We start from the raw sequence: 72,089 nt of genomic DNA, 5'->3' as shown, positions 1-72,089 counted from the left end.
CTGGCAAATCTAAATAAATATTTGCAGCTGGGCCTGTTTGTATCTTCTGCCATACTAGTATTCATGCATTATATTGGCATATCACTTCTGGTAAGAGAGAGGGGAAAGCAAGACCGCTATCTTGTTTACACTTACTAGTTGGAGATATTCCTGAATAATAGAGTTCAGGAGGTTTAAAATAATTAATGTATTTCCAGCTACAGCATTACTAACCTTTGTTGTGGTCCTGGACTGAATTAATCATGTCATTTTCAAAATGCAGTGCAAAGAGAGGCTGCAAAACTTTCTGACTTGGGAACCTTTAAACATTTGGCTGCAGGCTCCACAGCTACTGGCAAGATTTTGAAGATGCAATCATTGCTTGGTGGAAAAAGAGCTGTCCCTTTGTTGTACAGTGGCAAATCAGTAAGATATAAACTCCATCAACCTAAATTTATATGGATAAAAATTCATGCTGATTTAGATCACTACTCAGATCAAGAATATATTCACCTCGTCTGATGCTCATGGGAATCGTTCCCTTGATGCCAGTGCACTTTGAAGCAGTTATCTGACCAGTGCCAAAGCAAGTATTATTATAATATTTATAGTTAATGGCCAGTTGTTTATTTTAGTACATAAAATCAGGTACTATATAAAGCTATACCCTATCCTTAGTTATAGAACAATGGATGTACTTCACAGATGCAGTCAAAACAATTTACCAAGGATTAAATGCTCCTTTTCAAAAGCAAAGTCTATCACACACCATCTGCAGACAGTAAAGTGTCATGAAGACAGATTTAGTGGCTTCATGGTTGTTCCCAGGGAGCTCCTTCTGCACTGAAACATGTAACATGAGAAAAAATGCTAAGATAATTGCTGGAAGACCGAAAAATTATAATTTGTATCACTATCAGAGAGGTGGGAGAAGCAGATGTTTCAGAATAGGCGAGGTGATGACTAGGCTGCAGAGAACTTGGACGGTGAAGAGGGCACGTTGCTCAGCAGTTGCCAGAGCCCAGGAGACTGGGTTTGCTTTACCAGACATTGGTACAAAAGATAAGCCGCAGAGATGGGTTATGGCTTTCTCTTGTGAGAACCTTTTACACAGACAGTTCCCTACAAGCGATTTCTGTTTGCCGTAACATAGAAGTGGGAAAAGATTAATATAAGTGAGCAGTATAAATAGTTCCCAAAGTCTAGATAAAAGCTGCAGACAAAACTTTCTATTGTGCCTTTATGCATCTTCAGTCTCCTCACAGATGGTGAGAAAAATGCTTGATAGCTAATACTCAGGCTGCAGTTCAACTTCAGACATGCTGAAAAACATCCATCACCTGGACCAAAAGCTGGTCCTAACGTCCAGTTATGGTGATGGATATCTATGTACACGTCCCGTGGGCAACTCATTTCCACTGCTGGCTTTCTTGTCTTCCTACTCCTTGCCCTCTGCAGCTGGTAGCTCAGTGATGCTGCTTTTCTTAGCTTGTCCTGCTTAATATTCCCGGATGATTATTTTTCCCTTGATTATCACAGTCTGCTAAGCAGTAGCACGTGGCCTGACCTGTAAGCTAGGTAAGTCATGATTCGGGGAGGAGTCAAGTGGCAAATGAAAAAGGAGTATATTACAAGATGTGGTGTGGCTGCCTTTTTTAATGAAGTTCCAATCTTTTTACTTCTCCAATGTATTTTTAACATTGGGTTTGAGATTACCATAAAGAAAGAGTCACTGGAGTTCAGCTAGGTCCATAATTACACACACAAAGAAAGAAAAAACCACAGAGCATACTATTTGCTACTTACTTTTACACTAGCTATTACAAAAACACAGCCTATACAGCTTTGCACAGCCAGGCAGCTAAGTTCAACCTCGGTGGGGGCAGCAACAGCATTGCAGCCGCAGGTGGAAATAGATCTGTTTGGTAGGAGTGTTACGTGTCTGCAAGTTGTTTGTTCCAAGGAACACAGTATTTCCACATATGTTACGTATTAAGGAAAAGGTTTCCAAGCTGGAGGCTCTGAAGCACTAATGTCTTAGATTGTAGCCCAAAAAGCATCAAGTCTGACCTAAGAAATGTTGAGGAGAGTCTTCTGGACTAGGTGTAGAATGACCCCTGAAACAGGTATGGTCAGCTAGTGCTATGGGGAGGTCAGCGCTACCTTCACTGGAGTGGTGATCTAAACTGAAATCAGAGCTTCTGGGTCAACATGGCAGGGAACACCCATAATGATATTTTAGCGTGTGTTTGGGAAAGTAGGAGAGGGGGGTAAACACACAAGGAAGTTCAAAGTTTGAATGACTTTCCTATCTTTTCTTATAAATAGGGGACAGATTTTTCTCATTCAGTCAGGGCTTATGAGAATATCACCCGCACTAAAAGAGACAGGCATATCATTTTCACTCTCTATTCCACCGAATATGCAAAATGAAAAACAGGTGATTGCAGTGCATGTGTGTGCTTTTTTTTTACCTTTTGGGGGGCAAAGAAACTTTTGATCTTCAGTCTGTACAGAAGCATCCCAACTTTAAAAAAGAGCACTGTCAGATTTATTATAGCACTGAAAAGTACAGATATTATTCTTACCATTACTCTGTGACCTCTTTAGGTCTGCCATCATGATCCAAGATTTATTGCCTTCTGTGTTTAAAATGCAAAAGGATATGTCCTCTTAATATTTCTGGGTTTGCTGTGAAGCAATGACTTCCTGTTTGCTAGTACCACAGGTAAAGAAGACACAAACCACAAGTGCCAACACTATGTAATTTTTTTGGTCCTGAGTCCCTAATTTCTCAGTCATCCAATGTGTTCTGTCAAAATGCAGCCTGAAAGTCTAGACCAAGAGATATCTATGATAGAAAGTGTACATCAGTATTTCAAGCCCTTTAAATTTATTCTAGCCATTTGACAGTTGCTTGGAGATACAATCTCAATTTTTTTGCAGTAGCCCCTTCAAGTGGATATTTATGGCAGATACAACTGTAATTATTTACCTGTAACAAAGTCCAGGTCTGCCTGCTCCAGGTGATACAGACAACAGAAGGACACAGAGAAAATATTAATCTTCTTTCTGTCTAGATTTTGACCTTTTGCACCCAGCTTCTTAGCTCATTATGAAAATGGGGCTGTGTTTATTTTTTTTGTTTATGATTTTTGTTTCCTTACTCCATGAATCTATCAGTTATCAGTATCAGTGACTACATGACATCTGAGGGTCGGAGTGTGCTTCCCTGACTTACATTTAGTGTTCTTACTTGCTTGCACTAAAAGTGCTGAAGTCAAATGGGACTGTTCATGCGAGTTAAGGTGACTCGAGTAAAAAAGTTGCACATTTTGGGACACGGAGGTTTTATTAGCGTAACTCCCATTTTACATAGAAATAGTTTATTTGAATAAAAATAAGTGAAAGAAAAGAATGACAGAGAAAATAACTAAGCCACAAAAAATGGGAATCAGTATCTCATCTTGATAAAGATACAGTATCTCATCTTGATAAAGATACTAAACCTGTGCCTGCTTTTAAAAGGATAAATAATCCTGTTGATTCAGTTGGGACTATTTATGGCAGCAGGCATGTGCTGAAGAAGCTGAATGATTCAGAGCCACAGCAACGAATAGTATTTATATATTTTTTATTTATTTATTTTATTTTTAAATGCAACAGCAATAAAACAGAATACCTTGTCCACTGCATAGTGTGGAGCAATGAGAGAGAATAATAGGAGCAACAAATTCTCATTTGCTTTTATTCCTTCAGCAGAGACACAGCATGTTTGAATTGGCCACATTCCCATCGTGTTCACGTTGCTTGATACACAGAAAAGCCTTAGCTGGGCTTGGTGCCATTTTGACGTGCCTCCATTTGGCTTGGCAGAACCAGAATTTAACACCACTCTCAAAAATGCTCTTCCCATGGTTTCTAGGACTGCTTTTTGAATGCACCACACAAAATTTGTTGAATAAATTATTTTGGAATATGGAAACTATAGAATATCGTTCTTTTACTTGCAAAAAACATTACTAAGGAGAGGGTTTAATTATGTGCACTGTTTTTCCTTAATGCGTGTCAAGTGAAAATGTATTACTTTCTGCTGGTGTTTTGGTTTGGTTTGGTTTGGTTTTTTATGTGAAATTATTTCATCTTTGGCTTGCATACTGCTAATTTGAGTTTCAATGTGTTTTTCCACATTATCTGTAACTTGGTCAGCCTCCTTTACATAATTTCTAACAATTCGTGTTCTCATATTTTTGTATAAAAGCTCAGAGATATTCAGAATCAGAGTAAATCATATGAGAGCAAATATCACTGGAACAGGCATATTATCACTAGCAGAACTTAGGTCAGCAATCCAAGCACTGTTGAATGCTCAAGTTACATTTGAAACACGAAAATATACATGTGAGCAATACGTAATAGTACTGTTCTAAATCACTGTTCAACCTCATCTTTGTTTTTTATCTCTGTGTGGCTACTACATCTTGCTTTAGTTGTGATTTTCAAATGTATTCCACCTTCACAGACCTTCTTTCATCTAGCTATTTTGTGAAGCAAGAAACCAAACCAAATTCTGTGTCATTTCAATGAAGGCAACACAGTTGCACGACAGATGAATTGAGCCCATACACCACATCCTTTGAAAGCGATCACCACTGATTTATTTATAGCCTATTTTTTCAAAAGTTGTTGAAAATCCATGCAATTTATTATACATTTGCCATCCAGTGGATAGTGTGCAAGATTTCTAAGAGCTGATTCCTCTGCTTCTCAGTTCACTGAAACTGTCATTTAAAACAAAAAGTAGTTGTCTTAAAGACTTTTTCAACACACAATAATCCCAATGATAAGGAATAGTTCCCAGGAAGCATATAGGCATCTATATTTTCCAGTGAAAGGTCCTGCTCTCTACAGCTCCAATAACCTGCCCATGATGGTAGAGGAGCAGGATTTTAGCAGCAGGCTGGACGAGGAATTTACAAGAATTACTGATACCGTCTTGCAATCCAGTCAGCAAACTGAGCTGGTTTGCAGAAGTCATCCTAGTCTGCAAAGAGATTTTAGGAAACATGACTGCCTTTCCCACCATTCTCACAAGCAACCAGTCCGCATCCTTCCCAGTCTGCATCCTCCCCACATCCTTGGGTATGATATAGACACTTTAGTGCACCTCTAAGAATAAACGTATTCATATTTATTTTGAGTGCCTCAGACATAAACCACAATTGCTCTCCTGAGTACAGAGGATCTGGATCCAGCGCAGGCAGTGTTTCCACACTGTTATCACCCCTACGTTACCAGCTGCAAAGCGATATGGAATTTCATTCCGTTTCTGGTATGCAGCTTCAACTCCTGAAAGCTATGATGAGATGTTCATCTTTACTGAACTCGTTTCAGCAATGTGTCCAGTGCTTTGAACAATTTGACACACAGAGATGCTTTTTACAAGTTGATTTTTGTTGCTTTCTTTTTGTTGACATGATTCACTTGTCAGGCTATGTACTTGGCTTTTCATCGCCTCTTCCCAAGTGGAGATTGCATATCTTCATTTTGGCAGTTTCTGGATTCCATCTCAACATGTAACTACTGTACTTTGTTGCCGTCGGTGCTGGAGTCTCTAGAGATGATTTTTATTGCTGCTTCGGAGGGGGAGGAGGTTAGTGATTTGGAAACAGCATTGCAGCTGTGACCCAAAACTTCCTATTTTGCTCTTTATTTTTATAATAGTGTGTATTATTATAGTAACCAGAAGCCCAGTTTCCAGCCCTAAGACTTGATGACAGCTGATACAATTAAAAGCAGCACTTTGAAAATCACACATACTAAAACTTGACAAGATGAAGTTTGTTTGCAAACTCACATAAAGCTTGTTGAAACTGCCTGAAATTAAAAAAAATATATATTTTAAATGAAAATGAGCTGGTTCAGATCCGTGTCTACAGGTTTTGGATGGCATTGGGAAACCAGGGGAAATTTGGTGATACATTTGAGCTCAGATCTTTTAAACTAGTACAAAAGAAATATGTGAACATAGCTCAAAGGCAAAGCAAAAGCAGAGTTTGAGTACATTTTCATCATCCTGATTTATATGAATATTCATGGAGTTATGGGCAGAAGTGCCATTAAATAATCTGGTTTATTCTCCTGAGAATCACATTCAACTGAATTTCATCCAGTTACTCTTCCATTGACAGCAATCACTTCAGCCTGATGAAAGCTTTTTTTTTCTTTGGCAAAGCATTTTCAGGATGGAATGTAGTTTCAATTTGTAAACATCAAGAAATGAAGAATCCCTCAGTTCTCATGGCTCTCACTGCCAAGAAGTTTTGTCTGTTTAGGTATTTTTTTAATTGTTATTAGTTTTGTCTGATATACTTATTAAATCATCAGTCCTTCATACTCCTTTTTATGGTAAATTGAAAATCCCCAGTTTCCCAAAAAGGTATTTTAGATATTATGGTCAAGTGATAAAGTAATCAAACTGAACATCAGGTCTGTCACTCTCAGCATTTTCTCTAGGCTTTAAATGGATTTTTACACTTCTCCTTCTACAATCAGTTTAATTTTTAACATCCTTGGAAAAATATGGACACCAGAGCTATAAACTCTAAAGGTACAAGCAGTATTTTGTAGGTGATATAGCAATGTCTTTCTAGTAAAAGGATTTTATAGCTGCATTTAAGAAGTCTAATCACTGCAAAGAAACACACCCTTCTCCTCACTGTGTATCAGCTTATTCACCCCAGAGCTGCACTAGTTCTCTCTGCCACTGGATTAGGCTGGGAGCTCAGGCTCAGTTGCTCATGTCTTATTACCCAAGGAACTCCTCAGAATCACCATTTTTCAGGATATCAGCTCTTATTTCTAAAAGCATGGCCTCTATTTCTGGTCCCTGAATGTCTGCTTTTGCATCTGGACATGTTGATGTGTGCTTTGTTTGGGTTTGCCTTGTTTACCTTCTTCCTCTCAGTGACTACCTTCTCCCTATTAGTATTTACTATTCCACCAACCTTTGCATAAACTATGCATTTTATTGGCAAATAACTTTTTTATTTATCTTCACAACCTCGATGAAAAGGGAATATAATAATTGATAGGATTGATTACTGTGAAACCCCTACAAAATACTCTTGTTTGGTGGTGATGAAGTATTATTTTATATTTAGCTTTGAATACATTCTTTATTATGTCAGAGCAAGCTTGCTATCTACCATGCACAGCCTCCAGTAATTCCAGGTGATGCCACTGTCCATCTTAGAAATTTAAGTCAACCTAGCATGAAAGCATACAACATACTTTTGTTGCCTATTAAATGTTTATTCTGTGATTTCAGACCAACTCAGTAATCCCTAGTTGCAGTGAGTTCACTGGAATGATTATGCATCGTGCCAGAAGGTATTTCCTTGTATGACTCATACTTTTCTTCTGGACTGAATGAGCACACTAAGCTCTGGTGTTCACAGGGTGAGCAAATTTTACAGCTGTAGAAGGAATTCGTTTTTTAAAGCCTAGGCTAGTGTAATGAACTTGCTTGAATATATGCTGGTGGACTGTATTGTGTATAATCAGTTTATAACAGCAATTACCTTAAACAAGGGGTAACCCCCCAGTGAGTGGGGGTCAATTACCTATATATCACAAGGGATTTGTGTTATCTCCTACCAGTGCAGTGTCTGCCCAACTTCTGTTTCAAATCCATAGCAACAAAAGGTCTCTGGTAGTCTTGGTGAAATCTCATTAATTTGGAGATCTACTTACTGTAAGATTTCATTTGATTATGATTATGATTATGATTACCATGCTGATTTGGGAATTTATTTCTTTGGGGGTATTTACTGGCTCATTTCCTTCAACTCTTTTGTGGGCAGTTAGATGGAGGAAGAAACAGAGGTCTTGAATTATGGCCTGTAGAAACTCAGCCTGCTGAAATAGTGAGACTGCCTTCAAACAGAAGATCACACTGATGGAGCTGGGAAAAGGAACTCAACTAAAAAGTTTTATCTCAAGCTCTGGAGCTATGATAAGCAAGGCTCACTACAGCTTGAGTTAGCAGACATGGGTGGTTGTTTTTTTCTCTAAAAGATTCCCAAGTATTTTATCCAAACAGCTGGTTTTTAGCTGGCTGTAGAGTAGTATCACATGAAGCACTTAAGCCACATAGATACATAAAGTGTGGTGAATTACAGGCATAAAATATGTGGGTAGCAACAAGTAATATTTACATAGAGACTGGCCTTCTGGAAAGAGATACAACCCAGCCTGAAAAAACCACAACTGTTTGGTCTCTGTTTCAGTAGCTACAGATTATTAACAACAAAAAAACCTGAAGGAAATAAGAGGCTTAGGCAAATGAGCTGAAAATGGGGACATCGTTCATTAGCTATCATAAGAGAAGCCCTGTCTTCTGTTTGCAATATTTAACTACATAAAATACTATAGAGAGGGCTTTAGGCTTTACTGTATTTGAACTGTAAGTTTACAGAATAGTTGTGCCTAGTTTGCTTATATATTACCACTTTTCTCATTTAACACTGATGGTGTGCTTGTTTTCAGAGGCATGTGACATTTCTCTGGTAAAAATCAGCTGCTATCCACAGCTATGCCGTGATTTGCAGCTTCATATTCAAAACCAGAATTGGACCTGAAATTGCTCTTCAGAAAATAATAAAATAGCTGAGTCAAGATGAAGATGGTTTTAGTTGGGGTTTTTTTGTTCCCATGAAGCTCGCACTTCTTTGTTATGTGAACAATGCAAAAAGATCTGAGGCTGACCTTTTCTAGCTTTAGTTACTTAGACAAGGAAGAAACAAAATCGGCTCAAGGCCGATACGTTAGTCTAGATTTGAAGGTTTAAACCTGGTTCTAAAGAGTATTTAAAACCCTTGGCTAAAAGCCCCTGGCTAAAAAAAACGTTTGGAATCAAGCACATTTCCTTCAGGAAGACTTAGGTGCTCAACATCTTTTCTGAATTTAGTCCTTCAAGTGCTGAGTACTTTCCAGCAAGACACATAGGCATGTAGTTGGAGCGTGGAAGTAGTGGTGATCCCACAAGCAGATTTTATATCATGTAGCCCTTCCAAGAAAGGCAAAAAGAATTGTTCACATGCTAATAATTAGACATGTTCTTGATTTTTTTTGCTAGACCCAGATCTGATGCCACCTTTTTGTAGAACTGATAGCAGAATTTAGCCCACTATATTCAGATGTTTTTACAAGCAGCTTCTTTCCATTTTCTCCTCTTTTTTCCAACTCACTGAGAAACCATCCTTGAAGTTAAATAAAGGGCGTCCTATTTTTAGAGTTTAATTTGCATTGAACATTTACTTCATGTGAGTCAACAAGTAGCGGTCTCTGTTGAGAAAACTGTTTTGGGGTTTTTGCCTTGGATAACTAGAGGGGAAGAACGAAAAAAGTCAGCATAACTTGTCCTAGAATTATCAATAAACTGGGCAAAAAAATTATTAACAGACTAGTCTCTGTTGTTACGTATCAAAAGGAGTAACGGAATTGCTCTTCCATTAACTAGGAAATGGGATCGAGCATGCTTCTCTGCTAAAAGGCCACTCTGAAGAATGGCATTGTAGGGCACTCCTTTGACTCCTGATCAAATTTGCTCATTTTAATGGTGCAAAGATTATTTTTCTATCCAGCAATGCTGCCAGCTAATCCTGCATATGAAAGTTGAGCTGCACTCTGTCTGATTCACACTTCATCACCTGTAGTAAGGATTGGGCAGTCGGAGCAGGCTTTTGTTGATGATGGAAGAGAGTCTCGCTCCCCTTTCCATTAGCTCGGCTGGGTTGTATTATGCTAAGTACAGTAGTAAAACCACCTTTTTATCGGGAAATTCAGTAGATATGGCACAATTTAAATGAGTCCCCACATTGAACGGAGCTGTTGAGTCAGTATTTTACTAACGACAGCTGCACATTCACGCAAACGTACAGGGTAATGCCAGCACTGGGTTTAACTCTGTGAACTTAAAGGGTCTAGGCAACAACTCTCTTCTGAGCTCTGATGGACGGGCAGAAAAAGGCAGCAAAAGCAGTGAGAACCATCCTGCATTCTCATGCATGAATCAGAGATGTGGTAACGCCCAGTCACCTCCTGAAATCAGTGAAGTCCAGAATTAATTTCCCCTGGAAAGAGCCCTTCTGAGCTCACACAGCCTGGATCAGACCTCGAGTGGAAGGAATTCATCTTCTGACCGCAGGTCAGCTTCACAGCTGTGCAACACCACTTGCACTCTACTGTTCAGGTTTTCCAGTGCTTACTTTGTGCCAAGCTGGCAGCAAAGGACCAGATTGCATTCAGGCTTAAGCACTTTTCCTTCATCACTTAGGCCCAAGCCCCTTTCAGCTCTTGGGCACAAATCATACCAGGATAGGAACCTGATTGCCAGGAGGCAGGACAACCTACTCAGTGCCTGGGCTGGTGACCCCAAAATACACAGACACAAGCCATGCACGTTTGGGTTAAAGAAAATGAAGCTGAAACTGATGAAAACAGCTCTGAAAACAAATCAAACTCCTCAAGTTGCAGCTGGTTAGCAGAGGAAGTGACCATGTGATTGAGGACTTCACAGGTAGGCATGGATAAGGATCAAAACCAGATGCAGATGGATAACTGTTCTTTAATATAAAGTTTAGATGCCTAGGCTGATCTCAGTTTAGAGTTTACTTCATAGCTTACTTTTTAAAGAGGTGCTGTGGTATGGGCAGCAACTTTGTTTTGATTTGTTCTCACATATATGTTTTGTGTTGATTCATTCTAAATATTCCCAAGCATCATGCAAACAAAGAAACCAACCAAACAAAAAACTATCAAACTTAGAAATGGGTGCTTTACATTTTCATTGAAAGACAACTCAGTTTTTAAACATTTTACAGTAACGCATGCAGACACTAGCCACAGGTAAAGACCACTTGTGCTAGAAACTGTAGAAATTTCCTGTGGGCTCTAGGTCTTACCAACTTTTTAAATTTCTGTGAGAATCCCATCAATGTTTAACAACTTCCACATCTCTGTTCACATGAATAGACCCATATACAGCTAGAATGGCACAATTTACATGTGTGAAGTTACAGAAGGATTTAAGAGTTTGCAGGATTAACTCTTCAGTTTACGAAGAGGTAAAACAGAAGAGAAAAAGAAAATGGACTTCTTACCATTATGAGCTGGGATATATCCTTGTGTTATGGCTTTAGGGAATTTTCCCACTGAAGGAAGAGGGCCCCGGCTTGGTGGGTCTACTTCTGCAGCACGTTTAATGCATGTCTCAAGTATAAGAGTTCATCCTAATGGCCTTTCTTGCTGTTTTTTTTCAGTATTTTCCTGTGCCAGTGTTTGGATGAGCTGGGTTTTCTATAGGCTGGACACTATATCACATTTTAGGTAAACAAAGCAAAGGGTATCTTTGTTGACAAGTAGACTTGATTCACAACACAGTTGTAGTTTGTACTACCTAATGTGTTTTTAAAAGACCAGGTTGAGGAATTTTTCTTTTCAAAATGTTGTATAAGATTTTTATCTCAGCTATGTCCCTTATAATCAAAGCCCTTGATTAGAGGCTCTCTTCATGAAAGACCAGTAGCTGCTGCAGTTAAATATATAATACTTCTGCTCCTGTTACCATTCAGGCTTTTTTTTCCTTAGGAGACATCCTTATCTGATATGGAGTTTGAAGGACAGCAACTTATCTTTCTTCTTCCCTCCCCCTTTCCCTGAAAAACATTTCCTCAGTCTCACTGTCCATTCATTGAAGGAATTTTGATAGTACTTTATACCTGTGACTGGCCAACTATTTGGGAAAAAAATGTCAAAGCATGTTAGTGCTTGTTTTACAATTAAAGGCACCAAAAGATAATGATCAAGAGGAAATGTCAAAGAATCACTGACTTTGAACTACTATGTAAAAAATATGAGTAAAGATGGTCTGGGGTGTAAAGTGAACCCTTTTGGCATCACTTAGTGAGCAAGTGACATTATCTGCACAAAGGTATCTCAGTACATACGGGATTAGTTCTTATAGATGAGATTGAATTTAGGCTGCACAGAGAAGCTCTACAAACTCCAGATCTGGTAAGTATTATGCACTTAGAAACAGCCCCAAGAGCAGCTGAGGTGTAACGTATGTAGAGCCCATGTGAGCTGGTTGGAATGGAAGCTGAACCTCCCTGCACTGATTCCTGGAGCAGCTTTCTAACAAGAAGGCCATATCTGCTTGAGAATCTGGCAGCAAATCTCAAAGCCTAAAGCTTCTTAAACATCCTGTTTAAGTTCATTCCTACTTGAAATGATGAGCAGACATTTATTTAACTTGGCTTATTTGTGTGCCATATGAAGAAGGACACATAATCCTAGACTTTGTGAGTCTTTTAAATATGTCTAATCCAACAGAATTTTTATTGTATTTGATGGAGAGATGGGGAGACAGTGGAAGGAGTGACACTGGCCTTTTTCTGAAATTAATTTTTGTAGTTGTAGGGCAGAAAATGGAAGTTCTGACAGTGTGGCAGTAAAAGCTGGCCATTATGCTGGTACCGGAGAGCACATCTTCATTTATGTCTCAGCTACTAACATAAAAAGTGTGCAGAGGATGGGGGGAAGATACATATGATTATTTTACTCATTTAATAAACAAAAATCATTGTAAAGTGATTGGGAAAATAGAGGATTTTTTTTATTCTCTTGAAATACATCTGTCTGCTAGAGTCTCACATTCTCAAACTTACCGGTAACCCCAATTACAGCCCACATGCAATTCCAGATGGAAAACATATGCTGTAGAGGTAGCGTGTTCTTTAAAAAAGAGAAAGAGAAGTGTCATTTGGATTCAGACCATGAGAATGGAAAGAAAGACAGGGAAGAAAAAGGAGAATTAAAGAGGGAAGAATAGAGGAAGGGAGAGGGCAACTGTCCCCTGCCAAAAACCTGCAACAACTGATTTTGCATATAACTGATTTGATCTTAATTTTGTTATGTGTTAATTGATGTTATTTGAGAATAGGACCAATATTATTGTTCTCCTAGCAGGCTTTGCAGTCACAAATTCTTTGATTTCCTGCAAGATCAGGATTCTGCCGACATTTGAAGCACTACTTCTGAAACCTCAGTTGTCATTGCAACCACAGGCAGCTTTGTGAAATACAGATGATTATGTATATACATATATGGATAGGGGTACCTATGTGTATATATGTGTGTGTGTGTATACTGTATGTATATGTGTATAGATACATGAATTCAGTCCCCACTGGAAAAATTGTTCAATGCGGTTAGTGATATGGATGCACAGAGGTATGTAGTGCAGTAAAGTCTGTACTTCTCTTTGCCTTTGGGGAAATTCAGGGGTTTCAATATTAATCTGGAAAGTTTAGCTCTTTGGTGTCAGGGAATTAATTTCTGCCTTTGCCCCACAGTGATCTCGGTTGGCTGAGGTACCTGGAGCTGACGGTGCCCCAGTTCATATGACTGACAAGTACTGAAAACACATTGTCAGCAACCCCCCTCAGTGCTGTATTTTGTTTTTCCATTTCTCTCAGTGTGGCTCACTGTGAGCATCTCACTGTGCTGCAAAGCCGTTAGCAGGTGGGGCATTCAGTTGCAATGCTCACAGTAAAGTTTATAAAACAGCAAAGCAAAGCTGAATTGTGTGGATAGCTGGACTGATGGAAGAGGTGGCCCCCTGGATTCACTGAATTCAACAGCCACATTTTCATTGACTCAACAGAGCCAGAATTACGCTGCAATTCAAGGTTAGCCCTTTAATTATGTTGATTACCATAAACCAGATTTTTACTTGCACACAGATCCCTGCAGCTACACAAAGACTTTTGTCTACAGTGAGAGTGCACAGGGATCTGCCTGTGCAGCGTTCACAGCAGGATCTGGCCCTTAATTTCTGTGCATATGCTGCTTGCAAGGTAACCAGCCTGGGGCACACTGATCACACGTGGGCCACGGGATGTTTCTGCCTGGCCCACTGCTTTGTGTCAGCGCCACTGCTGTGGCTATAGGCACTAGTGGAAGGAAAAAAGCAGTGCTCGTGCTCAGGCAGGTGAAGCTGCCTTTGCTTCTGCATGGCCCGGGAATGCAGGTTCAAAACTTGTATTAAACTTCAGGCGTGATAATCAATCCCATCACTGATTTAAAACATCAGGTGATAGTTTCCACATAGAACAATATAGGAATATGTCTGTATTTATGAAATGGTAGTCAGTATCTGAAACCTAGATTTCTCTACAAGAGAGAGGAAATGACAGCAGGTGATACAAAAGAAAATCTGTTTTGATTATCACACCTGATAAGCCTCATTGGTTCATCATGTCCCGCATCTGCACCGCTAAAACCTAATCATCATGAGTGAAACCTTTCTCCCTGACCCATAAGAAATTGCTCTTGAAAGGTGATGAATTACTTTCTGCCTTTTGCAACTTGGACAAAAGGATTGTATCACCCTTCTTTGCAGGAATCCTACAAAGGAAACGGTCCATTTTACATTTTCAAAAAAGAAAGGGAAATAAAAGAAAACAAAAAATATATGGCCTGTTTCATGTTTTTGGGGGAGAAATCAGGCTAAAGAGATACAGTGAATGTGAACCAGTTGATGTGAGGGGGATTTTTTAAGAAGAGCCATTGTTAATCTCCATTTCGTCAGCTGCCCTTTACACATTTTGCAAAATCTGACCTCCAGTTTCCTTCCACATTGTTGTGCCAGTGACTTTTCAATGGCCAGCCTGTCTACCTCTTCCTTTTACCAGTAACTTGCTACTCACAAGAGTAGTTTTACTGAAGGCATAGGAGTACTTGCCTATCATAGCAGTTTGGGACCCGTGATCAGCCCCGAGACAGCGAACAGTCCATCCGAGAACAAATGAGGGAATTTAGCAAAATGTATAAGTCCTTCCCATGCTACCTACTGAAACAAGCAGATCTATAGTCAATTTATTGAGCATAAATTACTGCCAACCTTCGCTAGAATAATTTATACTCCTGAGCCACTTCAGACAGGAAGGCAATAGGGAACTGTCAGGATACATGAGGTTTTATATAGAGATGAACGAATAGCTCATTATTCAAAGTCAAATGATATTCATATTTAGGGGTCAGAGAATTTGGGAAATGTTTAGACCCTCACCTGAGATTACAGTATGAATCCTCTTTCCCCACAAGGTCTTCTCAAAATAAGTGCTGGCTTTTCCAATCCTACTGCTTAACCAGAATAGTTAACCCAGGCAACAGTTGGGTGGGGAGAATTAATAACAGAAAAGGAGCAGGAAAATGAACAGAGGGACTCAGTGGGCATAGGATTAAGGAAATGAGTGAAAAGACAGGGAAAGAGGAATGAAAAGATATGGAGATGAGATGAAAATAGTGGTGGGAAGAAAGAGGGATAAACAGCCACTCAAAAAGAAAATTACAGCACAGTGTTAATTTTCAGAAAGACATTGTCCATTTTCCAGTTGCATTTGGTTATTGGCAAATCTTTGAGCAATGCAGTGCAAAAGGCAGAATATTTTCCTCTGCACTGCTTTGTGTATTGGCCCAGGAATCTCAGGCTTTAAGAAGTAGAACAACATCTTTGCTGTCTCTTTTTCAGTTTATCTTAAGATCATCAAGATTAGCATATCAACCAGCTACAAATCAACTTCCTTTTTAACTATGTAAATCCAGCTTCACTTTAAATTAATTAAATGCCAGTTCTTCTTTGGAGCATAGAACTTGCAGTAGAAAATGAACCTGTTCCCATGTTTCAAGCTAGGTTTTGTTGAGCATTACCTACCCTGTGACAACCCTTGTCTAAGGCAGACTGGGTTTCAATAGAGAAAGAAGAGCCTGGCTTCTTTTTTGGTCCTTTCCCACCGTCACCCCACCAAAGTTGCATACAGGGCACCACGCAAACACTCGGCCAGCATGACTCGCAGCTCACCCAAAGCTGGGGGAAAGCAGCAGGGAAAGAGTTTTGCAAATGATGCAAAAAGCCAGCAAAATGCAACAGATAAGTTTTTGCTACAGTATCTCCATTAATTCTAAGGAAGTATTCATGTTTGGTGAACTCAAGTGGCATAGTCACAGAGAAAGTTCAGGGTAAGTTTCACTCCAAATTTCCCCAGTGCTGCTAATTCCCCAATCAGCCATTATGTTAGTTTACTAAGTCATCTGTACTCACCTACAGATCCTTCACTTCATTAGTCCCCAGCCAAAATCTCTTCCGAAGGCTGCTCTGACAGATTTATATTCTGAGCATCAGACAGGAATGTGGTTCTCTGTTTTTCCTTTACCTATACTACGTAAACATGTCCGGGTTACTGCTCGTAGGGCCCATCCAAAACAGCTAACACAGAGGATCTCAGGCTGAGCAATACAGCTACCTAGACAAAAATACTTGAGCTCCCAAGCTACCTGTGACTATTGCAGCAGATCTGACCTCTCAAGGTTTCAGTTCAAGTCTTGCCTCCATTTCTGGACCCGTTTCTTGACTGCAAGAGCTGTAGTCAAGGGAAGCCACAACAAGGAAGCATTTCATAGCGATGTTATAGTCAATATGACTTCAAATGTTTATTACAATGCAACACCAATTCAACCAGGTTGAATCTCTATGGCTATTCAGGTAATTCATTTTGTTCTACAAATCAATGGAAATTTTATGGGTATACATTTTACAAACTAGTTTCTTATATCACACAGGAATGATGTACAAAACCCAACCCTCCAACTATGTTCTGGCAATAGTGGCTTTTCACAGCCTACCTCTTACCCCTTTTCCCCCAAGAAGACAGAGCATACAAAAGTATTGCTAAGGATAAGAGCTTTTTCCTTTCATAGAACAGTCCTCCTGTCTCTTGAGAAATTTAGCCATGAGAATTTATATTAAATGAAACTAATTAGCTAAAGGTTGCATCAAAACTCTCACAAAGACCCACTGAGATCAGATTCCTTTCCTGCTAGTTATCTCCCCCGCAGATCCCCAAACAACAGAAGGCATTGTAGAGACAATTGTACAGATGCAGGTATGAGACCTGCTCCAGCAATGAGGGCTGTTTCAGTGGTACAGGTATTAGAAGAAAAAGGAAGGGAAAAAAGGCATTCTCCTCAGCCATTTTCTGAAAATACCTCCAACATCCCTTTGCAAAACTCTGTTAATAATATATTGAGGTTCCACAATCCTGCAAAGGGTTGGAAATAGTACAATCACCACCTTAAGCTTTGTCCAGCCAGGTTGCTCAACCCTTTAATACATCATTTCCCTGGAAGCATTATTTTGACCCCAAAGTGCCTTTAAGTAGATGTAAAATTTTGGCAAGAAAAGCAGCCTCACCTGGTGAGTTTGCTCTCCCAGAGGAGGAACATCAGCACCAGTTTACGCACATATTCCCCTTGGTCTTCAGCACAGGGGCAAACAGGTTGCCCACGAACACATACTGCCAGGACAGGTGCCAAGCACAGTGCTGAGCTGTGGTTTGGACAGCAGAGGCTGATAAGGGCTGTACAAAAAGTGCCTGGCACACTGAAGCCTGGCCAGAGTTTGTTCAGAGCAAAGAGCAGGCTGTGTCTGACTCAGAGCTGGCTAGGAGACATGGGTTAGAACTATCTGGCTAATGGGTAGTGAATTGAGATTATTGAATTTCATACTGGTCACTAAAAAGTCACTAGATAGAAACAACTCTTTCCATCCAGTTTCACTGCATGTATAAACAGGCGCGATGCTACTGAAAGTATCAGCTTGTGCCTGCTGAATTTGACTCATCTCAAACTGGTTAACTAGGCTGAGTCAGAGCATGAGAAACGATACGGTGTTACCCCAACCGGTCTCTGTGATGGACATAAATCACACTGGCAGGCTCCTGAAGTATTTAGTCAGGAAAATGAACCTGTAATACACACATACAGACCTGAAAAATTCTTGTCTCAGCTATTCCAATATAATATTTTTCTTATTGCATTTACATTCTCTCGAGGAGTGAAGCACCTTAGAAATAAGTTCTTCATGCACAGATTAATGCCAAAAGCAATAATTTAAAGATCACAGTATACTCTAGAGGAAAGATTTTGTTTACTAAGCCCAAAGATGGAGCATTTTTTGTTGCAATTCCTTAAAGAAAATTAGAAGGGAGAAAGAGATAGAGAAAGGGGAGGATTTCTGTGTATTAAGCATTACAACCAGGTTTGTTAGCTTGCTGTTTTGAAGAAATATAGGTAAGCAAGGCAAGATAAATCACAGCAATTTGAGATGTCATTTTGCTCTCCTATAGCGTTTGAATTTTTTCCATATTACAATAGATCTTCTCTCCTTGTGCCAGCTAAATTGAATTCCTCTTTTTGGGCTGTTTCTTTGAAGGGCTTTGGATAAAATGTCTCATGCAGTTCAGTTTGGAAGCTTCCCAAATCAAAACCCCAAACCTTACATTTTGTTTCAGTTGTGGGGAGTGGGAATTCAGATTGTTTTTTACCTGTTCATAAGACATCTGCTTTCACTATTTGGCATAGCGTGGGGCTGAGGTTAGGGGGGAAGGAGGGCTGATTAGCCTCAGAGGATTTATTACATTTGATACATTGAATGTCTGATTTTGCCTCCCTTGTTCTCATTCGTTCACAGTCTGTACATCGAGATACACTGAAATATTTTTTTAAAACCATTTAGATTTAATTTTCATCTCTTATTTAGCATTGAAATATCCAGAATAAGTCATTGGTGTCTGTTGTTTTTGGAAGTTTTGCCAGGACTAAACTTCTGGACTCAGCAATGGAAGTCACAGAATGGGAAGTTGATTTACAAACTGCCTTTAAATTCACTGACACAGGCTAAAGTGCACTGAATATTCACAAGCTCTATATTAGCAGCTTCTACTATTTTGTTCTCCCCACGGCTCTAGTTCAGCTGAGGAACACCCAAAGTGATCCCAGATTTTAAAGTCCAGCTGATCCTGAACAGAGCAAATTTCAAATGAAACCAGAATGCTTTCATATGCCTCCTATATGCAGCTAGCACTTGACTACGTATGCTAAACTTCGTGCTATTTTCAATAGGATACAAATTTGAGTGAGAATTAAACTGTTGGTAGAACATGATATTTTGTTGGAAATATTTCTAAGCAAAGTATATTTGAAGATGATGCCATATCCTTTTGTAGGGGTAAAGAAACTTAAAATGTGCTGTGAAAAACAGCCAAAGCTTGTCAAATTTGGAGTTTGGCTACTGTAAGAAAGGCTGGTAAGAAACCTTCTGATGACACAAAGTTTCAGCAGAAATGGTGAAATTAATGGAAATTGTGACATTCATGGTGCCTGTTAGGTCCAAAGGAATATTGCCCAAACCAAGGCAGAATTCGACTCAGATCCCATGCCCTGGTCACCAAGAAAAAAATGTTTTTTCAGCTCCAGGACACAAGAAACACTGAGAATTTCACCTGGAGTCAGATTTTCTCCCAGCTGTGCTGCAGAACAGGCTTCATATCTGGTCTTGGATAAGATCCAGGTTCTGGGCACAGCAAGGTTGGACCCTGATGCTGCTTTGTCCAGGTGACATCAATGCCAGTTTTGCTGAGCATCTGAAGGATGCAGGGAGACTGAGCTGTTCAAAAACATGGGGATCTGAGCTTCTGAAATGAAATTTTAGCAGCCTTTTTCCAGGTAAGGGATTTTTGCTTTGGTCTAATTCAGAATAAATTCAAACTGTGGAAGCAAATAATGAAGCCTTGGCTAAATTCACAGTTCTGTCTTTCAGATCCAGCTGTGCTTAACATGCTCACTGCAAAGGTTTCCCTGTAAACAAACACACATGTGCACACCCAGCTACATATACACACCAAAATGTTATTCTCCAGTTGCATTTTAACATCAGCACATTATTTGCTCTATTACCCTTCTGGGTGGCCAATAAAATATCAAACAGCAATTCAAGAAGGAAACTGAAAACTACCCATAAGCAAGTACACTGAGCTTTCTGAAAGCGGAACCCTGGATAAGCAGGCAGATTTATGCACTTCAGTTTGAGGCAAAAGTGAAATAACAATCAATAACTGGGGGGGGGGGGGGGGGGGGGGAGTGTCCCAAGCAATATTTGTGCAGAATGTACTTGAGATATGCAATAGCCATCTTGATTTTAAAATGAGGGCTCGGATTCTCACCTGGTGAATATCAGCCCAGCTCCATCACTGAGAGCAGAGATTACTAAATCATGAATATTATGCCTCAAGCAGAAGGCACTTGGCCAGCTCCTTCCCTGTGTTAATGATTTTTATACATTGTGCAGATTTACATCACAGATTTACATCTGGCTGAATGCCTTTTATTTTTGCTGAGATTGTAATTATAGCCCTGGTCTGTATGTTCTTCAGATAGTATTTTCACAACAGTAGTCTTCAAAACCTTCCTTGCCTTGTTCTCTTCCTCCCTGCTTTTAGTCCCATTCCCTCCCTTTATAGAACAGATTAAAGATTTGTAATTGTCAATTCCTCTGTAGTTAAACTGACATATTGGTGGAATACGCAAAAGTTGAGCAGACTACTAGGATGCCTTATCAATACATTTTCATCCCTTTGAAGACAGTGATGGAAGAATAATTAAGAGGTGCTGTTACCTGAAAGTAGGAGCACTCTACCAGGTTATGCACCTTACCATGCTTATAGACAAACAGGATCAGGTTCAATAACACCCCAAATGGAGAAAGAAGATGGAGAGGGAGATGAAGACATGCCCTACCTAGAAAAAGACATGCTGCCATGCAGTAATTGAGAAGGAAAAGCACAGCATGATAAAAAAGAGGAGGAGACCAGGGCTTACAAAACTGCTGATAATGTTAGATCGACAGTGGGGGAGTGTCAAAGGGGGCTTGAATAAACAGGGATGGGTTTAGTTAATAAAAGAAAATCTACCTCTGGCTTCAGACTTTAAAGATTCAAAATCTGGATTTAAAGCTGAATTTTTAAATTTAGCCCAGTCCCGGAAAACAAAAAAATAAATACATTTCATTTCATGTACCCTAGTCACTCTGAAGAAAAAAACAGTTATAGAAGATGTAAGTTAAAATCCCAGTGAGGATAGTTTTCATGTAGATTTGCAGGTCAAGATGAATCCTAGGTTCTCACATTGTCTTTATTTGGACCTGCTGACAATTGTGCCTAGGAAATGTTTTATCTTATTAGGGCTTTTTATACTAATGCTAGTAAAAAACACACCTTTTATCCTCTAAATAGAGAATTCATTTCTCATTAAAACTCTCTGAAAAAACAGTTTTGTGGTTTGTCAATGGTTTTGCAGAATCAAAAAAAAGTGTTTCACATTGAACAAATCCTTCCAAATTTATAAAGTTTTTTAAAGCAGCTTTACTTTTTAGTGTATTAATGGAAATTTCAAAACAAAAAGTCATTTAGATTTCCAGCATTCTGTTTTTAAAATAATGAAATAAAAATTACAGCATTTTCAACATTATGTTTTTGTTCCAGACAATTTGGCAAAGCTACAATGAATTTAAAAAGCACTTCAGTATTGCTAAATCTGCATTTTTTTCAAAGAAAACAAAAAAATGGTCAGTTAATGAGAACCCTTTGTTATGAATTAAATGAATCTGTGTTATGTTTTGAGCAAGCTCACTTTTACCATGTTAATCTGGGTTAAGATTTAGTTTCATTTCAAACCACCTAATACAATAGTTTTGTAAGCAAAACTTGTTTGCATGTTCATTAACATTTTAGACTCTAGGGGTTTAAGCCAGTGTGAGCTAAAACCTTCTTTCTCTCAACTCAAAAAAGAAAGAGTATAATAAATCACAAATTCATTGCAGAACAATATGGCACTAATTTCGTACGCTTTTATGTATTTAACTGAGACAGAGTTTGCCTTTCCACTTCTTTAGGAGCTAATGGTTGATTTAATCCAATGTTAAAATTGTCAAACCTTCAGTCAGATTTTGTTTTAACAATGTGCTTCTGATAAATAAACTTCCAGACTGAACATCCCAATATAACATGGATTGCTATTTGTGATGTGCTAAACAGTGGCAAAAAATGTTTGATTCAGGGAAATGGAACTATGTAATAAAAAAGAACAAAAATTTGGCCACCATCAAAGAATAAAAAAATAAGTTAGTTTATGTTTTTTTCTTTAAATATACATAAAATCCGTATGTGGTACATTGTGGTTGTATAGTATCCCTTTAGAGATACGTCAAAACGCTTTATAAATATTGAACCAATTTTTCAATCATTTTTTAAGTAAGGTTCCCAAATTTTTTGCGAGGACCTAGGGTCTTATTTTGTGCATTTCTTTCTCTGGATTCAGTGATGTCTTGTTTTTTCCTATTCATTTGCATTGAGTATTTTTCTTTACCTGAAACCTGGCACTCTGCTGTGCTAGCTGCTGTGCAGTCATCAAAAGGCAAGAAAAGAAATTCCTCTCCCAGAAAATTACAAACTAAAGTAATATTCTCTAACCAGAAATCTCAGAAATGTAGAAATGTGGAGATAAATTTGAAAGCTGCTTTACGAAAATATTTCCAGAAAAAGCAGAGTTTATTCCTTCATTCAAAAAATCATATAATTAGCATATTTTCTAACTAACCCTTTCCCCAGATGCCAGTGCAGAGGCTGTAGTCCTTGTCCCTTTCTCCATGCCTAGGAAAGCACATAGGGAAGAGCAAGGAATAATTCCTCCTTACTTAGGGAACAGCTTCATGAGACAGATAGATAGGTAGGTGCTGCAAAGCTCAACTAAAGCTTAATCAAGCTGGCTTGTCGAATTTCCTGCTGTTTGCTCATCCTGTCATTTTTTCACACATGCAACTCCAACTGCAGTCAGTGGAGGGGTTTGTATAAACTAAAGACAAAAAAAAAGAGCTTCAAGGAATGGTACAACACAGCTCACAGAAAAATGACATCTGACCTATGTGTTATCTGCAGCTTTCTCCTCCCTGACAAGGAAAACTCAAATGCTATGTTTTGCTTTTTGCTGAACCTCCGTGTATTTTCTAGCTGCTCAGGGGGAGTAGTAGCTTCCTTTTCCCCTGTTTCTGTACCATATGTACAATATATTAAGTGCACCTTAGCAGCACACCTAAAACAGCTTGAAATCTTCCTTTCTAGAAAGACAAGGGGAAAAGTAGTTCAGAGGGTCTGACTGCAAAAATGCAGACATAATTCATTTGGATTATGGTTTTGTAGAGCAGAAATGGAATTGCTGATTAGGCTATGGTTGTAACATTCAGTGCCCCAATCCTGCAAGCAAATTTAGGGGAACAAATGCTTACACTTTAGCAGGAACAGACTCCAAGAGATCCACTGTAGTGCAAGGACAATATCAGACATCCTTGAAGTTGGTGTAGTCCCTCTGGATGTGAGGGGAGTAGGTGTGGACACATACCCTTGATTCTGGAGACCCCTTTGCAGATGTCTCCAGGTCTCTACCTTGCAGAAGCAAAACGCTGGAGGTTTTCCTCCCATTGAAATGCTTTGAGGCTGTTCACTGCATATTCACGTTTTGTTCCCAGAGCAGTCAAAATTAGTTTGGCCACTGGCTTTTCACAGTGTGTAAGGTTAAACACAAACCCGCCTTGGACTGCCAGGAAGGGGAAAAAAACCCACCATTGTGGTGCCTGTTCGTAACAGATATTCCCCTGTATTCCTCTCTACCGCTGAGTGACAGCAGCTGGAATTTATGAAGCATTCTTGTGCTTTGCAAGTTCCCTGTTTTTACATTCAGGAGAGAGAGAAAATGTCTCTGCTTTGTTCAGTTTGTCAGGCTGCTTCCTCCGTTGTGCCCAAATACGCACTGTGTCTTGCAAAAAGTCCCTTCTTAAATTACATCCCGAAAGGTGAACTGGATATGTGCAAAAGTAATTTCTCCTTCAGACAGTATGCCACACCTGTATGGGATATGTGACCTTCTGATGGAGAAAAATGACCAAAGGTGCCTGTGCAATTCCCTCCTGAGTTCCTGCACTCAGGAATTTAAGATGGCTGCTTATTGCACATGTATGGGCTGAGCCCTTTCGCACGCCAAAGTTGACAGAAGGTTTCATTTTGATGGCTGTTGCAGTGAGCAATATGACTGAAACAGGACACAAAGTCAGTCAGAAACATAAATATTGTATTTTCATTACATATCTGTCTGAACCCATAGGAAATGTGTCTAATACTCTTTTTTCCCTTCTTGACGTCATTCCTCATTTCTAAGCCCATGCGCATGTGCACACACATGCGCACACGTACGCACATTCCTACAACTGCAAATGACTGAAAGCCATCAGGTTTTCATGATGGGAAGGGAGCAGAGAAGGGAATCCATAGCTCAGCAGTGTTATTTCCCCTACTTCCTTGCAAAACCTCTCTCACCGGAGTTTCATAGGCTCTCTCCTCCAAATTATTTATGGGAGAGGGGCAACCCACCAGACGCTGTATGTGCCATTATCCCCAGCTATTATCCAACAAGTAGTTAATGTTGTTTGAAGCAAGCATGATTCCTTCTGAGCTCCTCTGTGGCTGCTACTGCATGCCTAGGGCCTGGTTGTACTCCCTTAAAGTCGATGCTAAAACTTCCCAGCCTCACAAGGTGGTTGTGAGGATAAGTTCATTAACGTTTGCAAGGCCCCCAGATATCATAGTGCTGGGAGTAATATAAGTATCTAGATAGCTAGTTCTCAAAGACAGCATCTCTGAGGGTCAGATTCTGCACTAGAAATTCCCTTATGCCCATCAATTAACATTTGCTCTTGAATATGTATGTAACATGATGTTTTCCTATTATACATATTTAATTATGACTTATTCTCCAATAGCTATATAGACTATGGAAAGAAACATCACAGAAGCTAGAGTTTTGCTGACTCCCTCAAGAAAAATAGGTTCTGAAAATCTGGAAAAGTCTCGGGTTTTTATTTTTGCCTAAATAGCTCCATCTAAGTTGCCATTTCTCCAAAGCAAAGTGTGGCTTGTCCCCATTGTGACTGTAAATGTTTAAATATTCCTTATTCCCTTATGGTTTCCATTATTATTTATTTCTGTTGCAAGCAGAAAGATGTCTGGGTCATCCTTTCAGCCAGGATGAAACATGTAAAACAGGACAAAGAAAACAGTAGTATTCAACAGAAGTTTGCTTAGGGGCGTATGTTGGGCAATCTTTTGACCGAGCTGGAAAGTCTTGAGTCTTCTTGAATTCTTAAAAGCTTTTCTCACCGTTTTTTTAACGCAGTGGATCAAATTCATTGCTGATGAAATTCCATGCCCTGTTGTCAGTACTAACATCATAGTGTTATAATGCTTGTGCATTTCCTTATTTTGGAACATAGAACTGGAAGTCAATAGATGCAATTGTATGCATAAAATTAAATACACACTTAAATATATTTCATTGGATTGATGTTTTAATCCGGTTTTATGACTTTAGTAGCTAAACAGAATCATTTTGCTAAATTAAAATTAAATAGAATTGTTGAGAGTGCAAATTACTGCCAGATACAGTATCTGTAACTGGCATGAGGAACACACAGTACAATGCAGTTGACTGTAAAGACTCAACTTCTTAATTAATTTTCCTGAGGCTTAGCCTTTCATTTGAAATACAGCTGTTCCAGTTCCAGGGGAAAAAAATAAAAACCACCCTTGGAGACACAGCCCAATTGTAACCAGCTCAGCAGCGTTGGTTTGAGTTTGCAGAGAGCCTGAGAGCACATCCATGACACATGAATTTCTCTACCAAGATCTGTGTATCCTAAAGCCAACAGGAAGCATGCTGCTTCCAGCAGAGACATGGCTAACATTGTCAGTCATTACAGCATGTAAGAAATGCAGTTATATTTTGAAGATCTCAGCATTTTCAAGACTAGATGGGGCATCTGCTGGAGGGCAGCGCATGAGGAGTAGAACTTAAGACAGAAGGTGAAGCTGGAGACATTAAGTTGAACACGTTGAGCAGCTCGTTATTTCTTTGCAGCTAGCCGTAGCTGTAGCTAGCTGTTTTGTGTCTTGTACTTGGGCTCCAAGCTCTTTCTGAGAAGGACTTTTTGTTCTGTGCTTGTACAAGAGATGCCAAAATATCCCTTACTGCGCCTAGAAGGCCCAAATCTAATACAAACGATAAATAGAAGTAAAAACGCTGTTTTCCCAAGGGAACGGGCTTAGCTTTCAAAAGCTTAGAAACCACCCCATTTCAGCAAATACATAAATCTCTACTGTAAAAACATTATACCCATTTATATTTTCAAAATTAATTCATTCCATTTGATCACTTTCCTTTCAAATAGTTTGGCTGTTAATTGGATGCAGGCAGGACACACAGACAGAGCACTCAAACTTCCCTGTTGGCTCTGCATTTCCACGTGGATATTTTGAGAGACAGGCATTGTCTGTTAAATGCGAGTTGTGAAACACAACTGTGCTGGTCAGTTTTAAAACTTTTCAGTTGCCTTAGGTAACTAGATAATGTTCTTTCGGGTTTTTGCAATATTCCCTAGGTATTTGCTGTACTGTATGCCAGGGAAGAAAGCCCTGGAGGGAGTATTAAGGTCAGGTTGAGATGGAAATAAGAATATACAGAATATTTTTCCTGCATGTAGCCATCAGTACAGTGTTTGCTCTCCACTTCCCTGGTGTGCCTTAGTTACCACTGCTTCAGTATTCCCTGGGTATCTCTTGTGTTATGAAATTCCCCTCTCTGCTGTGGGGAGGGAAAGAGCAGAATAGAAAACAGAATAACAATGGGAGAAGAACAAAAACTAGACAGTTATTCATGAAACTGTGTTCATAAATCAGGAACCATGCTGCACCATATGGTATGTATGCTTTAGTGATCACACAAGCTATATGGTCAGAGGATCCCCAGCACTCACCCAAGTCATAGCTCTGTGTTGCAGGACTGACCTGGAAAAATTCATTTTAAAGTGGGTCTTTGAATTTTATGTGACCAACTGTGCAGTGTAAGCTGTCCCATCTCTGCAAAAACCCTGCAGCCACTGCCACACTTGCTGGTCAGGTTGTCATTAGGTGGACTTCTTTGTGCAGCTCATTGTTTAAACGTGCTCTTTATTTAATGCCTTATAGCTTTCATATGGCGTAAATGTTTTTGCATCAGTTGAAGAGAACTGTAAATGCTATTGTCAGTTTGGTACAAAGGTTTGCATTTGTTTGACTGTAGTAACTCTGCTTCTTATTTCAATAACCCAGCACAGTAGGGACAACATTCTGCCATTACACGATAAAAAGCTTTTCCAGGCAGGACTGACACACTCTGAAAAGCAGAACGGATAGTGCAGTCTCATCCTGATGAAATTAGCAGGGGAGAAATATGAAATCTCCACCTTCCATTACACAGATTCATGGACATTTGGAATCCGATCTGAGTACGAATCTGAATATTTTTTTTTCTGTCCTCTCATCTTAAAGCATGGATATTTACTATATAACTCACAGTATTTTCTAAGACAAAACAAGTGTTGTATTAGGAAGCGAAGAATGAGATAAACATTTTACTCCCAGGTCAATAATCATATAACAAAAAAACTTGATGAAGTGCCCTCTACTCCTTTTTTTTTTATATGTCAGCAGGAATAAAAACTGCTTTACTTTTTACCTCAGCTTCACTACTTTAACCCAAGCTGATGGCAAGAAGCCTAGAGAATATTGCTAGCAGCCTGTTCTCTTATGACACCCACCCTTCATCTGGATGTAATATCTCAATATTGCTCCAGAAGATTGGATTTTATTTAGTCTTTTAGCATGATATGAAAAAGTGAACCAAATTCTTAGATGGCAGGGGCTTTGTCAATTAAAGGCGTCCAGTTTACTGGGAGCCAGCTGAACAGTTGACTTTATCATATGTTGTAGATTAATGAATGCTACCGCTACTCAAGAGAAACAAGAGGTCATCCAAAGACTACTTTGTTTGCTCTTTGGTACTTTTAAAAAATGTTTCTTTAAATACTTTTAATGCAGGCCTGTTCAGTGCTATAAGGAACAGACTTGCCAGTTAATCTGTGATACACACCAACATCAAGGGTCTGTCCTGGTTTTCAGGTTTGCATCTAAAGAAGCTTTTGTGACATCCTAGCTGGCCAGGGCTGTAATTTTTTTGACACAACTCCTGTTAGGAATGCAGAGAAAGAGAGATGTTTTCTGTTCCTTTCCACTGCCCTCCTGTTACTAGACACCCAACCATTTTGTGGTTTGGCACTTGTCTTTATGCAGAAGAAACTTCAAATTAAGTCCTTAGAGCAAGATTTTGAATGAGAGTCACTTACTATACTAAAGTAGTGTGAAAACCATCTGTTTGGGGTTCTTTACACTGAAAATTCTCAAAAGCCTCAGGTTCATTCTATATCGCAGTGAAAACAAGAGCTGAAACTTCAAATGTGTCAGCAAATTGGAAATGCATTCATTTTTTCTGGGCAGCCTTTGGCTTCAGGAGCAATCAATCATACCACCTTTGTACAGTGCCCACCACCCAGCAACCCCACAATGCCAACGGTACAGCAGGTCACTTGGATTTGGGAGCAATGGGTGCCTCCCAGGGTGAGCTCTTTGGAAAGCTCCAAGTACCTTAATTCCATGTTCTCTCTTATGGGAATGGTGGTATTTTTTAAACCCCTATCTCTTGCTCAGTGGAGGGCAAATTCCTGTTCCTCCCAGGGCAAGAGGAGCTTCTCTGCACTTTGTGGCTGAAATCCACCCTCAAAGGCTCATGCATTCAGAGCAGAGCTACTACGAAGGCATCATTGCAGCCATGAGGTAGCAAGGGAAATAGCATAAAACCACAACTGGATGTATAAAACAGAAGTTCTGAAGCTCTGACTGAGGCGATGCAGAGAGGATCCCAAAGCTGCTCATCTCTGAAAGTTTCTGAGGTACTTTCAGCTTTTTTTTTACCTTCTTCCTGCTCAACAGAGCAGAATCCCACAGGCTTGACTCCCTCAGGTGTTCCCTCCTCTCCCGTCCCATCTTCATATTAAAAGAATAAAAGGACTTAACTCTTTGTAGCTAAAATTAATTCAGAATCCCCTACCCTTCTCCCAGCCAGCAGTAGATGCTTAGCTGAAAAGACACTCTGACTATAAAGATTCAAGGGTTTCCTCTAATTCTCCAAATACAAGAACAAATCTTGGCTGCAGTGGAACATTTATTTTCCCATCTGGATGCACGAAAAGTAGAGACAAGTTTCTTTGAACTTCCAAATGAGAATTTACCTCCTAGCTGGCCAGATACTTATGGAAACAGTGAGAGGACAGTAGACTCGTTTTGCTCCATTCCCACTATTACTAAAGGAATAGCTAAAAAGATAAATCCATATTTTATCATTATTTTTACCTCCCAGTGTACATCTCTAAAAGGGTTTATATGCAGCCCTTTTAATTGGCACAGCCCCTGCTGGAAATAGAAACATGCCGGTGAATTGCTCGTTCAGATTAGGCTCCCAGGAATATATTGTGCTGAGAGACATTCATTTTTATTTCCTGAATTGCTTTAACGATGAGCACTGAGCAACACTTCCTCTGCTCCCTCCCTCCCACGTACCCTGAGCTGGAAGGCAGCAGTCAGAAGCTAACAACGGCCCCCCCCAGCAAGAAATATCTGCACGTAAATACCAAAGCACACCTGTGAATAACTGTGAAAGGGCCTTCAGATATCACGTTTGCCAGCTAAACGCATAATTCTCAATTAAGTGAGCAATTACCCATTATTGTTTAGCCCTTGAAATGCATCGTGCTGAAACTATTCCCTGGCAACAATCCCAGTGAAAAAGCAAGTCATCTCTTTAGGGTACAGATTTATATTCTCCAGTAGTAAGGTCACTAATAACACTTTGAAACACGATTCGCAGGTAAACTCCAAAGGCTTCAAGGAGGCTTTGAGCACTTTCAGCTTCCACTGTAGAGAGCTTATGTTTCCCAAAATCATGGTTCTCCTTTTCTTCTAGCTGCCTACTCATTCGGGAGTGTCTTCTACAAAGCAGTTTTTCTGTTGTGAGGAGTGGGAGATGAGAGTATAAAATTTAGCAGGTCTGGGCTCTAGAACAGGGTAAAAAAATGCAGTGCCTCTGAGAAACAACCTCCCGAAGAGTTACAGTGAAAATGAGCATCATAGCCACGGAAACTAGGACAAGTTCTCGTTCAATAGACTTTAATTGCAGGACAGATAAGGCCTTATTTTCTTCAAAAACTGTAGTCATGGACATTTTAGCTGAAGATTAAAGAGCCTTAATTGATAACCCAGACAAAGATTTTCTGGCTTTCAGAAAAAGAATCTTTATTTACCAGCTGAAAACCAAAAGCTTGGTGTCAGACCTGGGTAAGTTCAGCATAACCAGTAAAAAAGTTTGAGGTGATTCTTTCCTGTGCTTTGTGGACACTTCCTAAAATATTAAGGAGAAGAATGTTCAGAAGAACTTGAATTAAGTCTAAACCCTAATTTGCTATCAAAAAAACTAATGACAGGAGATTTTCAAGCAGTCTCAGCTGCACTGCAGACCTGTGAGCATTTATAAGCAGACCACAGCTGTTTAAGACTGTGTATGTGGGACAGATGAAAGGTTGACTTCAAACTAATGATATTTTAACCTGTAGTTTCTGGAAACCAGGTTATTTGGGTTGGTAGGTTGTTGCTTCTCCTCTTACGAGAAAGTGAGTTTCTTAGATAGCTTTCGAGCCCTCAGTCCTGCAGAAGAGGACAGCAGTCCCCTGTACACAGGCAGACTGAGAACAGCGAGACTCACTAGGCTTTGGAAACTCTTTGAGATAGGATTGGGAAATAGTCACATTCCAAAACCTGGAAAGAGATGGCAAAGGGAAGTATTTCAAGCTTTGCTCAAAGTTAACTTACACGTTGGGTTAGGTTTTATTTAGTTCTATCTTCAGCAGCATCCAGCTTGGGCAATACAAATCTGATGCCACTTGTGATGGATTGCACATAGGACCAATTGGAGCCCTACTAGCTTTAAAATTGATAGTACATAGACCAACAGCGGCGGTGCAGTTTTTCATTAAATGAAATGGAAAAGTGATTTAATAATTCTTTCTGTCTTAAATTGCTTAAAAGAATTTTAGACAGTTAAAAATTGCATGGATTTTAAGCCATATGTGTGAGAGTGGAAAAAAATAAGGGTTTTGTTTTTCCTATTTTTAATATGAGCCAGATGAAACAAAAAGATTGTTTCCTTGCAAACTATAGGTCAAGTACCTATGTAGGCTTTGAGATGGCTCTGTAAGTTATCATGTTATCTTTCTTTCTTGACAGTACACCATTATGTGGTGTATCATTTCAGCATTTACTATCTTTCATGTCCTTTTATCTTCACACTAGGATTTCTTTCTAAATTCCAAGCCGTGCATTTGGTTTCATTATATAACACTGGCTTTTACAAAACATTGGCTCTTCATATTCTTTGGTTTCATATTTGTCGGCATCAGGCTGAAATAGTAAACCTGCTACGTCTATTTTATCTTGTTAAAGATAAAAACAATATGGCAAATGAACTATTTGGGGAACACTACTTTCAAATTAAAGGAGAGAGAAAAGTATTAAGTGTCACCACTGAGTTGAACTATATTGAAATCTTGAACTGAAGTGATTTTTTTAAAAATTGAATAAAAAGGTGACCCAAAATGTTACAACTGTCATGCAGGACTGTGTTATCTTAAATTATTTATTTAACATCTGGTAAATATTATCCAAGCTATAGTACAGATAGATTGAATAAAAGAATACCAATGCCAGGGGAAAAGAAGAATTGCTTAATACTGTAAGTATATAGAACCATTCCACAAAGCAGTTCATTCTCTCTCTGCAAGGGGAGATGAGAAACATGGTATTGGGGTAAAATGCATCTGCTTCGTTTCACCCTAAGTATGAAGCTATCAAAGCAGTTTTAGAGATTTAATTTAATCTCAAACACAAATTCTATGAAAACAGTCTGACAGCGACATGAAATTTTACATAACTTCTTTTACCCCTCCCCCTTTGTAATGCAGCTTCCCAGCTGATTCATTTTATTTTATCCTATGCGTATTGAGGATCAGATTGAATTTTCTTTGAGAAAAGAAAATAATTAAGCCATCTATAAAGCTTTGGCTGGGCATGAGCATAGCAGCACAGGATAGAGTTACTTGGAGGGGGGAATGAGGTCAAAGAAAAGTACTGCAGGAAAAAAAAGAAGCATCAAGTTCTTCGATTTAGGGAACAAAATGTAAAGAGGATGGAGTCTGAGAAGGGGGAAGGGGCCTAGATTCCTTGTCAGTTTGTGGGTTACAAATGGAACAAAAGGCTTATCTTAAATGTATGCAGGTTTAGAGATTGTTTTCTGGAAGCTATTGAGAGCTAATTAAATTATGGCCAAGTACTGAGCATTTCTCCATTGCTTCCATGGTCAGTTTCTGTTGAGCTCTTCTTGGTTACTTGATACTGCTTATGAAATAAAGAAGATTGATTTCTAAATATTTGTTCCTATTCCCTCTTTGTGGATTATATTATACCACTTTTCATTCTTACAGTCTTTGCTTAAGCTGCAGGGTATAAGGCCCCTGTACAGACTGCCAGCTACAGCATCCAAGATTAAGAGCCTGCTATCTCACCTAAAGTTCAAAAGGGTAATGAGCAATTCAGACCACCTAGTGTCTACAGCTGCTAGATCCTGGCTCCTGCACTCTCAGCCGTGAGGAGCCATGACACCCTGCCCGTATGTGCATAACTTAAGCACCACGATTATTTCTCCTCACCCCACTGCACTCTGGCTGTATCGAGAAACGAAATATGGCAGCCTGGGCATCAGGCACTTGGGCTTGCTTAGCACTGCCTCCCTCCACAGACAGCCACAACAGCTGACATAGCCCAGAGGGCCTCAGATCCTGCTCCAAAGAACACCAAAGGCAATGGGCAAGCTGTCATTAACTATACAGGTGTGAGGATTAGGCTATCGTCATCTGGAAAAGACTTCCAGTTTCATACTGGTTTTTAAGCACAGTTCTTACAGTACCGAGCTTTGTGCAATAGCACCCACCATCAGTCTCCTCTACACCCCCAATTTCTGGCTCTGCTAGCCAGCCTTCAGCTCCTCTGACATGGGCAGGGAGGGCTCAAAGATGTTACCAACTCACAAGTTGAAGGAGAAGGGGTGGATAGTCAGGAGAGAGACACACAGAAGAGTGGGACATCTTGAAGCATGGATACGATGGCCTTATTAGACACCAGAGAGGGCACGTGGGAGGTTCCACAGGAAACCAGGCTCCCTGAACTCTGCTGCTTGCATGACTACTGTGTGTAATTGAAGCCATACTCCGGTCCTTGACCCCAGCCAGAGCATGTGCACTCAGCTCTCCAGACTGGGGTTTAGATGTGAGGGGGAGTCTCGCCACAGCCTCTTCCTGATGGTCTACCTGCTTAATGCATTGGTGGATCTGTCAGATCACACTGCATTTTGGACACATGGAACTCATGACACCTTCCTTTCACCCATGCTGTGGCCATATCCCCTCATAAGCGAGCAGCCATCCCAGGTCTGGTTTGGACTGAACAGTGCCTTGGCCTCTATGTACAATGCAGCTTTCTGCTGCAGTTACGTTTACCCCCAGGAAAGGGCAGGATTCAGGCACCTTAAAGAAGACCCAAACTTCATCCATATGTAAACTGCAGATGCAAGGCTGTGTTTTATCTCCCTAAAGATCCCGCTAGCAGCAGTTTCCATATCTCCAGATCTACCAGGTTTTTATAGAGGGATATTGTATCCCCTGCCCCAAAGCCAGCAGTTGGAACAGTTGCCCAGGCACCTGGTAACCACACAGGCTAGTGACATTTGCTTCAGCACCCCAGTCTGTGGACACCAGATTGGTTTTCCAGAGCCTGCTCACCTAGACCCTGCCACCATCAATGAGCAGGCAGAAACTACCACCCTGTACTGGGCTGCCCCTCAACCTGGGAAGAAATATCTGGACACGTGAGAAGAACCTGGGGCCTAAATGTTACATGAAAGCACATAAAGGAAAACCAAAGGCCAAAACACAAGCCATGAGAACTTCATCTGGTTAGTTCATAGGCAGTGTGGAAAGTTTAAACCCACTCGCAGTTTATGCAAATGGATAATTGTAAAGATGAAGTGAAATGCCACTGAAGCCTGTAATTCACAGAGCCAAAAGCCTTTCTCTATAGTTGTTCCAAGATAAAGCATTGCTTGTAGGAAATAATTTTCTACCATACCTGGATCTTTCTTGCAAACATGGTTAGTAGCCAATCTGAATCTGTCAGCACAGTAGTATAATTTAAATAGTAGAATTCACAGCTGACAGGGGATTTCCACTGACTTCACTTGGAAAATATGTCAATTTTTAACTCTTGTTAACAAGTGTTCTTGCCCAGGGTCACACGAACCAGCAAGAGATTGAGGAGAAAAAGAAGAGAGAGGGGTTGACAACAGCAAGCTGGATGCAGAAACAAAGCTTATAATTTTGTGTAAAACTCAGAGGAAAGGCCTGTAAGTTGATGACCCATCAGCTTATCTGAACTGGCTATTGCAAAGTCTGTATTGGAGGTTTTTGGAATAAGAACCTCCAATACAGAAGATCTCAAGATGACTATCGGGCTTATCTGACTCACATTAGAAGTGAAATTTTCAAGTAAAACTCAACCTGGGCAACACAGTCAATGCCTCCCTGAAGGGGAGAGGCAGCGGCATGGTTTGGCATTATACTAACACTCTTATCTGGTGTATTGAACCTACCATAATCTTATGCCCTCTTGCAATGGCACATGCTGTCTCTGCAGTTGTCGGGTTAGCTTTCCATGACCTGGCATCAATGCAACCATATAAAGGGTTTCCTTGTTCCTTTATAGTCTCAGTCACAAAACGATGGCTTGAGAGAAAGTGAATGGCAAGCTCTCTGTAACATCACCTTCCTCCCAGTGGATTGCTACTGAAACCAATAAACAGGATTCTTCCCTTGCAAACAATGAAGCAAAACCACACTTCTTTCATGCATTCTCCTTTGTTTACAGGGATAGTATCAAAATCCTGTCTTCTTAATGTGGAAGAACCATCAGCGGAAGGCAACTTGCTTGACCAGAAACCTGTAAACCTGCCTTTCTGATGAATTCAATGTTCAAGGAGTTCTGTCTTCCTCTTCTTTCCCCAGAAAATCCTTGCACCTACTTCTCTTGCTGACTGTTTGTCACTCTCTTTCTCCCATATGCTCAGATAATTGCAGTTAAAAAGAATTAATTCTCCAGTCTCCTCATTAGTCTTTGAGAAGTTTTTTCAGGGGATTAGGTATGTGTCTTTATCATGCAACCCAACACCATAAGTTCTGTTTGAACTATCAATATACAAGAGCATGTAGCTGTTTCTTCAGCTGGGTTTGAAATAAAAGTGTTTCTCATGATTTTTCACTAAACCTGTAATTGTTTATAGATCAAAGTCCCATTTGATAACAGCTATAAATATCTTTCAGTATAACACTGTTAATAGACTAGCATTTTGGGATTTTTCCAGGGGAATTAAATGAAATTTTCCGTAAATCTAATCAAAACTTTTCCCTTTAGTCCAGGACTTTGTCATGATAAACTTTTTCAGCAATGCTTTTGATAGGTAATGCCTAATGTGTCCAAACTTGTGCAACAACATTAATGATGAACAAGAATCCTTAATAGCTTTCATAGACCTTTCCATAACTTAACAGATATAGAAGAGTATTTTTTCACTGATTACCTCCACTAGTTGTACCCCATCTTTCACCTTCATTTGTAAGTGGGATAGACCTATTCTTTGTGGTGATGAATACTAACACTGGGAAGGTCCATTTACTATACACCATATAATGGGGATGTCTATATACACTGCACCCAAAAAGTGAAATAGGTTTCAGAGAACTTATTTCAAAAGATTGTTTGTTTCATTATGTACAGTTTTTCTCTGTTGTTGTGCAACTGCATTATAAAAAAAAAAAAAAAAAAACACACAAAAAAACCACACTGCAGGATCTGGTTTGTAAGGTTGGAAATTCAGTCTAGAATTAAAGCCACTTCCCACTCTATAGATAAAAACTGAGTATCTTTCTAAAAAACCCACACAATTGGTAAAAAGCAGATATGAAGTTGAATGAGGAATGAGTCCTTATTTGGTATTTCTTTCAAAAACAGAGGAAACTATTAGTAAAATTCCTTCTAACCTTAAAGTTTCTGGGCCAAGATAAGAGGTCTTTTGTAGAGGAATGAAGCTGGGTTAATTAGCATTGATAATATACAGCTGTGGGTTGGCTTCAGGGGCGGTGGGTTGGCCGATGTAGATAAGGTGCAGGTGTGGCTGGTTAAGTGGTTGAGAGACAATGAAGAGAGAGCAGCCAAGGAAGAAGGGGGGGGGGGGGAGGAGGAGGAAGAAGAAGAAGAAGAAGAAGAAGAAGAAGAAGAAGAAGAAGAAGCAGCAGCAAGAAAAGAGTGAACACGTGCTCTGGGTGAGGAGAGATAAGACGAAGGCAGCAGAGGGACTGTATGAAGAGTATGTTGGCATGAGATGGTATAAGACCTTGTTGCAGCTTGATAGTTTGGAGAGTGCTGTGACAGTCTTTGTGTTCTCTGGAATGCTGTGATATCTGCAAGGTAAGATTTTTCTAAGTGGTCTAAGTGAATTAAGTTATACACAAAATACATTTTACTAGTTGCATAGGCAAATTTTCAGTTGGTGTGATATTTTTTTCCATTTTTACTTTTAGTTAAAGTAATAAATATAGAAAAGTAGCAGCTGGACTTTTTTTACTGAGTATACTTAATCTCGGTGTAGTGGCAACTGTGATACAAACCATCTGAAGATAATTTCTCCCCATGTTTAATATTGAATAGTTGGTAATACTAGGGACTTTTAAATGTTGCTCTTAACTGTTTAAAGCAAAAACCCCTACTTGTATCATTTCCAGCTTCACTCGGAAGAATCACGTTATTTGTCCAAAATCAAGATTATTAAAAAAATCAAAGTTCTCAATAGAAGTTTGTGACGTTCATCAAACCACTATTACATTGCAGGCCAGTTGTGTCAAGTAAATCACATGGGTCAATTTCCCAGAACTGTTGCAATTTATAAGACAAAAAACCATGTACACAAACTACTCCAGGACTAATCAAGGTTACTGATAGGTGACTATGTATCAAAAATGCAAATTTTGCCAGAAGAAACATTCCTATTGGCATAGACTGTATCTCAACTAAGCTGTTAGCGTTGTCTGCTGCCTAAGCATTTTCACTAGAGATCTTTCATTCCTTGAATCTCTTCACAAGTTTCTTTATTTGCCTTGAGGTGAAGTATTTAATCTGCTTACCCATCTTATTAAAGGACATACTTGCTTGGGAGGAGGATACCATGACATTTAAATTGGGGATTATTTGATTATTAGGTAAGCTTAGAAGAAAGTTGGAGAAGTGCATAGAAATGACAGACCTTATAAATAAGTCTGTCAAACATATTTGAGTCTGAAATCAGTTAGACTACTCTCCTGTTCTCCCAATAATTTACATCCTTGGGTGGATTATCATCATCAGTTATTACAGAAAGCTTATCCTGGAACAGAAGCTGGAAAGATTTTTCAAGTGCTTTATAAAAAGAAAAGATACAAATAAATGATGAAGCATCATGACGGTGCTTAGATTCTGAATATTACCAAAGAAATATACTTTATTTCACTTCTTGAAAATTTATTCCTCATTTAACACCTGTGAATTGACAAGAACTTTGCTCTTCTGGTAGTTTCGCATTTTTTGCCTTCTCTTCTGTGGAGAGCTCTGCTGTGGTGGTTTACCCCTGCATGTTACGGAGTTGTGTCATACAAAACCCTGAAGACATTCATAACTATGTCTCCAGATGCTGAAAAGGAGTCTGAATTGATTTTTCAAACTTCCCAAGCAATACTTCATTAGCTGTGCCCCAAGTAAGAATTTATTTGCTTTACAGAGGTGACAGTTATGCCTTGGAAATCTTAAAGCAGGAATACTCTTTAAGGCACATAAGTTAAGTGCAGGAGGAGCATTCCTATAGCTGCAAGTTTGTTTATCTTGCTCAAAACCCCTGTAATCACTTCTACATCTTTGAATTTGTACCAGCATGTTCATGGTGACATCAGTTAAATACCTGTGCTTTTAGACATGGTGGCATAGCGGGGTTTTAGCAGTGGGCTAGCAGATTCAGAGGTGAAAATACCCATTAGTATAAATGTAGAGAGTAGGAAACGAAGACAGGAATTTCAGCTTTGGCAAAGGCAGGTAAAACAATGACTTTGCTGAACTTTTTTTTTTTTTTTTTTTTTTCCCCCGCTTAGCCAAACAAAATCCAAATTCAAATATCACAAGTATGCCTCCCAAGCCAACTTCTTTCTGTGACAGGATAACAGTCTTTGTGGGTAGGGACGAGGTGGTTGTTGTCATATATTTTAATTCTAGTGAGAGTTTTTAACATGGCTCCTGTTTATATAAGAAAGCAAAATAAAAGTGATACTCACATAACTCCTAATGAGGCACAAAGAGTAGTTTGGAAAGGGCTGAGGTGATTTAGTCTGAAGGGAGGACTGAACAAGTGAACAAGAGGAGTACAGTCAAGTTTCTGTTGTGAATAATATGTTCCCCATGTCCATCATGGACAAGACAAAAACTCATGGGCTTAGATTTTAGTCATATAACCAGGTGTCAGCAAAACCTTTGGAACACTAAGGATAATGAGGCACATGAAAACTGGATTTTCACTTATGGAAGGTCTCTAAAACCAGGCTAGACAAACATCATCAAGAATTGCAAAAGGGTCACTGGTATTGCCTTGGGGTGGAGAAAGGTTCAGAAAACCTCTTAGTGTCCCTTCTGTCCTACAATAAAACAATAATGTTCTTTCCCAGAGCAAAACCTGTTTGCATACTGAGACTCACAGGGCAGGCTCTCCCTCCTCTTTCTGTTCAGGTGACCTCTGACATTTGCCCACCGATTAATCAATTATGGTGTGAAAAGTGAGTATATTGCCAGAAAAGGACTCCTGGGGAAGTGACTCTAATAGACTATCTGAAGTACACACTCAGACACACACACACACACAGATGCAAGGTAGAGCTATATCCAGAAACTCCCTTTTGAAGTCTGCAGAGTTTTGTCCACGGTCCCAAGCAGCAGCAGTAAAGTTTCCTGCAGGATTTCTCACTGATACCACGTTTAAAGGCTCAACAAATAACCCTGCATCTGCAGCCTGCCCACTTCATATACCTAGGTGGACTTCAGCTAATACGGGCTGCACAGTCCATGTGTGAAACACGTGTGTTCTGCCCCAAGACTATGGGAGCTGCATAAATTACACATGTGAAATGTCAAGCACATGTAGACATTCCCTGAATCTTCATGGTTTTTTGGTATGAAATAACTTCAAGAGTGTTTATTTCAACTGTTTATTTATAAATGGGGGTGTGTGGGGGAGTGGTACTGCAGGGGAATCTGTGTAATATTCAGCTTGCAGAAAATAGAAGATACTAATCACTGTGCTGTCCAAGTTGTAAAGTTGGATGCCAATATTTCCTTCCCTTCTGTGAATTTTACCCCTGCACATGTATTACTGTGTAGAATTGGAAAGTCTTGCTGCAAAATGTAAATTAAGACACCAGAGTGGGAACTTCTGGAGTTAACACAACCTTTTAGTCACCTGAATGTTGCTTTAGGCTGTATCTCTACTTATCCACGCTATTTGTTAGTAGACATTTAAAGCAAATGGGAAGTGAAAGGTCTTTAATTTTTCTTGCAATGTATCAGTTCAGTTTCTTCACAACGTATCAGTAGAAAAAAAAATTATAAGATCCAAGGTTGAATTAGTACGCTAAATCCAACCCCCAGTTCTGTAGGACTCAAAATCTGAAGCTACTATTTATAACTGATGAAATAGGATCCCAAATACAAACTCCAAAAAGGTGAGTTTCACATTTGATACTGGGTTTGGAAGTCACTGAAACTGTCATAGGAACAGGCACAGGTTTGTAACTACCAGCTTCTTTTGTGCATTGCGTTCATAATGGAAGGCAGGATTGCTGGCTTCTCTTCACATTGGTGCTCTTCTTGTTGGGTAATTGCCCTAGAGCAGGATAATTCTTTTTTCCTAGGGGTAGAAGGAACAGACTGAAAGAACACATGGAGCAAAGAGACCACTGTGTATAAAGAATGGTAACATTTCGAAAATTGCAAGTTTTGTTTCCTTTCTTTCTTCCCCTACACTACTCAAATTTCCACCAACTCTGATCAATAACACAACTTTAACCAGAATGAACCAGGAATTTTAGATTTTGGTCTTTTTTAATTGAAATTTATTATAACCCTAAGATGAAATACAGGATATCTGTAATGTCCTTGCAGGGCAGAAGGAAGTCAACTGAGACATAGAGCCAGTGTAATTCCTGAAAGCAAGGGCTGCTCTTACAGAAAGAGTTACAAGCACAGCACTTTGGTTCTCTGAGACTCCTTTTTATTCTTTGACTCTTTCACTTAAAATAAAAGTTATCCATTCTGTGTTGACCTTGTAGTGCAGGACTTCCAGTGTGCCCTTGCAGAGTTTGAACTAATACAAAAAACAGCTGGTACCACTAATACTAATGGATTTCCTGGGTTTAGTTCAAATATAGTAAACTTTTAGTTTTGTTCACAGTGAATCTGAAGATAGGTTTTTCATATTTGTTTTTCTCCAGTGAGAATCATAGGCTTTAAATGTACTTTTAGAAATAAAAATGAAAAAAGGGAGAAAGAAAGTACCTTTTAATATGTTGGCAAAAAATGCGTACCATTTTCTTTCCTCCTTGCATTTTAGTCCACTCCTGTGAAAGATCCTAATCAGGACCCCAGAACCGACTGGGTGATTTGTGAGACCCCAGTGAAAACACGTACTGCAACGAAAAAATTTAAAACATAATTATACACATTCAAGAAAATATCTGTCAAAACTGCTTCAAACTTTTCAACAACTGTATATGGAGTGTGAAGGGGTCAAACCAGTATTAGCACAGCACTGTATGAAGTTTTATTTCCCTGTAAAAGGGGAGAGTGCTGAGGACTGGGCAGAGACCTAGGGCCAAATCCTGCCTGGGCTGAGTGACAACGTGATACCAGTGAGATCTGGGGGCCCTTGGTTTGTCAGAGAGAGGACCAGTCCTTTGCAGGGCACAGAGCTGTCAGGAGAAAGCTCTGGAAGTTGTTTAGCATGTCAGAGGTTTGAGCAGATAGGCGGCAGAGAGGTGTTTTAAAATTAAACTGGGGCGTTTATGTTTTAACTTGCCTATAATTACATGTGCATACTAACCTATGTCTAATTTAAAGGCAGGAAGGGAAGGAAGACAAGGTCCTTCTTTCCACTTAGAGAGCAACAAAATTTATTTATTCCTTCCCTCCATACAGAAAAAAGTAGGCTGCAGGTATTTTTCCTTTAAAGGACAAGAAGGAGCAGCAAGAGCATGTTTGTGTAGGAGCACATGCCCATGCTCCTCTCTAGCGAGTGTCCTCCCCAACAGCACAAACTGGCTGGCGGTGCCTGCAGCGGGCAGGGTACTCTGAGCATTTGCAATGCAGAAACATCTGTAGAGTCAAGTGCAAGCTGTTTGAGCTAGCTATGTATTTCACAATTACACAACTATCTTTTTTCTTTAGTTTTAGCAGTATATCTCAACATCTTTTCCATCCCATTTTGGATTCGTTCAGAAATGAGCATCCAATGGTATACAGCAATGAAATTTTGAATCTGGTAGATCTCAGCATGGGAAAGTCTAGTGTCTCCCCATGGTTTTGCATTCTCAAAGCTTTGAAAACTTTGTTTGACTGAATAAGCATGCAAAGAGGTTTTTGCAGTTTTATTCTGTAGGTCCCTATCCTGCAGTGGTTATCCCCTAAATCCTGCTCAAGCTTCTAGTCACTGCATCAGGGCTCAGGAGAATATCACACCAAACACAACATTGTTATGAATACACAATGATTGGTCTAGCGGATCTGGGGCACTAATTCTATATGTCCGTTTTTCATGCACAAGGCTCTTTTGAAATGTACCAGTCTCTACAGGCAGCTTTACCACCATTTACATAGTTTTGTGATGGCACCATATAAATCTATAGACTGTGGTCTCCCTCCCAGACACCGTAGGGTTCACCTCAGGCCAAAGGCACACATGCTGATATGATGAAGATTAATTTTGAGGCTACCAGAATGGTAAGTAATAAAAACAAATATGTTCTTGATGGAATTTAAACTGTTGAGGGAAATTTTAGCACCTGGAAAGCAATTCTTTATGTAGTCAGTAAAGTGGATATAAAAAAGATGCAGTAGTCTCAAAGCATAAGGTTGGTCACAATAAGTGTTCAAGGTAAGTTCTACTAAGGTAACTTCAGGGAACGCTTTTAGCAGGGCACTGCTGAAACTGAAACAGTCCTCATTCCATATGAACACTGTATGCCTGCCGTAATGCTCTTATGGATAACAGTCCCTCAACAGCATTAAGGAACTGGTTTACTTAATGCGAATTGCTCTCATTGGAACAAAACTGATGACCATTTCACAGGCTCACTAGCTCAGAGTGGAATGTGATTTGGGATGAGATATAAAAGTTTTGGCATTTCTTCTCTGTCTGTGTAGTTGATCCCCACACTAGTAGGTAGCAAAGTAGTTTTTAAGGTTCTTTTGCCTCAGCTTTAGTAGAGGCAAAAGCAGCAGCAGCAGTGTTGCAGTGCTGGTCTGGTGGGTTTTTCTCACAGCAAGCTCTGTTTCCACAGGATTTGAACCTTTTTCCCCCAATGTGAACCATTTGCCTTTTTTTACCTGATCTCCCAGAGAAGACCCCTCTTGAAATTTTGCTCTGCTTATTTCTTCTGGTCTTCCTTTTTCTCTGTTCTTCAGCACCAATGAGAGAAAGGCAAAATGATAAACATCTGCCCAACATGAACTTGAACTGTAGCCAACTTTGATTCTCGTCAACATTGATTTTAGTGCTCTGATTATAGCCCCAATCCACTGCTTGCTTTTGATCTTCTTTCTGAGTATTTCTCTACCTTGATACACTGATGATGAGACGTTATTTGTCTTTAGCACCAGCAAACACTTCACTTGGGTTTCTGGCATCAGGCACCCTGCCGACATGCATTAAAGGTATCGAATGTCTCTGCTTCCCAATTGTCAGTTCATATTTTAGTGTTTATTTGCAGAGACTGATAAATGTGTTTTTCAGTTATTGGTCACCCACATTTTGGTATCAAAACACTGTTTGGACTGGGTGTTTATTACTTCCTGCTGTTCATTTACACAAAACAGTGATTTTACTGGAAGTAAGTATGGTGCATGATTAAAACCCAACAAATGCAGCTCTAAAAAATGATACATGGATATATGTGCTAGACCCAGCCATCTAATAGTGCCTGCATATGAAATATTTTTGTTCTGAAGATAGATTAATAGACCTTTAATCTATTTACTGCCAGTACACTCTCATATTTTACTACATCTTTTAATAAGCAGCTATTAAACTTATATCTGTGCACATGTTCACTATTTAGGTAGTTGATCCTTGAAAACGCCATAACTCTTGTTTATACACAGTCATATCACTTTTCCTCTTCTTTGTAGGCATGGAGACACTGTAAATATCAAATTTGTATGCATTATCTTTGATCTGTATTGTTGCTGTTTAATATTAGGCAGGAATTAGGAAACGTTCCAACTTGTGTGAATACCGCAGTATGATTGTACAATGAGAAACTTATTTATAGTTCACTCATTGCTAAAAAATAGCATCTGGTAAGTTAAACCAGAGAAATGTGATGTTCCACTCTTTGCCCCAATACACTTAGCACAGAAATGAGCTACGGTCACTGTGTAGTGTCTTTGGAAAATGCTGACTTTTCCAACAGCAGCACTTGCATCTGTGTCATGTTAGAGTACACACACAAAAAATGTTGTGGGTTTTTTTAAGTTTAATGATCTTTAAGATCTCTTTGAAAAAAATGTTAGGAAACTTCAGGCATTTCAAAAATTCTGGGTCTGAGTTTTGCAACACAGCAGCCTTTTAAATTCAGAGTTCTATGTCTTCACCAAATAACCTTCTGGAATTGAAGTAGCTGGAGGTTTTGCAGAGAGAGAAGAGCAGGTCAGAATGTGTTTTCTTTACCTCCATGACTTTTTGTCCTTGAAACACCATCTGTAGGTCTGTTCATGAAGTCTCTATTCATGGACCCACTTTTGCAGTTTGTTGCCAGTGTTTAGGTGTCCCTTAGTTTCCAACAATTTGGGAGACACAGTATCAGGAAGGAGAGGAGGAATCAGGCTGGAAAGGAGCAGCTGAACTGCTCTCAAAAACTGGCTCCATCCCAGAGGATGAAAACCAATGTGATAGTGCATTTATTTGAGTGTTTCAGGGAAAGATGAACATGGATTCTCCATACAGCTGGACAGAATCACTTGTAAGCTGCAGAGATTTACCCAGCAGTGCTTTAGAAGGTTAACCTTTAGGAGGTTAATGCACAGGGGGTTATACGGGTTTTCTGCATTGGAGCAGATTTCACTCATGGAAGTATCCCCAGGAGAGAAAACACAATAACACTAGCTCCTAGGCTTCCATAGCCACTTGCCATTGGCAACAAGTGAGAGAAACTGCAGGATGCAGTGATGGAGTAGTGAATTAGAAACATGTCAAACCTTGCATGGGAATTCTCTGCACTTCTTACTACCTGCAGTCTGGGCAAACTGGACATAACCTGAGAGTCTCTTCTGCATATTTTAGAATAGTCTTCCTAGTGTTCCTACTGTTTCAGGATCTTTTTCTTAATTTTCCATGCATTTCCATGGTTCAGTGGTGAAATAATTATGAAAGCAAACGTATTTGGCTAAGATTTTAAACCCAGTGGTAACTGTGCTTAAAATACTTAAAGCTTAAGAACCTCATAAATCCAAATAGCAACTCAGAAAAACATAATCTTTATCTCCAACTTCAGGGTTTTTTTATTTCACTTTCTTCCTGCCTATATATTTTGCAGTTATTTTAGATGTGGAATTTTAAATAGATAAAAACCCTGACATATTTTATGTAAATTTTTGCTTAGTTTTTTATCTTTAAGCATGTTATGTTAAATTTTTTCCAGGTGTAGTATCATCTAGTTTTGAGGAATCTGTGTATGTACCTCATGCATCTTCTTAGGCTTGTAAGTGCTCTGAATCTGGGCTTTTACTCTTCTCGTTCACAAAATTTGCTTGGCAAACCAACTATTCAATGAAACTGCATATATAATATTCCTTGAATGTACTTCTGAAAAGAAATGCACAATTTTTTGTCTGCCGTGAGAAACATGACTTCAAGTATAGCCTAAGCCAAAGGGAATTCCAAACATGCATGCTTTAAAAAGCATTTCTTTTTTTTTAATTCATTTTTAAAGTGATCATGCAGGATTCAAAACTGAAAATGTAGTCCACTGTAGCTGGAGAGTAATAAAGGCCAAATTCATAAATGAGACATGCTTTTAAAAACACAAGTGCAAAAAATTAAATCAACAGAAATATATAGAGACCAAGTCTGCAGAATAGATTCCAACTAGCCAGAGTACTTACAAAGTGTGGGATCATCGCCAACATTGTTTTCAAGTCATACAAGTAAAGAAAGTGAACTGGTTTTCTTTTGTCTTACCAAGTGACAACATAGGGAAAATAATTGAGAAAAAGTTGGTTTTGACTATGTCATGTTCCAGATTTAAGAGCTGATAGGGAAGACCATCTTTGTGCACCAGTTTGTGTTGCCTCTTAGTGTAGAACATCATAAGCTATTCAAAACTTCAAAGCGATCATTTTACTTGAGTATCAGGACTTTCAAGGGTTATTTTTTAAATAACTGATGTGCAACGACTGTCCTCAGAGAGCACACGATGTCCAAGACATGGTACACTTGGATGATCAAACAGTGTGGAGCTGAACAGAACGGTGCAAGGAATCTTTCAAGCTTGTGTTTCTTAAAATCAGCGAGTTCATAGGCCTCAGGTTTGCATGTGTATCTCTTTGTGTGTGTATCACTGTAATATTTTGAGCAAATGATTGAAAAGCACATCCGGAATATTAGTTGGATAATCCTAGTAATTAATCTCCAAATTTTGATCCTGTTGGCCAGCAGGGCCAGGGCAGGGACCATCAGCGCAGGGGGGACGTGGGGGCCTGGAGCGTGCCCAGAGCCGGGCAGGGGGCTGGGGAAGGGGCTGGGGCACGAGGCTGGTGAGGAGCGGCTGGGGGAGCCGGGGGGGTTTGGCCCGGAGAGGGGAAGGCTGAGGGGAGACCTTATCGCCCCCTCGACTGCCCGGCAGGGGCTGTGGGCAGGGGGGGTCGGGCTCTTCTCCCAGGGAACGAGCCACAGGGCAGGGGGGACCGGCCTCGGGTTGCCCCAGGGGAGGTTGAGGTTGGAGACTGGGGAAAGTTTCTTCCCCAAAGGGGTGACCAAGCCCTGGGACAGGCTGTCCGGGGAGGTGGTTCTGTTGCACTATCCCTGGAGGTGTTTAAGAGACGTGTAGATGTGGCACGTGGGGACATGGTTTAGCACTGGACTTGACAGTGCTAGCTTTACAATTGGGCTCAGCGGTCTTAAAGGTCTTTTCCAGCCTAAATGATTCTATGATTTTAAGCACTCAAACAAGACCCCTCCAAACCTGTAAGCCTTTTCAAGTTTGCAGTTTTAATTAAAATCTTAAAGCCTTTACAATTTGGAGGCTTAATTAAATCCTTTATTTTTGAGATATATATATGATTTTAATTGAGAGATATATTATTTTAATTAAATAATTTATAGCAAGTTGAAATAATATTTATTGCAATGAATAAGCACATCTTTTAGTGCAGTACCTAAACATCTGTGCAAAAGTAGGATTGCATTGTGCCAGCCTCTGTAAAAACACGCAATAATAACCCACCACTCACAACTTAAACAGACAATGGAGTGGAAAAAGGAACACAGAATGACCAGTACAACAAGCACTATAAACATCTTTTTCAAACAAAATACTTTTAGAGGTCTGGAAGGAAGAAGGTAGTTATATGGAGCTGGGTCACTGGCTGACTTCCAAAGAAAGAAATAGAATATATGGGGAAGATGAAATGAAAATCAAATGTAGACAGAGTGCTTAATCTTTTCTTTTCTAGAAAAGATCAAAACTCTTTTCTCCCTAGCAACAGCTAAAATTACATAAATACATTCCTAATATTAGTGGCAAAGTACTTATAAGGAATTACTGCTTTGTCACAAGAATAATATATTTTGTTGGGGGTTTTTATTTTATCCATTACAATAGTGTCTACAGAACCCATCTAACAGTCTCCACAATACTTGGGCTGTTTATAAACAAACTAAACCAACTTATTCTATGTGGGCAAGAGGGAAGAAATAAGTAAATTCAGAACAGAAACTCAAAAATTCAGTAGGCATTTTTACTGTGTTAAGATGTTTTTCCACTGAAATGAATTATTCAGTGAAGGAAATCCTTTGTACATAAGCCACAGAGAAGAGCACCGGCACATAACACAGACCTGAAAGTTCATTTTGGAGCGCATAGTGAAGGTGTAAGTGAGAAATATTCCTGCATATTGTGTCAATAAAGAGAAGGGTGATAAATGCATAAAGAACTTTACAATATTGAGTGACTGGCTGATGTAAGTCAGTGGATTACATTCATTGTAAATAAGTGTGTAGTGATGTAAGTTTGGAAAAAATACACTCTGCTGTATAAAATCACTGGTGGACTCTCACCGATAGTTTACCAAGCGGGGGCCAAGGAATGGTAGACAGCTCTATGAAAACATCAGCTCACCACTCAGGGGCCAAAAAGCAAATCAAATGCTAGGAATTATTCAGAAAGGAAAAGACCATGAAACATGTGTCATCATTATGCCTCTGTGTATCCCCTGTGCTCCCACATCTTAAATATTTTATGAAGCTCTGGCCCCTTATTCCCTTCATTTAAAGAAAGCTTATCCTAGAACTGGAGACGGTTCAGAGGATATTAACAACCATCAGAATTATGGAATGACTAGAGAAAGGATTTTTAACCTGAAAGAAAGATGACTGAGATCTATAAACTCATGGAGACCTGGGCAGGATAAATAGAACAGAGTTGCACAGTCTTTTCCAAGGCACCTCAGGAAGCCAGCAAGTATCAGCTTCAAAACTAATAGGAGGAAGTGGTTCATAAAATGCGCAAGGAAGCTGTGGGAACTCCTCGCCTCAGTTAAGACCAGATGCTGAAAGTTTGGTTACAGTTCGACCCAGTGCAGTTATTCTTGTGTTTTTATATGCCAGCACTATTTCACAGTGTTTGTAGGTGCACACACCAAGGATGAGAAGAGGAACAAGGAACAAAACTTTCATAATTCCTGAGATAAATATTGAATTTACAACAAAAACTCAAAAGCCAAACTTTCTATTTAATTGAAAACCCAGTCTCTGCTGAGATTAGAGCCTGTTCCAGCTATAGGTCTTGAAACTTCCTTTGCATTTTGTGGTGTATCGCCACTACATTATACATTCCTTATCTTCAACAGGCAGCAACTAGAGTGTTGACTGCCCTACAGGAGACAGTGAGCAGGCTTTACAGCATTTCATCACTCTCTCCCATGTCTGTGTACCATTAAAGGTACACCCAGGAATTAGATCCTAAATGAGCAGCTCCTAACTTTCCTGAGTAATGTCCTCACTTTCTCTGTACTAGTGTACCAGCTGTTTATTCACTATAGCTGGAATCAGAAGATACATTTCATCTACACAAAGGCCTGAAGGCAGTAATATTTAAAACAAAGGTTTAACTGCTTAACTAATTGCACATTCTGTGTGAATGCTCTCAACAGAGTAGCAACAAGATCAAAACAATGTTATTAAAGAACTGTTAAGTGTTAAGGGAAGAAAGCAACAACATAACAAAAGCTAGAATGATCAGCTGGCAGACACTTGCTATCCATTCACTGGCCCATTAAAAATCTTTTAATCTTGCAAAGCTGTGTCACCCAGGAACCACAAAGTATTTAGCAGTAAAATGAGCAATAACCAGTGGTACAGGAAAAGGCAAAGCCAAAATGTGTTCAAAATATGTCCAAAATATCAAGAAAAATACAAAAAGTATTTTTTAAAAGCCCGATGGAAATCTTATTTATAGGAATATTATTACTAAAGTCAATAAAACTAACTTGCATAAGTAACTGGGAATCAAATGAGTAACCTGAACATACAGTTTGGAACAAAGGTGCTGAAAGTCGGACTCCTAACTTACAAGATAACTTATAAACTGCCAAATACCTTCCACTGTTCCAATTCCAGCATTTAGGGAAAAAACAGAACTCTTCCTTCGCTACCCGAGGGGTAGATCCTACTCGCCAAGCATGCACTCAATTAAAAAACAGACAGGGCACTGCAATTCTTTGTTTCTTGGTTCTCCACAGACTGAAGGAGATGGGGCTAGTCTCACCCCAAAATGCAGAAGACTTTAGGGAAGTTATTCTTATTACACTGTGATCTGGAAGTCAACAAATCATGAAAGATACCTAAAATTCCTATAAATTAAAGGTATGGACTTAAATGCCTATAGTAGGTCCATCACAGCCCAGTGTCTTGCCTCTAAGATTATTTCAAAGCTGAGGAGGGAATTCTGTCCCCTCCATCCAGCCCTTGTCCCTCCCAAATGAGAGTCCTATCTGCTCAAACTCTGAGAGCTTTCACTTTGAGAACATAACATTTTAGAAATAGAAAAACTCCTCTGGGGCAATATACCTTCCATGACATCCTGGTCAAAACCAGAGCACTGTAATTAGATAAATAGGCAGACAGACTGCAAAAAGGCGAGAATCTCAAACCATAAAGGGGGAGGAGGAGAAGGTTATAAAGCACAGAACTTGACATACTTGCTATCCTTCAGTTTTTCTGGCATATACAAGTCACTTTTTAGAGTGACAAATGGATGCACGTTAAATTTAAGGACAGCTGAAGCAAGGTAACAGTGCATTCCCCAGCTTGGGATTTCCAAAGTGTTCTGCATATATTGCCATCTAGCTATCTCAGGGGTGGGGGTGGGGGAAACACCAAAGTTACACAGATCCCAAATTTCAAAAGTAGCTTTCCATATTGTACCCATCTCAAGAACATACCTACCTGTCTCTCAGGATACTAACAGTTAGCTGGGGGCACAATACTGGGGGCACAACAGTTTTCTGAAAATTAGGGCAGCTGTTAGCATAGTGGAAGAATACTTTTGCTGTATTTTCTTCTGTAGAAAAGAATACACAATAAGAGAACTTCCTCTCGGGGAGTACAAGAGTATTTTTCATGTGGATTAAGTCTAATTTTCTGTAGACGGGTTCAGAGACTAATTCTAATTCAAATTCATGTTAGTATGACTTGTAGTTTTTAGGTAGCTTGTCATACGAGTCTGTTACTGCAGACTGCCTACATTACTGTACACTTAAAACTATCCCTCAGGACACTGGAAAATGTTTCTTTTTCCCCTTTCCTGTCCTACAACAATTTTTGTTCAAATTCCTGTGTGGAAACAAGTCTAAAGTGAGTGTAACTTTGTCCTGGAGATCTGGTTGGGGAATTCTAGATTTATAACTTTGGGGACAAAAACACTGACTTTTTAAAAAACTGACTGCTAGCTTGTGATGGTGAGTAGCGACGAAACTTTGTCATGGAGAGCTTCATAGAATCCAAGGTGGAATTTCTGTTTCTACTTTTTCTAGGAGACCTGAAAACCAAACCTCTCTGCAGTACTTCATGAAATATCAGACACAGGTTCAAGATGCCTCCTTAAAGGCGTTAAAGGAGTACCTATCAGGGATGAACAGGAAACAGCTTAAAATCATTAAATAACACTTCAACAGTTTAATTGTGCTTAGAAGTGTAATTTTAGATGTGAGAAAGAGAGAGCAGGGTTGTGTCTGCTCTTTTGTGCTGTAAGTGACCCATGCACAAATGTGCCCCCCCTTCTCAGATGGGCTGGGACTTGGTCAAGCGATCTAGTAGTCACAGGGAAAACTATCCTTCTTTTTGTCCCTTGGTAGCTGGAAACTGGAAATGTAATCTCACATGCCTTTATAGAGTGGGAAAATCACATCTTGCTCGGATCTACTGTTTTAGCTTTGGAGGCCTGGAGTCCACGGGAAGCGAGTTCTGAGAATGGTAGCTTTTCTAGACTATTTTTTGAAGTTTTTAAAGCACTAAGCAAAGCTATTCAGTTGAGTTAAGTCAGGAATGACTATAGCTTCTTTACCAAAAAATGAGGGTTCTGTGGAAAGGGTAGCTACCAAAGAGAAAATAAATAATTATTGGTTTAATTACTGGCTAGTATGCATATTATTCTCAGTTACGCTCTTTTGAAAAGGTTTCTAGCAAATCTTTAGAAATAAACATTTCACTATCCCTGCAGGAAAATTTGAAGCAGCTAAGTGATAATGTCAGTGCAAAACACATTCTGTGAACTGCTTTTGCTGAAATCTAAACGTTTTAAACCTTTTCCCATGCTGGGTAGTGAGAGAGATCTCTTTATATTAATTCAGACTTCATAGATGTCGCACGATAGGAATACATTCCAAAAGCTAAGATACAAGATTACTCTTTAACCATAGAACAAACCAACAGGAATTTTAATCAAGACAATATCCAATAATGACTGAATGTTTTTGGAGGGGATCCAGAATACACATTTGGGAATTTTAATCTTAACCGCCTTTGAATTTTGAATAAAATATTTTAAAGTTTGGGGAATATGCCACTCCGCCTGATTCCAGAAACGAGCCATCTAAGGTATTAAAGTGTTTCATCTGTTCAGACATCGAGTATTGCAAATCTGTTTCAGTAATTCATACCAGATAAGTTCACAATGAATGAGCCTAAGTGAAGAAACTTGTTTCCCTTAAAGTAGGACAGCAAGTCAGAAATGGAAGAAAATAGAACTAAGCCAAACATTTTTTAAATCTTCCTCATATTTCAGAAAACGCTAAGGCCACTGCTTTTCTTAACTTCTCATCAGTTAATTTAAAATTATTGAAACTGTACTGTTTGCAGCACTGTGACAAACTGAAATTTCTTACTCTCTGTATGTATTTCCACATGTATATAGATGCATCTGTGTGTCTGCATATTTATTATGATTGAAGTGTTCAGAAAATTTCAGTCATTTTTATAGAAGGATCATGTTATCTTCAAAATATGTGTTAGTATGTCATGACTTTAATGCTCCAACCTGCATGTGTTTGTGTTTTTTTTTTACTGGAAGCAGATTACAACAGGCTTTGCTGAGTTCTCTAAAATGCTGTTATATGACTGGAAATTTTGACGGTACTAAACTACATATAGTGTCGTAAAATTCTTGGCTTATCTGTCCCCCAACTTCCATTTGGAGTAATTTTAAATGCAGCCAATTCAGAACAATTTAAGAAAATGAAACAATTGAAATTGCTCATTTTAAGCTTGAACAATGTCTCATTTGAAATATTAATATCAATGACAGATGAGATTTTAGGCAAAAGGAGATTTAGACTTCTTAGGATGAACAAGAATGGGCATTTTAGAGAGGTGCTAATCTTCCTTTCTAGGAAGCATCAGCTTCCAGCTATTTTGGGACCTGCTTATGATGATGAATCATATTTTAGCAGAAAAGTGGCAAGGGTCTATACAATGAGGAAAGCATTCATACTTTTGTTCCTTTTTTGTATTAATATGAATTCCTGTTCCTTTGTTTTCTACTTGTAGCCAATCACACAACTTAATCTTCTCTGTGCGGTGAAAGTTTAAAAGCCTAATTCTGTGAGCTATAAAACAAACTAAGCACAGAAAGGAATTTACAGTATGTTAAAAGAACAGGAGAAGAGGCTAATAGAGTTGTATACATTTCAGGGATAGATATAATCAAGTGTGTACAATATAAAGCAGAAGGTTCATAATGATTGAAAAAGGAGAAGGAAAAAAAAGCTATTTTGTAGTAGCTGCATGAACTCTGGCTGAACCTTGCTATTTGGCAGCCTCCAGTAAGGACAGCCTAAGATGAGGCATTAGGGTTTGAATCTGAGAAGCTGACATCAAGCAGACAGCAAGACATGATATCTTATTTTCCTGAGCTATGCTGACACAAATTGAACTCCACTTATTATTTTCTTATGCCAGTAAAGTTGCATTTGGCATTTAAGCATTTTGCTGGCAGATGTTGGAGTGCTGGTTGTCTTAATTTAAATAATTTTCAGATTGTTTGGTAGTATTAAAAGATAGAAACTCATTCTTCATATGAGTCCAATTTTATAAACTATTTTTTTTCTGACCTTGTGCAAGGTAAGAATTTTATATTAAATCCAAGTAGCCTAAGGGTACAAAGCCAGTTTTCTGTGTTATTCAAAACTAGGAGTGGAAAAAACTTGCCTTTGAGCTGTTTAACTGGTTCAAATAAGATGAAAATACAAAAATTCTTCACAATGATTTGAGCTAAGGAAAATGAAAGTGTTATTTCTTTGTCAGGCAATGTAAATCATAACAATAATACACATAATATATGAATAGCAAGTAGTTGATGCTTCTGGCATATTCCTCATTCTTTTAGGAAGTTAATAACATCTAGATACCCCTTTTCACAGAACTAGAGAGATAGCTGGACAGTCATTGTTACTTCTGTACATGTGATGCTTGAACTTTTTCAGGCACTGCCATACAGATGTTATAGTTTACCTTTTCATAAAAAAAGAGTCTTGTATGTTGTGTTGCTTTTACTTGCTTGTTTGTATTCCTAGGCAAAATGTTCTAAGAGAATACTAGTGATTTTTTTGAGAAGAGAATAAGATGTCAGTTTACATTACAACCCCCCAGGGTAAATGGAGAGAATTCATAAAGGGTTAGAAAAAAATGTAGTGCTTTATAATGAAAAGTACTTCATGTAATTTATGACTACACAGTTAGAGAGTAGTCTCTTTCCCATTTTTCCCGTGCTGTCTACAAATCCTTAATAATTATCATGGGGAAAAAATATTTTACCACTTACTAAGAAACAATGTAAGTTGGTTTCATTTCACCAAAAGTGCTATCTTTGAGAAGTAAATGGCCGTGTTGTCAGATTATGCTAATGATCTAAGAAAGTGTGGCTGGGGCTGAAGGCTGGGAGCTCCGATGCAACTAGGTCTAGCAAAGGCAGTGGGAGGTCTCCTAGCAGTATCAACAGGGCAAGCCATAAGTAACACCAGGGTCTTCTGCATATCACTCATTTTCCTACCTATAAAATTGTAAATAATCATGTCTGTCCACATCCATAAAAAGCTTTGAAATCACCAACTGCAAAATATTAGGGATTACTAATAGCAGGAATATACGGGAGTATTTTTGACAAGAGACAATTGGGCCTGCTCTGCTTTCAAACCAAGTTAAATATCAAGGATATAGGCTGTCTATGCAAAATGATTTACCTGGATTGCAGTGAGTTACCTATGAAAAATGTGAAAACATATGTCAAATCATAATGTGTATCTTACCTCAAGCGATATTTTAGTGTGATTTGATAGATTGCCTAGAAAGTCATTGAAAAAATTTGTGTGTCTGTTGGACTACTAGGGATTAATGAGAGCAATTAAGGAATATACAGACATTGCAGAGAAATTAAATTATTTCTTTGCTTTTGTCTTCACCACAGAGGATGCTGGGTGACGTATCTTTTCTGGAAATAAAGATGAGGTACTGTCAGAGGCTGTAATATCAACAGAGGACATACTGGAACAGAAGGAAAAAAATAGAGAACCACCAGTTATTAAAATAGGAGAGTCTATTTCCAGGGGTTCCAAAGGAGCCTAAATACGAAATGGTTGAACCGCTAAAAACCCTAAAATTCAGACTCATTAAAATCAACTACTGTGCCTCATCACTAGTGACTATCTTTAATAAGAGAGCTACAGATGATCCTGGGAATTGAACACCAATTTCTTTTCTTAATATCAAGGGTATTGTGAAACAAAAATAAATAAATGAGAATCATAATAGAATAAAGACAGTGTCTACCTAGCAAAGAAAAACATGCCTCCCTAATCTATTAGAGCTTTTCAGGCACATTGCTCACAAAGAAAGAAAAAATAATTTAAAACACCTTTGACAATGTTCTGAAAAGAGACTATTGAGAAGTGGCCAAAGAAAAAGAGGGAAAAATTATTTCAAGGATCAGACACTAGCAGTTCAACTACACAAGGTCTGTAAGCGCTACACAGTGGGTTACTTCTCAACTCCTTTTGTGGGTGCTCTTGATGAACAATTTGAAAATGAATTAAGCAATGTTTCACCATTGCAGACCTGGGTGGAGAAAGGAGGAGCTAAGCAGTCTTTTCAATAAATTAATCAATGATTTCCAGAAGCCTGGAGAAGTTACAGCAAAGAAAGATCATTTCATGTACTATTTTTTTTATCTAATTATGTATTAATTAAGAGCTTGGATTCAAAGCAACAATATTAATTTAAATGTAGACTGAGGAAGCGGAGATTTGTACCATTCAGATGTCCCCGTACTGGAACCAGCATAAACTTACCTGGGACATATCATGGCTTTTATGGATTTTACCTTCCAGCAGGACTTTCTCCATGCGACTAATGGTCAAAAGGAGCTAGAGATAAACCCAGAACAGAAACACAGTAAACAGCTATGTTTTCTATCAGAGATGAGCTTAACTGAAAACAAGCACACTAGACATAGATAGTTTATCTTGATGGTATATAAGAAAAGCAAGCTTGGTATAAAATGCATTTCTTGCAGAAAACCAAGATGCATGGTCAGTGCTAGAATGTTGCTGTTCCATTTCTTCCTCTTGCATTACTTAAAGTCACACCAAAATAAATTAAGTTGCAAATCTATTATTAAACACAAGGTAAATTTGCTATGGGCTTTCCTAAATTTTATTCTTTTACTTTTTCTTTTTCTTTTAGCCTACATATGCCATACTTTGCAGTCATCTCTGGTCAAGCTTTCACATATAGCATAGAGCTAATGAATTACTTCTGTATTCAGTCACTTAGACTTCATGAATCAGTCATCTCCTCCTGAAAACTGCTCTGGTCTGGATCTTTAACTAGTGTAAATTAGCTCTGCGCCAAGAAAAAACTGAGGTGATACAATACTGTACAAAAGTCAAGGACCCAGCACTGTACTTCTGTAATACTATTACTATAGATCCTTCTATAAGTGTTACAGAACTTAAGGGTTATATAAAGTAGATCTTCTACAAAAGGAAATTTAAATTTTTCTTCTTATTTATGAAAGCTTTCTTCTTTGCTGACAAGTCTCTCTATTGACCTAAGACAGTGCCCTCTGAATAGTGCAGTTTGGGTAATACTATTTTTTGGGGGTTATACTTTTATTTTCAGTGATTTGTGTTTGTACCTTAGGAAATAATGGGAAAAATATAGAAACTGAAACACTTTTTTTCCTCTCTAACATAGTCTATGTTTCTATAACTTTGTTATCAACCTCTTTTCTACTTTTCCAGTAACAAGACTCTATTTCAAGGCTTTTATTCCTTGGAAGCCTTTTTCAGTAGTTTCCAATTCTCCAAGCAATGAAGTTAGGCTGCATCTTCATTTTACCTATCAGGTGTAACACACCAAACACAAAACCGTGGCAATGCTAGCACTGCTAGCCAAGAAAAACAGAAATACAGAGGGAAGGTCTCAGAAAGAGAGCCCCTGTGTATCCTGTCCTTGCCTTTAGGTGAAAATGCTGCAAGCTGGTCTGATACCTCCCTAACAGTGTGTATGAAATGTGATGCAGGGCTGTGTACAAGTCTAGTCTCTGTTCATTTCAATTTCCTAATATCATTTAAAAAAAAATCAAAGAAATTTAATCGCTGGAGTATCTAAGAAAGTAGTTGCTCATTATAGTTTCTCTGGTAGCAAAACTGAGTTGCTCCCCTGTGAAAGGCCCCGCTTTCCCCCCATGCCCAGGAGGCTGCTGCAGGCAGGGGGACCACTGCCCTTTTCTCCCTCCCCATCCCCAGGGCATGCTTCCCTCCCCGCTGCCCATTCTGCCTGTGTGCCCTACAAGCTGTGTGTGATCCAAGACAGAAAAAAATCTCTGACAACTTGTACTTTTCCTTGAGGGTCATCACCTCCAAAACCACTATTATTAGAGAACCCTTTTTCCCTCCGTGTTAGGGGTCGTCTGCCGCAGCTTCAGCATTAACCTGAATGCCAGGCATCTTTGTGGTAGGGTGGAATGTGTGGGTGGAATAGAAAAGGGACAGACCTTTGCCAGAGATGTGTTTGTTTGTTTGGAGCATTAGGGAAACTGGATACTGGGATGGCTTTCCTGCCAAGTTTCTACATGAAGTTAATAAGCTGCAGGGAAATATTAATATCAGTAAAAGAGCATTGCTTCAGGGAGGGAACTGGAAATGGTAATAGCTATTGGTCCAAATTCTCTCACTGGACTCAACAGACATTACTAAACTTAATCCAGGGAGGAATTTGGTCCACTGGGTTTAATTTAAGTGTGTAATACGATGCAGTGTTGGGGGAAAAAAAGCACATCTATTTGGTGAATGGATTTTTGGGATGTCTCTTGTAAGTTCAGAGAGTTTGAAGTTCATTTTTGCTCAGCATTACTGTGACTGCAGCAAGAATGTCATGCTCAGTTTGGGTCTCAACAATTACAGAAAAGACAGGATGGAGCTAGAGAATAAAAAGAAGGGGCACAAGCAGACGGTATGAGAGCTGAGGATCCATCCTGTAAGAAAAGCCTCAGAGAATTCAAGGAATTGAACCCATTCCATTTACAGGAGCAGTGACAAAGAAGGGACACATCCACAGTCTATAAATACAAGTGCTATGCAGATATTAAAGTGAAAAAACTTAGAGTGCATAAAGGCATCAAGGCAAGACATTACAGGACAGATAAAACTTTAATTTTAGGGAAAAACTTTATGGAGCAGAAAAACTTCATGGAATTTGAATCGCATAAGCCCCAGTTGCAGTGAGAGGCCCCTGATACTATAGCCAGACCTAAGTAAAGGTGAATCTGATGGACACTGTTATGCAGTGTATTTTACTTCCAAGCGAAATTTTAGCAGGTGTTCCTTTTTTCCCCACTGGACTATATCCCATCAACCTTATTCAGTCAGATAATCTCCCTCAAATCAGTGGGACAACATTTGTGAAAAAGCAGAACTTTATTCTGATGGTGGCACAGACCTTTCCTGACATATAATGGCAAAGAAGCCAAGGATTTACGGCTGTAATATCATCTGACTTCTGTATCCAAAATTTAAACCACGAAGGATAAAATATGCTTTCTCTGTCGGAGAAAAAAGGCAAAGGAATTACATTCTTGGCATATACGTTAGAAATGGCAGCACTGATGAGATTATATCTGTTATCTTCAAAATTGCTTTAAACCAGAAGCTTGGGTAACAAAGGACAGAAGTTACTTTCATATTAGCATATATGTCATGTTTAATCAATCAAAAGAGAACTGTAATTACTTTACTCTCTTCTTAGCTAACTTTAAAGAAAGGAAGTCATGAACCTATAAAGTAAATGTCATCCTGTTTGGATAGTTATAGTTTTATAGGTAATTTGTTGCAGATTTTATGCAGATAATTTATAATTATTTCCTTTCATGCTCATCTTTTAGCCTGGAGTCCAGTTTTAACACAAACATAAGGGCTGCAGATGCAGGGAAAGTACCAATGAAACTATCAAATTTTTTTCCCAAATTTGGTGCACACATTTACAAGTTTATCAGCCACCGTGCGGCTACTGAACTTGGCAGTAGTTTGAACTGCATATGCAATATCAAAGTGAAAAATCAAGTGATGGTAATAATTAGTAGGTTTGGTTAGGCGACCTATGACTTTCAGGAGGTATTTGCATGAGAAGGAATTCATTTCTTCTCCCAGCCTGAGTCTTTGGTATCACTTTGGTTTTGGATACTATGCAATAGGTGGTTTCCAGTACATTGTGCTGCCGCTGTGAAGGAAACAAATTGCCAAGTCAGTTGAGCAGGGAACTTTAAATTGTCAAATATGTTGAACGGCACATACAGCAGCAAGATGACTGTGTTTGAAAATAGTCTCAAATTGCCACAGCTGCTTGCCTTTAGCATGTTTCCCACCACAAAATAGTCTGTATTTTCTGTTTCATGGATAAAACCCTGTGCTGGAAAAACTCTGAAGTAGTCCTGGGAAGAAAAAAAGGGAGTATATTTAAGCAAGAGAAGATTTATTACAATTGTTTGCTGGCATTATATGATAATTTAATTATCTTTTGCTTTTTAGAAACCTCTTACAGAGTTAAGAGGTGGAAAACTAGTACCAGTAAATATTTAAAAATGTTAAGTCAAAATGTGGATTTGATTTGTTATGAGTATTGGCAGCCTGATTGTTGACCACTCTTTCTCTTCCAACCTGCAATAAATTCTACAAAAATATATTATTTCATCACTCACCAAACCGGACTGATTAAAATATGCACCAGGGAAACACTCCCTAGCCATGAGAGATATTGATTAGACTCTAAAGCATTGTGTCTCTTTTATGTTGCTAGGGCACCCCTGTGTATAAGCACAGCAACCCCATGGAGCTCTGGCTAATTAACACTGATGCTTCAGAGTTGGTTTTCTCTTTTCAGTTAAGGGCCAAATATCAACACACACCAATCAGACTAGTAAGTCAGCTTTCCATCAAAAGTAACATACAAGCAGCGATATATCTAGCGCTCTGTCCACCTGCCTCTGGCTTCCTGGCCTGAAGTTGTAAATAGCCATTTACATCTGGGTTGATTAGGGAAACCTTTGACACGAGTCTGGAGTGAGGTTTAAACTTCTGTTTCTGGATCCATAGGGAAAAATGCTTAACCATCTTTAACCTCTCTGCAACGGCTCCCTTCAGGCTGTTATGAAACATGAATTCATCTGACCTCTTCAAGGTCTGTTTATATCTTCCTGTCTGGGAGATCCAGTCATTCCTTCCTTCAGCCTGCTGCAGACAAATGAATATCTCATGGTACTGTCATATAAAAAGCTACTTAAAACATTTCAAAGCCAAAAGGGCTGCTAGTTTATACTCTTTGAAAAATCAACACAGTGTCTAAACAGCTCCATAATACACAAGACTTCTGCAGCTAGGATTTATTCCTTTCCAGCTCTGGGGCTTTTTTTTTTTCTTTTTGACCAATATGTTATCTCAGTTAACAGTATTTTTCATTTCTGTAGTAGTAAGGATTAACTTGTCCAGTCAGAAGGTGCTTCAGCTCTATGTCAAATTCATTACATTATGGGACTGATTTGTCAAAAATGTTAAGCACCCTAAGGCCCAAGAGCAGCATGCAATACCTGGGAGTCCAACATACATTTGCCATAGGTCTGGTGGCCAAATGCAAGCAACCAGCGCTGGCAACACAGAAAAAGATTGTGGCCCTACGCACCAGTCGCCAAACCGGATTGTTGCCAGATACAGGGCTGGACCATGAATGAAATGATTGACTTTTGCTGCTATTGTGCTTTGACCTTGACAGTAGGACCCAGAAGAGGTGAATCCTGTGCCTGACCCTGCTGCTGGCCTTTCCTTGTTGTTCCACTCCAGTCATCTGCACCACCATGCCATCAAGCCCGAGCTGCGAGTGCTCAGCAATTCTGCAAGCTGGGCACAAGCCATTTGATTTTGTGTTACATTTGCTCGATAGAGGTAATTAAAGCTGATGCCGATCTGTATATTGATGTGCTGGATGGGAAAGGAGAAATGTTGGATCTGTGTCGCCTTAACACGCTGATAGCAATACAAGAGTAAAGGCAAAGGGTAGGATAAAGATAAAACCCCTCTGTTACAGGAGGGTCAGAGTGCTGAATGTGCAGGGAGGTCCTTCCCTCCCTACCTTTGAGGCTAAATCTATTGTCCTTTACCAGCTCTGGCTCCTCCAGTCCAGGCTGAGTAACTGAAGAAAGCTAACAAAAATAATTTAGGAATTGATGGGAGGGTGTAATGAACAATTGCGCGCATTGGTGAGAAGACAGGATTGTTGAATTAGAAACAGTACAAATGAAGGCTGGAAAAAGGTGTGAGATAAAAACAGGTTAGAAAAAAGAAAGGACAAAGAGTAAAGAAGGAGCAAAGAAAGTAAAGGAAGGAAAAGAGAAGTTATCAAAAGAAAACACAGAAGGATGGAAGACAGGCAGAGGAGAGTGAAAGTTCTAGACGATGAGGAGGAAGAAGGTACTAGTAAGACAATAAATACCTGATGGAGCCATCTCCTGGGACCTTCTGACTGCACCCAGGCCACTCAGCCACCCAACTGCCAGTGGTCTGCATCTGTAGAACTGTCTTAATATTTTTATCCCCATTCTGGCAACAGTGTGTCACCAGTTCTAAAGAACGCTCAGTGTCTATAAAATTCAAGACAAGTCAAAGTTTGAGGGAAAAAAGGAGTTAAAAAGAGCTAATGAAATTAGTAGCAAAAAACCCTAAATAATCAAGGATTCTGAAGTCATACAATACTTAAAAGCCAAGAATGTAAAGAAAGCCCATACTGACTTATATATTCAATATAAACCCACATACATATTTGATTCAAGTATGGTGACATCATTTTCACCTTGAATCCTGTTTACATGTAGTAACAGTGTCTTGTTAAAATCTAAGTTGTACTACCTTAAAATAAGCCTATTGACTCAAACTTGTGGATTATTAAATATGAATAGTGCAGGTCCTAGCAATAAAAGAAGCATTATCTGAGTATAGGAAGGACTTCAAATATTTTTTTATGTTGGTTTTTTTTTTTTTTTCTCTCCAGGTAGTGCTATTTTGACTAGGATAGCTTATTGAATTATTCTACAATTTTACCTCTTTCCCCCCATAAATCTATACATTCTTATATTTTCTATAATTTCTTTGGGGGCTGTTTCCTTTGTAACATATGAGAATATTTTAATTTGGTTTTCTCTCCATTCCAATCATTTGGGGTTAAATTTTCTCTAATAGCCTAATCCCAGTCCAAATAAGTTTAATGAGAAAACTCCAATGTGATAAAATGGAACCACATTTTCCCTCTTAAGCCTGCACAGCAGACTTTTCTGGCATAATTGTGTCGTTCAAGGGTAGAATGAGGTGTGATCTGTGACTGGCATAAGCAAAATCTTTCAATATCATTGCAGGTAAACTGGCAAAAACACCCTATTGCAGTTTCCACCCTACTTTGTTTGGCAAGCCTGAGAAAAGTGAGCATTGACAGTGGAGTCTTGTTGCTACACATTGCTTTTCCAGTGTAATGGGAGGATATTTCTATTCCAGTAAGGCCTTCCAAGTGTGAGCCTGGACTGAATTACGCTCATGTAAATGGAGACTAATTCCACTGCAAGTCTTGCAGCAAAGGTCATGTTTGCTCTTGGTGTACGCCATGAGCTGAAAGGTTGGCCAGAGGAAAGGCTGCTGCAACTCCATGTGCGCTTTCAGCAAAAATAAGTCTCCTGCCCTCTGGCCAGGCTGCTGTAGCTCTCGCTCGAGAAGATGCAGTTTTCACCAGGAGCCATATTGCCAAAATGCAAAGCCAAGGCACTCCAAGTGACAACCTCTTACAGGCATGCCCACCTCACGTGCTTTCCGTTATGCCTCTTTTCTTTGATCTCCTCTGCCTGCAACAGACAAGGAGATCAAAGCAAAGCTGAGCTCTGCCTCTTATCTCTGCACTCCTGTGTCTTTTCTTTCCTTTTTTCTCTTTATTTCAGACAATTGTAAGGGAAGCAAGACACAAGGGGAGCTCCTCTGTACCAACCACGGCCTCCTGTGCCCCAGTCCAGAGTGCTGCAAGGAGGCTCTGGCACTATTGCCTGAAGAAGTCAAACACTGAAAAATGCTGGAGGTGGTAAAAGCTTAATTTTAGTGGTTTAGCTTCAGATTCTTACCAAGGACACAGGAGTGCAAGAAAGCATTTAATAACACTGTAGGCAGTTCCTTCTGAAGAGTCAACTGTAGCCTTAAAGAGTCCCAGTAATTTAAGTTAATGAGTGTGAAACCAGGACTTTTCTAGAATAACAAAAGAACTTCGGAGCTAATGGAATTGCACTTACAAAAAGGCAGAAAATACAGTCATGTTGAATAGCAGCTGTTCTGTGACAGCTGGAGGAGACCTAACCAAAGCCAAATCAGTTCAGATTTATCAATGTCAACTGTGTTTTGCCCTTAACTTTTATGCTTTACACATCTTTTCATATGTCTTTTCTCATTAGCCACATGGAAGAAACATTATTATAATGCTCCTACCTAGATGGTCTTGATCTTTGCAGTTCTCCATCATCCATAACGTCCAAGTGAAATAGATTCATCTGGAACTTCAAAAAAAAGCTTACAGAGTTTGTTTTCTGTTTTGTGGTTCTGTATGCTTGCAAGACTGATCCTCGCTTCAGTTTTCCCAGGACTGTGGCTGTTTGAGCTTTATCCAGTTCCCTCAAAGCCCACTGACTTCACAGTGTGTGTCTGGACTTCCCTCCAAGTGTGTCTATACTGGCATCTTAGTTCTGGTCCGGAGCACACTTTGGAAGCAAGTCTAGGTGCCCTTGCCTACTGTGTTTCAGGTCATAGCAGAGAGCAGCCCAAGGATGCAAACTGGATTACTGTTGGCAGGAGCTAAACTGGAGGATGTGATCCAGGAGACTGAGCACACTCCAACCACTAATTGCTGTTAACAGCCCAGTGGTGGTGGATGTTCAATTCACAGAAGTGGTACAAAGCAAAACCTCTCAGACACCTGGTAGGGACTGACAATCAACTGTTTCTCTCTGCAGATCTTCTCCTATTGCACCACAATGCTTGCAATGGTGGCTCAGAGCCCTGGCACACTTTGAGAGGCTCAGTGCCTCCTCAGTGGCAGAGCATCATTTCTGAGTATGCTAGCTTCTCTCTGAATCTGCTGGACTCTGCATTTTAATATTAATGACTGATCCTACTTCAGGTTTCTCTAATGCTTCTGGGTTCATTAGATCAAATTCAGCATCAAGAGCTGCATAGAAATACTTTTTGAGGAATAAATTAAGAAACACATTAAAAAAATAAATTACTTTGTACTAGTGAAGGCTCAAAATAAAATTTCACCATCCTTCCAACCACATGAATAAGCTTTTAAAAGAAGTATTCTTGTTGGAGAGCTGGGATACACATATTAACATAGCTTTTCTCTCCAGTGTACTGCTTTCATATTTTCAGTAGCAAATGAACTGAGACCTAAAATGAATGAGCTGTTTAAGAGTAATATGCCTCCCCTTGCACCTGCAAAAGCTGATGGCTATCTGTGGAGTTCTGTAGCCAGAGTTTCAGTAGCACTGACTCTTGTACCGTGGTTATTTTCTTTAGTAATGCATTTAAAAACACTAGCAGTCTACCAGTGCTCCCAGTCAGTATAGCAATTGGTGCTAAGCCTGAGACATCCTTGTTTCTCTGCTTCACTGTTCTTCAGAGCAAGCAAGCATCACGTAATTCCACCAACCTTATTTATCTTAATTTATGTGATTATGCATATGGTGCTAAGTCTTGCCTTCAGCTGTGTTTGTTCAAATGACACACCCTTCCCTTAAAAATGCTATTGTACTTTTAGAGATTGGATTGATCTTTTTAATTCCATGTTTACATCCATTTTCATGCTGTTCAGTTGACTTCCTTTTTATATTTCTAGATAGGGAGCACTTGCTATAGTAGGTATGAGGCATATACACATGCCTTGAATCTATCTTGCTATCACTGTCTGTCTTTTAATACTCTTCCTGAATTTTTTAATCTGAAATATGAATAACAATTTAATGCCGTCTGGAGGGGGAGAAGGGCTTCCATAAAAATATCATATTATATGAGTTGCATGGCAAAAGGATTTGTGATTTGAATTATTACTGAACCTCGCTGAGTATCCTTTCACAATCATTTGCATTTATAGTGCTATAGGAATAGGGTCTTTATGTAACAGCTACGGCATCAGAACCCTGTGGTTTTGGCTGCGGGCTTCCGCAGCTCAGCTGTTTGTGGAAGTCAAAATGCTGGACTAGTTCAGCCTGATCACATTAAGGATGGTTCCTCGAAAGCAAGCTGACAGGCCTCAACAGTCTATTTCTTTTAAAGATTAACGCATGTTTGTTCTTCATGTCTGCCAGCAGTTTGCTAACCAGTATACATAAATGTTAGCCCTAGCTGGTTGAATTCTTCAGCCAGTTTTGTTTCTCTGCCTAAGCTTATACACAGCTAGGATGACTCTGTGCATTACGCTTGAGTTTCAGTCTCTCAGGCAATAAAGTATTTGTGGTCTAATTGCAAGAACAGCTGGGATGAGGAGTCCTCTGCTTCTCCTCTAACTTCTCCATGTCCCTGCGTGTTCACCCTGCACTTAATTCAATTCCTGAGGGATTCAGTGACAAAACTCTTGGAGGTCATGCAGGTAGATATCCACAATTACCTCATTGTTTCCAGTGGAGGTAGGTCTTTAAATGATCGCCCTGTGGAGTAATTCCAAACTCTACATCTCCTCATTCTTCCTCTCTCCATCTAATAACCATGTTGACAACTTAGCTATGGGTCTGCACTAAAATTAAAGCTAAGGTTCAGTGAATGATTTTCCATTTCTTAGAAGACTTTTTCAGTGTCATTACATCCTTTGACAAATTCTGTAAGAGCGAGCTAGGCCTTTTGATCCTGTGCATGCAGCCTGTGTTGGATTTTACTGAAATGTGTGTCACTTAAGTAACCCAGATCAGCCCTATGTAGCACAAACATTCTTATGTTCTCTGTCATGAACCAGACATCTGGCAATTTCCCAATTAATACCTTGGGAAAGATCTCCCAGTTCCTCACCTGGAAGGTGCTGGTGTGCACCTTGATAATGTTTGGCAGTAGACCATTGGAAAAAAGGAAAATCAGGGCAGAGAACCACAGATTTGTTAGTGATCATCTGAACCAGTAGTTAGAATTTTTGGATAAAAAATAAAACCTGAAAACTTCTGACTCAGTGTTTGCTTTTCCAACAATCATTTCTTCTCACATTTCTTTTCACTCTTTTTTATGAAATACTTAGGTGAAACCCCAATTTTTTATGTAAATGGGATAAAATGGAAAGTTTTTAATAATCCAGACAATTAATAGTATTGCTTAAGATAAGGCTTCTTCAGCCTCAGCGGAAAAATCCCCAGAACATGCTAATTGCATATTTACAGTTACTTTTAGAGGACCTGCCAGTTAACTGATCCTTAGCCTGTTTAATATGGGCACCTTTAGTACAGGTTATACAACTGGACTGGGTTTTTAATTAAAATGTAAGAGAGGACTACATCAATTTAGTCTCAGTGAAGTGGATATTACTTTCATTTTAACAGTTCTTGTGTTGTCTCATGGATCTATCATGCTAGGTGTTGCACAACTAGAGTAAGATACATTTTTCTTGCAGAAAGTCTTGGAGTTAGCTTTGCTCTGGGGGGCAAGGTAGGGGAGAGAAGGTTTGATGCAAGTACCTCATGCGCAGCTGGCAGCCTGGTCCCCAGGAAAGACACCAGCCATTCAGGAAGTCACTTCAACTCTTCCCTCACTCCACCTTTTGGTGGCAGCAAGCCTGAAGGCTGCAAGAGGGAGAATCTATCTTCTCTCTCTGCTCTTTTGCACATTTTCTCCTTCTCCCCTTCTCCCTTGTGTTTGAAAAGCCTGTATTCTAGGAGAGGCATCATTCTGATGTGCTAGAAGGAAGATCTCCTGGTTTGTTGGGGTTTTTGAAGGGCACAGAAGATTGCTTCTGCCTCTGTTCTTTTTGCACCAACCTAACTGCAGGGCAGGTCAAAGAAACAATGAAAGGGCTCTGTGTTGTGAGCATCGTGTTTGCAGATTTACTCCCGTGAGTAGCCCAGCTGAAGTCAACGCAGGCAGAAATCACACACACATAAGTGTTCACAGGATTGAGCACGATAAAGACAAAAAACAGAAAAAGCAAAGGGGAGCGAGTTAGACATACAAGCGCAGTGGTCAGGGTGATGATAGGCACACATGTTGTTAGTTCCTTTCCCCCTCCCTCCTGCCAACCACTAAAACAAGCAACATATGATAGGAGGAGAAGAGGGGTGAAAATCCAGATCTGTACTTGGGGGAAAAAAGCACCCATCTGTAATAGATTCATATTTCATAGGTCTTGTTTAAGCTTCATTTACACTTTTGGAATGAAATTCTCTCTCTTACAGAACGGTGTGGCCCACTCCTGCTCCCCTTCACTGTGGTGGAGGGACGTGGCGATAGTCTGAGCTGTGGTGCACTGCAGCCTCCACTTTTAGGGAGAGAGAGAGATTTCTCCTGGCAAGCAGAGGTGTGCCTGTGCTCCAAGGTCTTCAGTGTGCTTTGTGAGGATGGATAAGTAATGATGCCTCAAATTTGAATTTCATGAGATGGCTCAACTTTCTGGTAGGTGTTTCTCAGATTTGGAGCAAAAGCGAGTATGTTTTCAATTTCCAGTGAAAACAAATTCTGAAAAAGATCAATTTTAGTAAAATTTCATTTCACAATTCTGATTTAACAATTTTATTTTACTTTCTACACTATCTGCAAGGCTTTCCAGAGGCATATTACTGACATGCTACACCTGGTACAATATCATTGAAATCTTCCATTTTTAACATCTTAGTTATTCCTAAAGGATATTCCTACTCACTACCAATAAAAAACATCACCTCCTTTCGTGGATCAGACTCTCTCTTGTTTTGTAATAAGACAATATATGTGTACTTGAGTTCATAGATAAGTGAAGTTTCTCTTTACACTACAGAGTATAGATTTAGTATACAATTTTGTGGAGTGAGAGAACACTTACATTTTAATAGCTTTATTCTGAAACAAGGCTTCAAGCACAGATGTAAATAATTCAGCACTCAAAGGCCTCTTACATGCTGTAATAGTTTCTTGTGTGCCTAGAATTTGTATAGGTAGACATGAAAGCAAATATTAAGCAGCTCTACCCACGGCAGTGTCACTGTGAGGTTGAGTGGTTGTAGGTGAGTCACGGAAATTCCATCTCTTTGTCTGTAAAATGGGGATAAGCTATTAATTTCCCTGGAATGCTGTGATCCTCAAATAACGGATGATGTGAACATCTCTGTTGAAATACTGCATCGTTAATTTTCCATTGCTCTTTTGCCAACATTTGAAGACATTTATATCTATGATGGTTCAGACTCTAAAGCTACTATCAGGACTGCAATAACTGTTTTCAATTTTTAAAACGAATCTGCTTTTCTACCTTCTTTCAAAACATTTGCAACTTAAGCCTCAAATGCATTCTTACAGAAACAACTTATTGTTTTTCCTGTGCTTTTCTTCTCCAAATAATATTGTACAGTGTTCAATAACTAATTCAAACACAAGAAGAGTACTCTGTCCCCTTCGTATTTTGGAAGCAGGTTCCTGGATTCTGTTGCACTGTGACATGTTGGCCAGAGTATCCACTGCTCTGTAACCCACCCAGGCAATAAGACCTTTTATCCTCTTGAGAAAAAAAGGCAGAATTCAGAACTGAAAGCCTTTGACAAGCATTTTGTACAGAAGTAAGGGAGTATATGGTGACTACAGTTCTTGAATTGCTGAGTTTCTGCAGTCTTCATATTTTAGGTATTCGTAAGTGCTCCTTGCAATCTGAAATGACATTAAAAGCAATTGTTAGAGAGCTGGTGGACTTCTTCTAGACTTTTTCCTCCTAACAATAACAGGTAAAATTCAACTGATCAGAAATTGCTCACAAAAATGAAAATAGATATATACATATTAATAAATGGGTATGATAAGGCATCCGTAGTTTATCTACTTTTCCAACAGACATCACTAATAAGCTGTAAGGCTTCCTTTGAGCAAAGCTCTTCACACACTCCAGCAGTGGGCAAATATTGATGAAACACATCATCCTAGGAATGTCCATATTATCACTTTTGTTTTAAAAGCTGTCCACAGTAATGAGCTCCACGTAACCTTTTGCCCCACGGATTTCTGCAGAACAATCCGCCTGGCAAAGAGTTAAGTGCAGACCATAACTACACAATACAGACTGCAAGTGTCAGCATCTTTCCCTTGCAAACCCTGTGTGCATGTGCATGTGTGTGTGTGTGTGAGTGCATGTTTTAAAGACCTTGCCTAATCACACCTCACTTATTTTTAAGTAGAACATGTGGTTTAACTTTGCACCCACTTTTCTACTAGAGGACTAAATGTTATCACCCAGAGGCACCTGTCTTAGATTAGTGACTAGTTTACTACAAATGATGGAAGCAAACTGATGGGATTATACTTGCTTCAGAAATACAAAATTGAGTCAAGTAGGCTTTTGACTTTTATTTATTTATTTATGTCAAGTACAGAAGGTGACACTAAAAACAAAGGAAAAATGTGTCTATAATGCTGTAGTTAAAAAACATCTGACAAGTTTTGCTGACATGTTTTCTGTGTGGAAGGACCTGAAAATCCCATGTCCACTTGACAAGAGCATTTTTGTCATTCCACAGTGGCAAAACAAGTGCAAAATGTGAAGTGGTCTGCACATATGGCCTTAGAGGGCACTGAGGTTTGGTGAGGGTCAACTTTTTTTGGATCTGGGTAAATTTCATGGTCCCAGCTGTCCAGATGATTTGCAGAGGACACCAATATACTGAAGCAACCTGCTGTGAATCTTCATCCAAACAGGTTAATGCATGGCAGGCACCCTGTACGGTTCTCAACAACTTCACAAAAATAAACTTTCACCAACACCAGCTACCTTGAGCTTTCCTCTTCTGCTCTTCTCATTGACTGGATATAAATTACATGATCCTCCTATGATCATCTAAAATTCTCTCCTTCCACATATATCTATTAATTCTCAACAGTATTAACAAGGAAAGAATTATATTTTTATGGGTAGTGTGTTCCTTAGACGCTGAACTAGTAATCCAAGTACTGAGGCTCTGCCATGATTGCATTTGATTTCTTTTATAAGCATAATATTAAAGAGGCAAAAATAGATTTCTTTCTTACAGAAAGAAATGTCTGTCTTACATGTCTGTATACTTACACATGCATTCATACTAACACACATGGACACATACATACGCACATTATTACTTTATGCTTAAACTGTTAATTCCCTTTTATCTCTATATGTCTCATAAATTATTTTTCACTTGTCTGTCATCCACCTCTGCTTATCAATACACCTCTTTGTCTGATTAGTATTGTGTGCTGCTTTGGAGTAGGTATATGGGGGCGGGGGGGGACGGGGAGTGGAATTAATACAGGTCAGTTGACTGCTTTTCTTGATTCCTTCATATTGCCTCTTGATCTGCCCAGTGAACTTTTCTCCTTTCCCAGGGTATTTTTTTGGTATCAAATACTGCCGCAAGGTTTTGTCATTTCTTTGGAATGTGCACTGCATTGTTGCTGTAATATTGTTGCTGTCATGTTTTCAAACCTCCATTTTAGATGCCTTTGCTAACACAAATTGGAGTAATTTAAAAGGCAACTTACAAATAACTTTCTGTATTTTATTATTATGACTTAATTGCCAATTTGCAGACATGAATGGAGCAGCACCATCAAACTCCTGTCCTTTTTAACCTCCTAGTCACAAGGACTCACAGTAGTTCACTTCATGCTCAGAGAATGGTATCACTGGCTTTCATATTTGATTCTGTAGGTACCGGCTATTTTTCTGACATAGGGAAGCTCAATGTTTGATTGCAGGCACACAGAAAATTAAGATACAAAGTACCAGCACAAAAAATGGGGCACTTTGAACCACAGTGCTGCACCTCATGCAATTTATAATAACACAGTAATCCTGGGAGATATTCAAATGTTCTGCCCTGTGTCTCGGTGCAGAACGTTGTGGGGGTCTTGGTGATGAGCTGGCAGACGCCATCCCACCTGTGACTGGAAAGGGATGGAGCCTTTTGCCAGCTATATTTGGTTCCCAGAAATTCCTGCCACCCACCTCTGCCACTCCTCCAACTGTCCCTCTCCTCCATTGCATCGTGGCAAAGTCTCCACAGCACCAGCAAAGAAGTGTCCTTTTACCCTAATTCCTCATGCTGTTTTGCTGTCCTTCTCTGTGCATGGCTGCAGTGCCCTTCAGGAGAAGTTAGTGTGAAACCACTCCTTGTACCCACTCCAGATTTTCTTGCACTGGTGAAAAATACTGCATTCAGCTGCTTAAGCAACGCACCGGTCACGGTTTGCGTCTCCAGACATGACCCTTCACAAAAGCATATGACTGAAATGGTGCTTTACTGATTGCAGCAATTTGATAGAGAAAAAAAAAAAAAAAGAAAGAAAAGTCACAAATAGACTATGAATGTCAATAAATACAGTATGGGAATTGTGAATTATTAGGGACATCAGGTTTCCAGCAGATGTTTTAGTCCCATAACAGAAGCTGATTTAACAAGTCTGCTTACAGCTGGTCTTGGAGTCCAACAGAGCTGAGTCAGCAAGCCACGCTTTGTCGGGCTGAATCTTCTCTTGGCCTTCGCCATCAGCCATACAAGTAAGCTTTAATCATTTGAGGGAAAGCCTGAATTAGTGCTCAGCACCACAACAGAGAGTGTGTGATGGTATCATGCAGGAGATGCTGAGGAGAGTGGCTGTGTTGATAAATTTAAGATGCTGATTTTCTCCTTCTGGGGAAAGGCTCCCATTTCTTTGTGAAAACAACCCGTGTGTCGAATAGAGCTGGAACTGCATTTGCAATAAGATGCCTGCCCTGCAGCTGTGAAACCTGCAGGTGCATAAATCTCTAGTGTTTATGACAAAATCTGTGTTGTGGACATTTTCTTATCACAGAGGATCAGGGAGAGAAGGAGGAAAGGCTGAGGAAGGCTGCTGACAGATTTGAGCTGCTTGGGAACACTGGCCACTATTTGAAAAAGGCATCCGAGTCCTGCTGTCCCTAGAGCTGGTAATAATTGTGCATTTCGCTTCCATGGGAATAGGCACAGGCCTTTGGCTGGCAAATGTTTGCATATACCCCAAATCAAGTCATTAGTTGCCATGTGTCCAACCTGTATTTTAAGGCCCTCCAGCTGAAAAGACCATTTGCATATTTATCCCAGCCAGGAACATGGTAATTAAGTCTGTGGCGTTGTACACAACCCCGAGGAAAGTCTGCAATTCAATAGTTCAGAAAGACTCCTGCTGACATCAATG

Source organism: Falco biarmicus, chromosome 8 (assembly GCF_023638135.1).
Source record: "Falco biarmicus isolate bFalBia1 chromosome 8, bFalBia1.pri, whole genome shotgun sequence".
NCBI lineage: Eukaryota > Metazoa > Chordata > Aves > Falconiformes > Falconidae > Falco > Falco biarmicus.
Note: the sequence above shows the minus strand (reverse complement) of the source record.